The following is a 58,786-nucleotide window of genomic DNA, read 5'->3' as shown; positions in this document are numbered from 1 at the left end:
TTGCCTAATAAATTTATAAATACAGGTTTTTTTGTCAGTAAACTGTGAGAAATAAAATCTTATTGTTTGAAAGACATTTTTGTTCTTTGTGTTTGTTTTGTTTTCACGCCTCTAAGCAAACTTAAGGCAGCATCCTGCAGTAAATAGCAATCTTTTTAAATCGATCTTACTTTTTTTTTTTTTTTTTTTTTTTTACAAAGATGTGATTTTCTTTTGTTTTTTGTTTTGTTTTTAAAACGTTCTTACTTAAAATATTTCTCTGTAAATTATTTATTTAACTACTTTTGTTTCTGGCCTGAGTAAAAACAAGTAAAGTCAGAGAGGAAAAGGTTAAAAAGTAATAATCAAATATATGTGAACAAATCATTCATCATAGTTGAGTTTTGACTGTCTGCACCAGTTAAGCCTCTGAAATAATCCTCATTAAATCTTGAAGATTTTAGGTTCAATAATTTGAAATAATCTTACTGCTGATGCAGCAGACGTCAGTACACTTAAACATTTCCTCTGGATCACTTTTGTCTCCTTACAGGATTAAAAAATGAAAAATTATCCACGATTGTTTGTATGAGCATATATGTCGAATTAATAATTTAAGATTGTCATTTATGCTTAGAAATACATAATCATTTGTATGCTGATAAAATCATTATACTTATTAGGTCTGATAAGATTCTGTGTGCACTTGTGTACCATGAGATGAGAGGAAGCAGCCTTGACGTTATAATTTCCATTACAGCTTTAGAAACCGACTGTCTTGTTCGTTATCTCAAAGTGCCAGAGTTCACACTTTAAATGTGCGTTTGAGACATGACCTATTACAAGTTCTTGTTTTTATAGTTTAGTAAGATGCTTACTTCTGCTTTCTGCATACAGTTTAAATCCATTGAATGGTTGTATGTCTATGTATGGTATAGCTGGAAACACCACACACACACACACACACACACACACACACACACACACACACACACACACACACACACACACACACAGAATATAGACACTGATGTTGTTCAGATATGCCTGCTTAAGAATGTCACGTGTATTTGTAATTGCATATTCATGAATGATTGCTTGCTGACAATAAAAAGGGCCGTAGCGAAGGAATCAGTCGAAGTTGGTTGAGTTCAGGTGAAGGAATCTTTTCCTCAACTTTGACTGACTTCCTCGAGCCACAAAGACAAAGAGCTCTGTCTTGCCTTGTTTTGTCGTGCAGTTAGTGGGTTTGTGCATAGATAAACCCAACAATATAATTTCTGCATTATGCAATATACAGGTCACAACACTGATATCACAAACATGCTGTTGTTGTAATTTAAATATGTTGGTCTGAAACAGGTCTCTGTTGTAAATGAGACATTGAGTATCAGTTACTGTACTGCAGTCGACGGCAGTTCAGCACTAAAGGGCCACTTTTTTCTCATAAATTTGACACTTTAATGTCAAAACATTTCCCCTTCTTCTTTTCCTCATAGAAATGATGAATAAAACACTTACTGGAATAACCGACACAGATATTTCCACACTAAACCAGTATTATTACTACTTATATGGTTTGCCATGCTAAAAGTGTTTGTAACCACAAACCTGCCTAAAAGCATTTGTCCACATGGTGTCAGCGTCTCTCTCTAAACAGAGTTGAGATAAGTGAAAATGTCTGAGGCCACAAGTTTGAACTTCTGGTCTTTGCTGGAAAATAAGGAAAAAATCACAAAGCCACTGAATTTTTTCTGCAGCCATGAAAGTTTAAATGGTTTCTTTTCAGTCCTTCAGGCTCAGAGCTGATTGTAAGGAGCCAAACTGACTGTAATGCTGATTGGTCCAAATGATTACATACTTATTAAACTATAACGTAAAAAAATATAATAAGTCAGCTGGTACGTCATTAACACTAGTTTTTAAAACTAAGACAAAACTAAGACTGAGACAAAGAGGCCTACTACACCTGCTGCACGGCCTTTTATTACCCAAGCACCTCCCACTAACACTCCCACTATTCCCAGCACTGCTGAACCTCTGAGGGACCTCAGAAATCCCAAATACTATATTATGCTGTTGATTCTTTACTTGTTGTTGTTTGTGTGTGTATACAAAGGCTTACAGGCTGACCTATACACCCATACCTGTTATACTATACTATGTTGAGGTGGTGTGTAAGATCATCGGTAGCTAACACTCAGTCCCTGACTACTGAATGTTACTTGACTACACCAGACAATAAGTGATGCAGACAGCAGGCATCAGAGAAATAGAAAGGGCCACCATCCTGCAGGAAAAGAACGGGAGAGAGAGAAAACAACACAATCAGGAAGAGCATCGAGGTGTGAAGGACATGTAGTGTCTGATAAATGGTTTGGTTCTTATAGAACGCACTCAAAGTGCTTTAGACAACTTGACCCATTTACATGAGCACTTTTTCCTTCTCTCTAACATTCGCACACATTCATACTCCAATGGATGCATCTGACAGCAACGTGCGGTTAGTATCTTGCTCGAGGATATTAGGCATGCAGACTGGAGCAGACAGTGATCGACCTTCCAATTAGTAGATGACCTGCTCTCCACCTCACAGATCAACGTCACACCGGTGTAGGTGTGATGTTGGGTCGCTGCTGTGGCACAGAGACCCTGAAACAGGGTTGGCAACACATTTTCCTGAGAGGTCCACGAGAACCTAGAACTGTTGTAAAAGCCGCACAAATAAGCTGAACTCATTTTTGCTCAAAAGTGAACCATGGTTACGAGAGATGACCGATCCGATATTACGTATCGGTATCTGTCCGATACTGACCTAAATTACTGGATCGGATATCGGAGAGAAATAAAAAATGTAATCCGATCCGAAGTATCACAAAATCACCTCACAAAACGCGCTACTTGGCCTAACCCAGCTCGGCGCATCGGAGCAGTATGTGTCACGTGATAGAGCGGCTGTTGTCTGCCAGACCTGTCGGTGGTCTGTTGGAGCATTTGGAGCCTCGCTACATTCAGTTCAATTCAATTTTATTTATATAGCGCCAAATCACAACAAAATTCGCCTCAAGTCGCTTTATATTGTACAGTAGATCGCACAATAATAGATACAGAGAAAACCCAACAATTATATGACCCCCTATGAGCAAGCACTTTGGTGACAGTGGGAAGGAAAAACTCCCTTTTAACAGGAAGAAACCTCCGGCAGAACCAGGCTCAGGGAGGGGCGGGGCCATCTGCTGCGACCGGTTGGGGTGAAGAAGGAAAACAGGATAAAAGACATGCTGTGGAAGAGGGACAGAGATTAATAACAGATATGATTTGATGCAGAGAGGTCTATTAACACATAGTGAGTGAGAAGGTGACTGGAAAGGAAAAACTCAAAGCATCATGGGAATCCCGGCAGTCTACGTCTATTGCAGCATAACTAAGGGAGGATTCAGGGTCACCTGGTCCAGCCCTAACTAACTACATGCTTCCTAACCATGGCATTTCATCTCGGCGAAAACTATCCCAGAGAAGTAAAGCAAGTGTGTATGTTCATCCCTGAATTTTTGCATAGTATTTCCACATTAAGCTTAACAACTGATATATTGAGACACAGCTGGACTGGCCATCGGAGTTCCATATTGAGGTGAAAAGGACGCAATTTGTCCTGTACTTCAGCTAGAATTAAAAAATAGACACAAAGCTGGAGTTATTCCTTCTTTGCTGCGCAGTTGCATCTACTTCTCTCATTCACTCCCCCTCCATCTCCTGTTATTACTTCAAAGATGAAACTGATCAATAATCAGCTGATCGGCTTTTCTGCCGCAAGTTGCATCTTGTTTGTTTATCGCCCACTTTGCGCTAGAAAGAGGAGACCAGCGGATAAACAACAGCAGCATGTTTAAGCTTAACATTCAGCTGCTTAACATGCAGCTGAAACCAGAAGATGTCCTTACTGAATGATCAGAGCTGAACAGGTGATGGAGAAACAGGTTTACCTTTTAGGTGACATGGATGAGTTGAAGGGAAGTTATGAACTGTTTCTGAGAGACAAATAACACCAGGATACTTTTTTTTCCATAGCTGACAGCTGGTAACTGTGCAGGGGCGGTTCTAGCAAAGTTTTGCTGGGGGTCAGATAGGGCATTAACAGGGAAAGGGGGCACAAAGATATACTTTTCTTTGTTATATCATTTAAAAACTTTGAATAAATAATTATATGAATCTTACAACAAAAGTGGTCATCTGGTTAAATGTATAGAAATCCATTATTGTATATAGTAACTAATAAGTCTAATATACACCCTAGTAAGCTATAGTACTTTTTCCTTTGGGAAGGCACCATCTGTGCAGTCTGCAATTCTGTTGAAGAAAGATGTTGAATCTATTTAATTATTATAGAAAAATTATTCATTTCTGTGCATTTGTTTTACATTTGCATTAAATTAAAGTTGATAACATTGATTCAGGGTGGGGGTGGTTCCCTAATATTTTTGCTGGGAGTTTACAACCCTATTAGTTAGGTTGCTTAATATTTCCACTAAGTACTCTTTAAAATACCAGAATAGGGAGGATGGTGCAGGTTTAAATTTATTAGATTAACCAGTGTTGCTGAACTATAAATTTTTGGGGGTGGAGTGTATTTTTTGCATACAGGTATAACAGAGAAGCTTCAGTCTCTTGACTTTTAAAACTTGAGTATGAACTTATAAAAATGCAGCAAGATATTTATAAAAAAATGTTTTCTGGATTACAAAATACGCCTTATTGGATTCATATCAGTATCGGCAGATATCCAAATTTATGATATCGGAAAAAGTGGTATCATGCCATCTCTAATGGTTACACTAACTAAGATAAGTACAACAATCCAGCAAAGCCTACACCTCAGCCACCACCTTATGCATCGGATGAGGATGATGAGCAGCAGTTGCGTTGGCCAAAGGCGGCAACCCGGAATGGTGCACCACCACCAGGTGGAGAGGACCGCAGGGGAGAAAGAGAGAGAGAGAGAGAGAGGAACAACAACAGCACTGACAGGAAGTCAGAGAGGACTGGAGGACCATGACATCAGTTTGTGTATTAAATTTATGATCAAACTGCAAACATAACAATACAGAATAATGCCGACGCACACGGCGGTAGCTAACAGTGCCCACATGTGTGAAGGGTTGTTGGTGGTTACTGTCTGTTCTGCCACAGGTTTATTTTTAATCTACTGAACGGCCTCATTTTCGTCTCGGCCACATACAAAAGAGGAAATGCAGCCTGTGGTTTGAGCCAACAGTTTTGTGTGTAGCAGTGTCTCATTTTAAGCCATCAGTATCCAGCAAACATAAGGTCCTAAAGCACACTGCAATTTATTGTCCTCTTCATACCCTGATGAGGACAATACTTTATAATATTAACATGTCAGTAAGATGTAAAACTTTAATGATTGAGACCGTGAACATATGCAGAAAGTGTTTAAACTCTGACCTGTAGATCAGACTGTGACAGGAAGGATCACTTCTCAAAAAGACGTGAATGATGGAAAATATTATTTGTATAACTGCAAGTTCACACAGAGCTACAGTATCTGCACCATCTCTGCACTGAAACAAACCTCAATGATCTTTAGTTGTTTCCTTCATCAGCCTGCAGAGTTAAAATGAGGAAGAACAATTCATTATAGAAACTGTGCTTTAACTGCTACATTAACTATTTGCAGGTAATAAAGTAAAAGAAAAAACTTACACATCTTTACTATAACAGTGTCAGAGCTGACAGGTGGGGAGGTCCAGATTAGGAAGAAGAAATTAGAAGAAGGAAAGAGATTTTAAAAAAAAAAGAAAAAGAGGAAACGACACAGAAAACAAACATCACCTGAAAGAGAGCAGAAGGAAGACGTAGGCCTGAGGACAGGGCCCAGGTCTATGATCACATGCACATAATATACAAGGACAAACAACCATCCACATCAACCCACTGCTCTAAAACACTTCAAAAACTCTGGTGTGAATGTGGTGCTGTCTTATTCTTGTTAATAAACCTCAGTAAGTGTAAAGGGGAACTGGAAGCTTGGTCCAGTTATAAGTGAACTGTTCAATAGTGGTTTGTTGCAATGCTTTGTGCATTTTCTCAGCATGCTTTCAACATTTAACCGGTGGCGTCCACATATGTGGACATCACATTTTGGCTTGTCTAGACCACAATACTAAATTTTGCTCTACAAGGACCTGATATCCACTCACGAGGACATTTTACTGCCACTGTTCTATCGAATTTTCAAACGAATGTCCCCATATGTGGATATCAGGCCGTTGTACAGCAAAATCAAGTAAAAAGTAATTCTTTGTTTTTACATTCATCAGGTCCCAATCAGCCCAAATAGCAAAGAGAAATAAAAATGCTATGACAGAGTTAAAGTTACTATGGCAACATGAGTAAAAATAAAGGTAAAAGTCTTTCAGGAATAATTATAATAAGATCCGTCTATAGTCATGTTGTAGGTAATACACCACAGTATCTTCTGATATATTAGTCCACACATCACTGAATCATTTGGACAGACAGATTAACGTCTGTGGAATCACACAGTGTTGAAGTCTCAGTCATTTATTTATGTTGACTGGAAAGTGTAAGTTCACACTTTTGTGATCTCAATAGAGACCATATGGAAGATGTTGTGATGACCCACAGGTAAGTCTCTGTGTTCCTGTGATCAGTTATCTGTAACTCAGTTTTCTTCATTTGTTACCACTGAGGCCTGAAACTATCAGCTTCATAATAAAGGTCACCTTTATTTGGTAATCTGAGTCCTGCTCTGGATGTGGGTCTGCTTTTTGAACTGACTCTGAACACAATCACATGATCTTGGTTGGTAACATGTGGTGTTCAACACAAACATCATTATTACAGTGTTTCAATCATTATTTCACATCATCAGTTTGTTTTATTTTATTGTGTTTACATGTAGTCAGAGGCTAAGGTCAGTGTGCATCTGTACATACATGTCAAAGCAAGACAAAGAACAGTCTGCAGAATAAATGAGTTCCTGCTTTACTTTGAAATGACAACACATAATAAATATAACTTTGAATCTATCTATGAATTTATTTGTTACTTTAGTTGGTGAAACATAAAGGTCTTTAGTCTCACTTCAGCCACACACTGAGTCATTTCCTGTGTTTGGGTCTCCACCAAACTTAAAACCAGAATTTAACCACAAGGTGAAATATTCACAGGTCTGAGGTCAAAGGAGCCTTTTCACTATAGTACTGCATGATGATGTTTCAGCTAAGAGTCAAATAAAATAAACACATTTTAAAGCAGCCTAAAGTAAGAATTTAATTTAAATCATCTGTTAACAATCAAAGAAGAGAAAAAGGATATTGCACCCAAAAATCCCCCAAACATGTCTCCTGACATGAAGCAACACAACAGATTTGCATATTATAGAGAAAGGAAACAACACAACAGAAAAAACAAACTTCTATGTTTGCAGTGGACATGAAATATAAACATGTCAACCAACTGCTGCGGTCAAAGCTACAGGAGCTGTTTGAGTTTGTGTGTGAAAGGGAAGGAAGCACAGAGAGACCAATCAGAAGAAGAAACTGTAGAAAAACTCTTGTCATGTCTATGTTAAACACAACTTCTCTTTTCCTGTAAAGTAAAACTGTTTGATTATCTGTGGATCAGAGTGCAGCAGGCTGGATGTGACGATGGGGCACTCTTTGCTCTGCATGATGGGCTTTTTCTGTAAGTACACGTCTGACATTGTTTGAATGGCAGCGATTAATGAAAATGTTTCTGATCTGTGAGAATTACAGTGTGTCACTGCTTTAACCTGTTTACCTGAGAGCTGGAACAAAGCAGACTTGTGATTCTTCAAGTGTTTAAATGTTTGATACACTGCTGCTTTTTGCATCACTTATAGTTACACACTGTGTTACAACAGTTTGACTTTTATGTTTGAGCCTGTTTGACAAACAGAAGCACAGAATTTTGGTGATTACTGTTCATCTGGAAATGTATCTTTAAAAAGTCTTCTTTTATATTGTTTTTGATTTTGTCAGTTGTATAATGTCTGATGATGTTTTATTCATTATTTTAGTGCTCAGTACTGTCATCTGTGGAAATGCTGAAGGTAAGAAATCATTATTTTCTGACAGTTCATATATGTAGCTGTTATCTCCTATAATGTGCTCAATAATATCCTCCCTGTGTTTACATGTTATCTTCTGCACAGGCTCAATGCTTCTATTCAGCCTGTGCAGTTAAACATAAATGGCTTCAGTAAGCGCTCCATGTGGAGACTGTGGCGTTCTTCAGAGCTTTTACTGATGTACCATTTGTACCACTTTCATTCTGTAAAACTGTAACAACAAAACAGAGCAGGTACATTTAATCTCAGTGTAGATGCACAGATGTCACATGACCAATGCAAGCTCATAACCACATACTGACATGTTTTATGCTAACAGGCAAAACAAAGCACTAACAGTTAGCTTACAGTAGTAATGTAACAAACGTCACAGACCTACAAGAAGGACAGAGCACTAATATGTAGAAACAATCCATCATCTGCCCAAACTTACACTTTATCCCATCTCAAGAGCAGCAGAACTATCACAGACACGGAGCTCTAGCCATTATTACTCGGCACTTCCTCCATTTAACCACTAGATGGCGGACTTTGACACAAGCAGACCAGGAAGAAGCGTATATGCTGAGCGACACTGTAGATTCAGTTACTTACAGGATGAATAAATGTGACCCGTCATATAACAAACTTAAAACAAAGTATATTTCAGGAATAACCTGAGGGACAAAATATTTCATATAATAAAGCTCACACTCCACTGAAATTATTGGTTTAAATGATCACGTGAGCAGATGTTTCACTCAGCCACTACACAAACTTTATATTTACTAGAGTTTGTTGCCTTTAAACTGACTGATTTCCTTTTCGTGAGTATTTATCTGTCCATCCTCAAAGATCCCAGTTATGATTCACAAGATGCTGATAAAGAGCAGCCAACCTCAGGTACAGCTGATTGCAGCAGGAGTGTATGTAGTGCAGATTATATCACTTATATTAGCATGTGTGCTGACTGCCTTAGTGTCCTTTTTTGTATTAACAAAATCCTCATCAAAAGCTACACATATGGACAAAACATTAAAAGAAATACTAAAGTAAAATATGTCAATGCAATACTGATCTGATCTTACATTAGTCTGTTACCTAGCTACTCTGCCATTTTATTTCATTTATTTATCATGAATTTGTTACAGCACAGCGTGATGAGTTTAAGGTAAATTCAGGTAACTCGAATGTGAAAACAGACTCAACCACAGGTCAGTCAGAGTCTTATTATGAATTCTAACTCTCAGTTATTTATAGTGGCCTGGTGTGCTGTCTGCCTCACTGTCCTCTTGAAAAAAACCTCTAAAAGTTGTTAAAGTTATAAATGAATAAAGCTTCACGTACGCAAGAGTAACAAGTGAAACAAACTGGACAAAGTACCATTGATACAGATTTATTTATATATGACTGTCATGGTCTTTCATCGTCTTCCTCTGAGTGCTTCTTCCTCGTCTCTGTTTAGTTTTTTGATTATTTCCTCTTTAATTTGAAGGTTTGGTTTCTTTCATCCTTTATGTTATTTTTCTTCCTCCTTTATGATTTTCCTGTTTGTTTTCACCTGTTTCTGATTCCCAGTCATGTATAAATAGTCCTGCTGTGTGTTTTCCTCAGTCTTTGTCAGAGCATCTGTGAACACTCACGTGTGTTCATCTCTTAGTTGTTTATATTGACAGCGCATTTATTTCTAGTTTCTTATTGTGACCAGTGGTACGTACCTATTTAGAATAGGACAGAGCCGTAGGCGCACAGTCAGTTAAAAAGAGTTTAATCTTTAATACAAAATAAAAGTAACAGTGTAACAGTGGCACCTAAAAACAATTAAAAACTTTACCGTATTAAAAACGATAAAACCGTATGATTGCCCGTGAGACGGGACAAGCGCTGCGGGGAACCATTAAGAACAAATTGACATAACACACAGGTTAAAAAGGGACGGCGACTCACACATGACCCCTAATGGGCAAAACACTATAGAAAAAAAGGCAAATCTTCAGTGCCGTCTTCACTCAGGCCCTCCGCTGTGCATGCAAAAGCGGTGAGAAAAAAATTATTTGTTTTCCCTGCAGCGCCTTCACCGTTCGCGACAATATGATATATATATATATATATATATATATATATATATATATATATATATATATATATATATACATACATATATATATATAGATATATATAGATATATATATATATACACACACATATATATATATATATATATATATATACACACACACACACACATATATATATATATATACACACACACACACACATATATATATATATATATATATATATACACACACACACATATATATATATATATATATATACACACACATATATATATATATATATACACACACATATATATATATATACACACACACACACACACACACACACACACACACATGTGAAAGGGTTAAAATACTAAAAGAATCAATATCTGTGGTGCCTACTGATACAGAAAAAATGAAAACAAAAAACAAAACAATTGACAGCCGCAGCAGTCAGTCTGTCGACTTACACCAGTTTAAAACAAATTAAAAACACACTGATGTGTCGGTTCCTTTGCCCGCAGCCAGAAATCCACCTGGCAAAGCAGCGGCTCGGTACTCTGTGAATAAAAGGCAGGAGATCACTTACGCTGGACAGTAAAACACAGGAATATTCCTCAACTGAATTGGTTTTGTTACCTGTCCACAAGTTCATGTCACACCCTAATAAATGTGGGTCAGTGGCGATCAAGTCCACTATACCGTTCTCACGGGAGCAATGTTTCCCATCTACAAGGGTGCAAATAACTGTAAACCTCTGCCAACAGCCAGAGCTCCAGTGGTACATTGTTGTGTAACCTACTGTTCTAACAGAAGTTTAGGGGGACCCGCATCAAGCTTTCATGGAAAGAAATTAACACCAACCTGCCCAACTTGGACCAAGCACTTGCAGCTTCAGGTTTGCTGAGGAATACCTAAATCTTCTTTTTCTTCTGTATAGGGTTTATTGGTGGTTGGCAAACAGCAAAATGGTGCATTACCGCCACCAACTGGTGTGGAGTGTGGACCAAAATGACAAATAATAATAATAATAATAATAATAATAATAATAATTAAACAAATAAATTAATTAATTAAAAGAAAAGAAAATATTCAAATTCTTCCAAACAAATGGGTCTCTCTTAAAAACCAAAATACAGCTTGATAACTTTCACTCATAGAGCTCACGCGAAATAAATCAAACAAGTCCAACTTCACTTTCATATCGTCCAGCTTTTTGACCAGCTGTCTCCTCTCCACATCATACTTCTGACAATGCAATAAAACATGTTCTATTGTTTCCTGTTCCCTACTGCAGTCACACTCCCCTGTACAGTGTTTATCTATTAAAAATAATGTGCTATTTAAGCCAGTGTGTCCAAATCTCAGCCGAGATATAACCGTCTCCTCTCTCCTGTTTTGGCCTGTACTTCTCATTTCCCCCACTTTCCTTTGGATTTTATAAAACCATCACCCTTTCCTCTCTTCCTCCCATTGCTTTTGCCAACTTTCCTTCATTTTGTGTCGTATTCTGTTCTTGAGCTCCGTCCTACTCACACTAATAACCACATCTATCAGTGGTCTCCTTGTTGTGACTTTTGCTGTCCTATCTGCCATTTCATTCCCTTTAACACCATGATGCGCCGGTACCCATAAGAATGTGACCATAAGCACCATCATAACAAGTCTGAACAATGTTTGCTGGATCTCTAGCAGAATGTCAGGTCTGCAGTCTGAGTGGCTGTCTTGCAAGCTGGCCAGTGATGAGCTCGAGTCTGAGCACACCACAGATCTTAGTGGTTTTGTTTCTTCAATCCACTGGACTGCTAACAATATGGAAACCATTTCCCCTGTGTACACTGACAAATCGTCACTGATCCTTTTCCCTACCTTGATATTAAATTGAGGAACTATAAAGGCTATCCCACTCTGGTTGGCTGTATTCTTTGATGCATCTGTGTAGATTTTGACATAACTATAATACTGATTAATATATTCCTGTACTGTATGCAAATTTAAGATAACACCCCTCTTTTGGTCTTTTTGTTTAACAATGTGAAATCTACTACTGCGTCAGGGAGCATCCATGGTGGTATTGCAGGCAACGGTACTGTTTGACTTATGTTTATCTTGTCCAGATTAAGTTCAGCTGCTTTCTGTCTCACTGTCCACCCAAAGCTCTTCCATTGCATTTTCTCTTTTTCCCAGCATGGTTGGAAAACAGTTTTCGTTGGATGATCTTGACCATGTCCTTGTAAACTTGCCCAGTAATTCAATGTCAGTTGCTCTCTTCTTATTTGCAATGGCATTTCCCCCATTTCAACCTGTAATGCTGCTGCAGATGTTGTTTTGAATGCACCTGAGCAAAGTCTTAAAGCTTGATATTGGATACTATCCAACTTACGAAGACTTGTTCTGGCAGCAGAATTATATACTACACACCCATAATCCAATACTGACCTAATCAACCCAGTATATATAGCTTTTAAAGATTTCCTATCAGCCCCCCAGTCAATTCCCACTAAGCACCTCATTACATTCAACACTTTCTTGCATCTGTCTATTATTTTCTGAATATGTATAGTCCATGTCACCCTTTCATCAAACCACAACCCCCAAAATTTAAGTTGTTTAACCCTTTCCAATTCTGTCCATATAATCTGACCCTGACGTCAACCCCACCCCCTTTTCTTGTAAAAACCATCAACTTAGTCTTATCAACTGAGAATTTAAACCCCCATTTATATGACCACTGTTGTATTTCTGCAATTGCCCCCTGTACTTTCTTCACCAAAAAGTCTAACCGTCGTCCACCAGGGTACAATCTTCCTGTTCTTGCCTCTCGTCAGCTTTATAGTCTGGTTCGCCGTTACCAGAAGTGCACCACACACAGCTGAATTTAGATCATCAACATTAACAGTCATATCAATTTGCTGCATCTCCATATCACTAACTCGTTCAAACGTCTCCCAATCTGCAGATCCAAAACACCATTTGGGCACACCTCCTGTATCATACCTCCCCACATTCATTGCTGTCTCAGTCTGTACCGGATAATGGTCACTCCCCACCATTGTCTCTTTAATTACCTGTGTTAAGAGATTTTCAAATGTTTCAAGTATTATTCCCACTGCCATTTGTACGTTATTGAAAGTTTATCTTTAATTTTAGTGTTAATAGTTGTTTACCCATTTATTCTTTCCATTTAATCGTATTTTATGATTTTACTGTTTCGCTGAAGTGAAGCTTAAATGAAAGACAAAAGCATAGTGTTCTCAGATATGATTCACCCAGTATATTTCCTCTGCACCTGGTTCTCTACGAGCCGTTTCACTCCCAGGAAGGGGAGAGCAGGACGTTCTTATCTATACACTCCCAAATACAAAGAGGGGCCCATTCTTCAGAATCACACACACACACTCTGAGATCATAAACTTCACACACACACACATACTCTGAAACGCTATAAATAAAGAACTGCCACATACGCTGGTTGTGGGCCTGAGACAGCAGCGCTCACCCAGCGTGCGCACGTTGTTACCATCTAAACTGTCTTGAGTGTCTTTATTTCGCCTGAAGAATGTCTTGTTTAAATATTTACTCCTTACAACCTGCCATGAACAAATAATCGCCAAAGAATCTGACACCAATGTAAGATCAAGTGATGATTCTGTCCCATCCCTACTGTTGACCCTTGTACTGCTTCCATCATTTAGGCAAACCAAGTTTTTAACTTCCATTAATTCTTCAATTACTGCTCCATTATGATCATTGAACCCTCCCCATAATGTGCTATGAGCATTGAAATCCCCACACCAAATTACTTCCCCCCCTAAGTGCCCCCCAAGTTCTTCCATTACTTCCAGTGACAGTCTTTTACATGGGTTATAAAAATTTACTACCTTTATGCTTCCAGTTTTTGTCCATGTTTCAACTACAATATACTCCAGCTGTGAACCTTCTCCCATCACGCTATACTGAACTCCTTGTTTGACAAATATAACACACCCTCCACCTCTACCCTCCCGTCTATCCTCCGAATACCCTCATACCCTTTAATAACAAAATCCAAATTTGGACTGAGCCAAGCTTCCTGAATACAGATAACATGTGGTTTCTTTCTAAGATTCTCAATAAATCCCTTAAATTCTTGACCATTTCTTATTAGACTTCTAGCATTCCACTGTATAACTATCACACTGTCCTCTCTCCTGGTCCTCCTGCCTTTTCCTCTCCCCCCAGTCTCTTATGAACTCGCTCCCAGGAAATAGCTGTTACACCAAAAAATTTCTCAGCCCCTCGAACAATTATTTTAATCTTCTCTGTTTTGTGTTTAACTTGGTCCGTACAATTTATTGCATACACAATGAACAAAATCATCCTCTCCACTGTGATTGCTGGAGGGGTTTCATCAAGCTGTTGTCATCAACCTTTGAAAGTTGTTGAACCGGTCCTTTCCCATCTGTTGCCTTTTTCACTTTCTTGACCACTTCTGCATAACTTATGTTTTGTACTGCTTTAACTTGCTCTATTTCCACAGCTGCCCTCCTAACTGCACATCCCCCGTATGTCACCCTGTGCTGCCCATCACAGTTACAGCATTTATCCTGTACACTGACACATTCATCATACCTGTGTTCACCCCCACACTTTGGGCACCTCTGTTTCCCCTTGCACACCGCTGCAACGTGTCCATACCTCTGGCATTTGTAACACCTGTGGGGAGGGGGAACGTACGGCCATACAGGAAAACTCATGCACCCTATTTTAACTCTTCCAGGAAGTACCGGTTCTTGGAACTCCAGCATTACAGTCACACTGTCAACTCTTTCCCCATCAACCATTCTCATCAGTCTTTTGATCCCACTGACGACACTGCCAGAAAAACTACGTCTAATTTTTTCTAAATCTTCCTCTGTTGGAATGCCCGTGATTACCCCTCGCACCACTTTAGACTCCCCCAACACCTTCCTCTCTCTCACTGTCTTTCTGCAGATGCTCTCAGTATGTAACACTTTATTTTTCTGTTCTTCCGTCTTAACGATTATCAACAAATTCCCATCTCTAAGTACTTTGGCTAACGTTACCTCTCCAAACTTCTTTCTCAGCTCTCTAGACAAAACTATCGGGCTAAGTTGCACCCCTTCATCCTCCGGCCGAAATTTCAATATTATTTTAAACTCCTCTCTAACAATCCTTTTCCGGATAACGCTCCCATCATCCGAACTATTCCCCTCCAAACTTCGTTTGCTGCCCTGAGTTCCTACGACACTTTCATCCTCCCTACCTCTTCTCCCTCTCCTCGCCCCTTTCCCACTAACCGGTGTCCAATCTCCTAAATCCATGTCATCATCGTCATCTACCTGAGTTGCCATTCCAGTCCAGTCACACACCAGTTTATGCCAACCGCCAAAATCCGTAATCCAATCAGCAAATCAGAGTCAAAACCAAGCCTTATCCAAAGTTCAAAATCAGCACGCTCCTCGACTGCTCAGCCGTCTAGCCTCGAGTGACCCTGACCTCGCCAGGAATACCTAATTGCCCACACCTGAGCCATTTTTAGACTATTTAGGTAGTAAAGTTCAGTTTTAATTAAGTTAGTTTGCCTCCTGCATTTGAGTTGAAACCTCTGCACTCCACTCATTGTTAAAGAGACACATATTTACAAGTCTGTGGACTTGGACACAAAGTCTATGGACACAAAATACTTCTTTTTTTTAATCTAATTTGGTGTTTCTATGATAGTAGCTTAGTTTGGAGAGTTTACTGTAGCAAAATCATGGTTATATATTTTAACCACTGTGTGCATATTATTATCCATGTGTGTGTAATCAGGTTTGCAAATATGTAAAAACATCTGCAGCTGAAACATCTGTGTGGCAGATGTGGTGGGTTTCTCCTTCTTCCACTAAAAGGGCCACAATAATAGCCTCATATTTTTCTAAGTTACAGAACTTAAAATCAAGGCCACTCTGACAGCAGACAGCACAAACACACCAGCAGGGGGCAGTGTGACACTGAGCTGTGATGTGAAGGATTCTGCTGACATAGAATATGAGTTCAGAAAAACCTCATCTGAAAATGAGATCATCTCTTTTAGCTCTAAGAGCACAATCTCTGACTCTGATGGAGGCATCTACACCTGCAGAGGAAGGAGAAGAAACACAAGTTTAGTCACAACTAAAAGCGATTCAGTCGTCATTCAGTAAACTGCTGAGTTTAAATATTTTTTCCATGTTAAAAATGTCTTTCTCCAAATTATGGAGGGAATCACTGTTCAACCCAGTACTAGAAAACTAAATATGTCAAATTAATAATTATTAGGCTCAGTGCGTTCTTAATGAAAAAAAGAACTTGTTATTGTTGATTTTCAAGTCAAATTGTCACTAGAATACAAAATTATGATTACCATTAACAATAGCAATAAAACCAGGACAGATATTTATAATGATTTTAGATTTCTATAATTCTGTTCATGTTATATTATTTTATTATTTTATTTTGTTTCTACCAGAGGCTGCTGTGACACTATAAGCGTCTCTATTTCCCAAGGCCTTGTATCAAAACAAGCTTCATGTACTGACTCTGTATTAGCATAAATCTGTGCATAAATCTATCCAGTGAATGTTTTATGCACTAATCATTATGTTTTAATGATTTTAATGATTGAACACTAATTTAAAAACTGAAGTTGTTTGTACTACAACTGCTGGCTGTTTTGTTGTGACTCTAATGTCGTGAATTTTTATGTTTCTCTTTTCCTAACTGGATCATTGTTATGTGAACAGTTCCCATTAAGCCCACTGTGACTGTGCAGCCATTCTGGCCTCAGATATACAGCGGTGAGACAGTCACTGTCAGATGTGTGATTCAGGGAGGTGAAGGAGCTCAGTGGACGTATGAATGGAGAGCAGCCAAGTCAAACACACCTCCAACATCCAATGAATACAAAATTACAGTTACTGAGTCTGACAGTGGAGGATACAGCTGCCGGGGTAGAAGAAGGTCCTCCTGGACAGAGTGGAGTGATACCATCACATTGACAGTAATCGGTAAGTTGGACACATTTCTCTCATTTTAAGTCCAAAAAGATTGCAAAATAATTTCCACAGTACTGTGCGTTTCGTTTTTTAGTTTGATATCTAAAGTCATGCACAACAACTTTTAATGTTATTATATTAATATTAAGTAATCACTCAGGGTAAAACAAGAAAAAAAAGTTTCTTACATGAAAAACATAAATGCAAATGTAATTGTCCCAGTTTCTTCATGTCTGTGGCTGCAAACACACAGTTTTCACCACTATTTCAAAGTTGAATGAGAGCTAACGTCCTGCAGCTAAACTCACACAAAACTTTAAAAGTTGTCCCTAAATCTCTTCGGCTGAACACATGCTGCCATCAGCTGCTGCTCTGCTGGAAGGTTTCAAGACAATAGCAACAAAATAGAATAAAAAAAAAAATAGAAAATAGAAAACAAATGAAGCCATTTGTTTATCTTATCACAAAATAATTTATTTCGTGATAAGATAAAGACACGTGATCATTTAAAGACACAGACACTCGTTTACATGGTTTTATTTCTCCACACACAGATCACTGAAACTGTCTCTTTACTTGCTTTGGAAAAAATCAGCTGAATGACTGCAGACCGTACAGAACTCAACTATATTACTGTTTTGTCCTCTGTAATGGGCTGAGACCTGACATGAAATCACAACCAGCCACAGAAACAACTTTTCTATATGGAACCAATGTTTTGATAATTCCACAGATTTATAAACACAATGTTAAGACCAAAACACAGAGAGCTGTCTACACAAAGAGAGAACACCTAAGTTAACTCTCTTTGTGGAACAGAAAACTCAGTTTCCCTCATTTTAGGATTATTTGTATGTTTGTTTTTATTCACTCTGGTAGATTCTAAATATCATCAAATTACCTGTGTGTGTGTTTTTAAACAAACCTCCTGAAAGTTGATTTTCAAGTGAAATTGTCACCAGGATGCAAAATTATGACTACCATTAACAAGAGCAAAAAAACAACAACAACATAAAAAAAAACAAAAAAACAAAAAAAACAGGACAGCTTAAATGATGATTTGCTATTTGTATAATTCTGCTACTGATTTTCAAGTCAAACTCACAAGTCAATCTCCTAATCATACATTTTTAATTTAAACAGCTCCTCCTGAGCCAACTGTGACCCTGCAGCCATCCGGGACTCAGATACACAGCAGTGTGATATACAGCGGTGAGACAGTCACTGTCAGATGTGAGATTCAGGGAGGTGAAGGAGCTCAGTGGACGTATGAATGGAGACCACACAAGGCAAACACACCTCCAACATCCAGAGAATACACAATCAGCGGTGCTACTAAGTCTGATGGTGGAGGATACAGCTGCCGGGGCAAAAGAGACTCGTCCTGGACAGAGTGGAGTAAAAGCATCACATTGACTGTATTATGTAAGTGGGATTCACTCATTTAAATTTATCTTGCACAATGTTTCATCAAAGAACACAACAAAATACTTTGTCTTTCAACAAACCTCAAGCTTTTGGTTTTTATTTAAATATGTAAATATTAAATCTGATGTACAACAACTTTTAATGTAATTATAATAATACACAGCAATCACTCACAGTGAAACATCTGGAGATAAAACACATAGTAAATTACCTGATTTAATTTATTTAATAAAACATTTTTTAATTGTCACACTCCTGGGTCTTTTGTCCCAGCGTTCAGTGGGTTTTCAAAGTTCATTTGTTTATTAGTTTCCCCTTGTGTTCTCAACCCCTGCGTCTCATCCTTATGTGTTTTGTGTCTGCATGTCTTTTGTTGTCAAGTTCACGTTGTCATGTCTGCGTTTCATTATGTTTCCTGTTTTATTTTGAAAAAGGTCCTATGTTCCTGTGTTTAGTGTGTTTAGTTTTACACTTCCCCTGTGACGTCATCATGCTCATGTTTCAGCTGTTGGTCCATGTGTTGCCACTTCTCCTGATCACCTCATGTGTGTATTTAAGTCCTCAGTCTTCCTGTGTTCAGTGTTGTGTCCTCCCTCATATATGTCTGTGTGTTATGTTTGCCAAACCTACCAACTTTATTTTGTATTGAGAAGGTTAGTTTAGTTTTCCAGTGTTTAGCAATGAAGCTCCCATTTTGAGTTTCAGCCTGGCCTCTATGTTTGAGTCTGCATTGTGGGTCCTTTCATGCCTCCCTCCACACAGACCGTGACATTTATTGTTGATTTTCAAGTCAAATTATCAGTCTGCTAATGATATATTTTTGTTTGACCAGCTCCTTCTAAGCCCACTGTGACCCTGCAGCCATCCAGGACTCAGATCTACAGTGGTGAGACAGTCACTGTCAGATGTGAGATTCGGGGAGGTGAAGGAGCTCAGTGGACGTATGAATGGAGACCAGCCAGGTTAAACACACCTCCAACATCCAGTGAATACAGAATCACAGTTACTGAGTTTGACAGTGGAGGATACAGCTGCCGGGGCAGAGCAGACAGGTTCTTCACAGAGTGGAGTGACATCATCACACTGACTGTATCATGTAAGGTGGACATGTTTCACTCTTTTTAATTTACATTGCATGATGTTTCATCCAATGACACAACAAGATATTTTTAATATCAATACTTTCAATAATACTATTTTCTTAGATTAATATCCAAATGTATCTGGAAGGCAAAACGATTTCCACATGTGGATCTATTGCTGCAGTTCCATCAGGTCTTTTTTTTCTTAGCATTTTTACATTTATTCCTCGAGCTTTCAGGTTTGACCAAAATGTAGTAGAAGTGAATCAGAGGCTGGTCTGCTGTTTAAGCCTTTCTCATTACAGCTTTCTTTTGGATTCATTTCACTATTTCATGTTCAAGATGACATTTTGAAATTGATGAAAACATAGTAGTTGTAGCACTCTGCCACTTCTCCCTGGCACCACAACCCAAACACACACAAGTAGAGAGCTTTTGGATTCTGTTCTCACTTTTTATTTCTATTTACACACACACACACACACACACACACACACACACACACACACACACGCTGGAGCCATTTGCTCTGTTCTGTTCCACTCTGACTGTGTCTCAGTTCGACTCCCCTCCTTCAGACCCCAGCAGCTACTAAAATAAGGGAAAAGGTCATTAGTGCGGCTGGGATCAGCTGTTTCTGCCACCCACCCCTGATGCTGTCCCCTCAACCTGCTGCTCCACCCCTGCCCTGCAACTGAGCTCCAAACCACACCCACCACAGGTGTTCACGAGTCTCACCTTCAATGATACAAGAAGAACCTCTAATGTAGAACAGCTCCATATCGGGATCAGCTGTTTATGGAAAATTAGTGAGAGTTACCTTGATCTGCTGCTGATGAAGTTTTTAGTAAACTTGTGATTTTTGTTGAGCCCACGTGCTTGATGTTGTAAACAGTTTCCTGTCACATGTTTACATTCCTGATTATCATTTAAACGTTTGTATGAATTGACTGGTTCAGAAAAGTTTGGACTTGGACTATAAAATTACAAACAGATTTTGGCAAAACTACTGTTGTGTTCAGCACAATAGAGTCAGTCTGATCTTGTTCTCCTTATATGTGCTTAATATTAGACATGTAATGGAGACACATGGTGCATCTTCTTATTTTGCATATGCTGATGCACAAAGATATGCTGTACGTAGACCACGTGACCCTGGCATGTTGAGTTCTCTTAATGACTGATGACTTTGAGGCTCAAACTGAATGTGAGCTAATGTCCTCCAGCTAAACTCGGACAAAACTTTAAATGTTGTCACTGAATCTCTTCGGCTGAACACGTGCTGAACACATGCTGAACACATGCTGCCATCAGCTGCTTCTCTGCTGGAAAATTTCAAGGCAATAACGAAAAAAAAAATAGAATTTGAAGAAACCTACATTTCAGACTGTCAAGATATTTATTCTAAAGACACTTCTTCAGCTAAGAATCTAAAGGTAGAAACACACAGACGCTGCAGCCTTTACTTGCAAGGACGACCACAGAACGCTCACACCAGAGTGCGGGCCCTGTGATGTGCGCTCTGTTCTTGCACTTGTCTTTATTTATATTTAAAAATAATACAACAGTGAATATGTCTATTCATACACAGAGGAATGTTAGTGTGTAGGAAGTGAAGATAAGAGTGGTTCAGGTGTATGTGTGTGTGTTGTGAGATTCAGAAGGACGCGGCCCCTCTTCTTGTTAGGGAGCGCAGATAAGAGTGTCCAGCTCACCTCTTCCTGGTAGGAGTGAAATAATAACAGCTTGTTCAGCTATTATCGCTGTGAGAAAGAATTTATAAAACCAGTCTTGTAGTGAACAACAGTCTAAATCATAAAAAGGTCATCATGCAGTATTCTATCATATGCAAACTTATATCAGTAAAAGCTTATATTGACCACTAGAGTACAATTTCCCTTTGACACAGACTCATATGACATCAGAAATGCACTCATGTATTTATCTCTTTAAGTAATAATTAATATGTCAGAACTTTTTATTGCAAGTGATATTTCTAACGGGATGCAAAAATATTATTACCATTAACAAGAGCAAAAAAGGCAGGACAGCGTTAAATTTGTATTTCTATTTGCCTGCTCATGATATATTTTTAACAGCTCCTCCTAAGCCCACTGTGACCCTGCAGCCATCCTGGACTCAGATATACAGAGGTGAGACAGTCACTATGAGATGTGAGATTCAGGGAGGTGAAGGAGCTCAGTGGACGTATGAATGGAGACGAGGCCACTCAAACATACGTGAAAAATCCAATGAATACAAAATCACAGCTACTGAGTCTGACAGTGGAGGATACACCTGCATAGGAAGAAGGGGAAATTTCTACACACAGTGGAGTGACAGCATCACATTGACTGTATCATGTAAGTTGATCACATGACAGGACAATATTTTAATGTTAATTTATTTCACACATTTTATACAAAATAACAATAAAAGTAGTGTAAATTAATTTTTAATGTAACAGTAATCATTCACAAAATTATATATTCAGTAAATTTGATGAAAAATGAAATACAAATGTAATGATCCCAGTTTCTTCACCTCAGTTGTTGCACATGTGGAGTTTTCATCACTGCAGCTCAGTGTCATGATGCAGATCTTTTGTTTTAGCATTTTTCTTTTTTCTAATTCCTCAAATTATCCATTTGACTACAATTTGACCTCATTTTAGGAGAGACTGCTCTGCTACGTTAGCCTTTTCCTAACTGCTTATATTTACATATTTATTTGTATAAATTGACTGGTTCAGAAAACTTTGGACTTGGACTATAAAATTACAAACAGATTTTGGCAAAACTACTGTTGTGTTCAGCACAAAAGAGTCAGTGTGATCCTGTTCTCCTTATATGATTCTAAATACATAGAATCCAATTTTTATTTGAACAGCTCCTCCTAAGCCCACTGTGACCCTGCAGCCATCCTGGACTCAGATATACAGCGGTGAGACAGTCACTGTCAGATGTGAGATTCAGGGAGGGGAAGGAGCTCAGTGGACGTATGAATGGAGACCAGCCAAGTTAAACACACCTCCAACATCCAGAGAATACAGAATCAGCGGTGCTACTAAGTCTGATGGTGGAGGATACAGCTGCATAGGAAGAAGGGGAAGTTTCTACACACAGTGGAGTAAAAGCATCACATTGACTGTATCATGTAAGTCGATCACATGACAGGACATTTTAATGTTAATTTATTTTACACATTTCATACAAAAGTACAACAAAATAACAACACACGTAGTCTAAACTATTTTTAATGTAGTTATAAACAGTAATCACTCACAAGAAAAATATATTCAGTAAATCTGATGAAAAATGAAATATAAACTGTAATGATCCCAGTTTCTTCACCTCAGTTTAGGAGAGACTGCTCTGCTACATGAGCCTTCCTCAAACTGCTGGTATGTTTACTCATAGCAGCAGTTTTTTGTTTGTTGTTGTTTTTTTTTTCGTAACATTTTCCAAATTAAACATCATGAGTTTTGGGCAAAATAAAAATTTAATTTTACTCTGAATGAAGATTCAGTAAAAAAAGATTCTGTAAAAACTGAACTCAGATAAATGTTTTTACAAAAGTTTTTCTTTGCAAATCTAGTTTTGACTTTGGTGCCACATGTAGACTTTCTTTTTCACCATTTATGAACTAATAATAACTTTATGAGAGCAGAGCAGTCTCCAACTTTGAATCCATCACTGGAGGTTTAACAGCATTGTTAGCAAACAACAGCTAACTTTTGACTCATAGATTATATGTTCATAAATATGTAAATATAAATGCAGAAATAAGTAAAGTGTTGAATATAAAGATCAGTAAATTACCTGATTTAACGTATTTATTTGAAAAAAGAACTTTTTGATTATTGATTTTTCAGTCAAATTATCCGTCTGCTAATTATATATTTTGGTTTGAACAGCTCCTCCTAAGCCCACTGTGACCCTGCAGCCATCCTGGACTCAGATATACAGCGGTGAGATATACAGCGGTGAGACAGTCACTGTCAGATGTGAGATTCAGGGAGGTGAAGGAGCTCAGTGGACGTATGAATGGAGACGAGGCCAAGTAAACATACGTCCAACATCCAGTGAATACACAATCAGCAGAGCTACTGAGTCTGACAGTGGAGGATACAGCTGTCGGGGCAGACGAGGTTCTTCCTGGACAGAGTGGAGTGATATCACCACATTAAATGTATTATGTAAGTTGGACATATTTCACCCTTTTTTAATTTATATTGCACAATGTTTCATCCAAAAACACAACAAAATACTTTGTCTTTCAATAAAACTGAAGGTTCTGTTTTGATTTTAGTATCAAAAGTAGTTTTACATAAAATACACAGTAATCACTCAGTGAAACACATGAAAAACATATTCAATAAGTTTGATGAAAAATGAAATACAAATGTTATGATCCCAGTTTCTTCACCTCAGTTGTTGCACATGTGGAGTTTTCATCACTGCAGCTCAGTGTCATCATGCAGTTCTTTTGTTTTAGCATTTTTCTTTTTTAATTCCTCAAAGTTTCCATTTGACTACAATTTGGCCTCATTTTAGGAGCGACTGCTCTGCTACGTTAGCCTTTCTCTAACTGCTGGTATGTTTACTCATAGCAGCAGTTTGCAGTTTTACAAGATTTTGTATTTCTGTTTTAAATTAATGAAACTTCGGAGCTGTAAACATTTATTACAACTATTCACACCTATGTACAGTTTAGGATCCCCAGTTAAAATATGTGCATGTTGTTGGACTGCAGGAGGAACCTTTAGACGCACACAGACACACACGGGGGGAACATGCACACAGAAAGGCCTGATGGATTTAAACCCAGGACCTTCTTGCTGTAATGCCACAGTGTTAACCAGTGTTGGGACTAACGCGTTATTAAGTAACGCGTTACAGTAACTACGTTATTATTGTGGTAACGAGCACGGTAACTAGTTATTATGCCAAAACCAGGAACGCGTTACTCGTTACTGGGATTTAGATAGGCTCGTTACTCGTTACTTCGTGTGGTGGATATCGCGGAGCTTCCACAGATTCAATAACATTAGCAAGTGGTGGAGGCCAGCAGGTGGATGAAGGAAAAGGGAGGCAAGAGGAGAGACCCGAAGCGGCCGCCGGTCCGAGTGTCAGGTGAACTGAACTTCAGGTAAGAAGTTATGACCTGCAGTCTATCGGAGTCAGATATAAACCAAGTTTAGGTGGAGTTTATTTTCGGTATGCTGACATTTTCGTACTGCGTGCTAGCTAGCATGACGGAGTTTCTATACAGCTGTGTGGGTGCTATGTTACTGATGTTGAACTTTATTTTGTTCATATGGTTAATTATTAGAGTTGCCAACCGTCCTGTAAAAAACAGAATCGTCTCGTATTCAGAGAAAATATTACGCGTTTCGTACTGAGGTGAAAAGAAACACAGTTTGTCCCGGACTTCAGCTACAATGAAAAAGACACAAAGCTGAAGCTGCACAGCTGCCTCTTCTTCTCTCATTCTCTCCTCTCCTGTTTCTACTTCAATCACGAAACTGATCAATGATCAGCTGATCGGCTTTTCTCTCTTGTTTGTTTATCACCCACTTTGCGCCAGAAAGAGGAAACCAGCGGATGTCGCGTTAAACAACAGCAGCAAGTTTAAGCTTGATCAGCTGTTGTTAGAATTTATTTAATATTAATTTCTAGTATCAGCTGATGTTTGCTGGAGCCACAGCTGTAAAGCTGCTGGTCATGATATCGGTTTGGTTATCTGGTGAGAGGGAAACATGAAGATGAAACCAGGAGATGTCCTTACTGAATCATCAGAGCTGAACAGCTGATGGAGAAACAGGTTTACCTTTTAGGTGACATGAATGAATTGAAGGGAAGTTACGAACTGTTTCTGAGAGACAAATAACACCAGGATCCTTTTTTACGTAGCTGACAGCTGGTAACTGTGCAGGGGCGGGTCTAGCAAAGTGTTGCCAGGGGGCCAGGTAGGGCATTAACAGGGAAAGGGGGGGGACAAGGAAATACTTTTCTTTATTATTCTCATTTAAAATGTCTCGCTTTTAAAAAAAATAATTATCTGAGTCTTACAACAAACAATTGATAGATTGATACATATATACCATCAGAACAGTGTACATCACTGTCACAACAGTGTTTATTTTCATTCAAAGGCTTTATGATTTTTCCTATAATGGTGGGCCGGTCTCTAGTCAAAATGCCCGGGACGATTTTTTGTCCCAGTCCAGCTCTGTATGCAGCTCATCTGCAGTCTGGTGTTACCTACATCTTCCTATTCAGAAGGCAGAATTTCCAAGTTCTGAGTACAATCAAAAGCACCACGACTGCAGTTTTTGTGTTGGATGTAAAAAGCAGGCTAGAATCATGGCGGCGGTCAACGACGGTCCAGGCGTGGGATTTCTCTCATGGAAATGTGCACATTATTTTTTCCTTTCTGTTGGTAGGTGGCACAGTGCACTTGTGGCAAGTAAGCAAGCTAGAAGACTGGCAGTGTGGCTGGGTATCCAGTTACGGAAGCAACACATTAACAAGAGAATTCTGAGTAAAACCAAAGTTACTTTCCCTAGTAACTAGTTACTTTGAAAGTAACGAGTAACTTGAAGTAACTGAGTTACTTTTTTAGAGAAGTAACTAGTAATGTAACTAAGTTACTAATTTAAAGTAACTTACCCAACACTGGTGTTAACTGTCATGTTACAGTGTTGCCCCAGAAATGCTTTTTGGCATCTAAAAACAAAATTGCTGAATCTGACATCTTGCATGATGAAAACCTTTCTGATCATTATGAATCTTTTGAGACAAAATTATTTACAAACATGTTGCTAAAGGTTTATACAAACACTTAAGATCACAGTTAAGCTTATGTTAGGAACAAAAGGACATCACTTTGTTTGATGGAAATGAAAATGATCAACTTACAGCAGGCTGAATTCAAAGATACCTCGAAAATCAGTGAAAAAATGATGAGGCTGATCCATTTTGCTGAAATGTCAGTGGAGAAACTCAAAATGATATTCAGTACGGCCGTCACATGCCGGCACGCAGACATTCAAAAGGTCAAATTTGTTGTAAGAAAATAACTTCAGACAATTTATATTTGATTCAAATTCATAACCTGATTAACCTTTCTTGTGTTGTAGCTCTGCAGCTCCAACAAACAACATTTAGATTGATTTTGTGAAATCAAAAAACAGAAGCCTAGATTATCTTATACTGTAGTAAACATATAGCAGAACATAAGAAACACAAACTCTTATAAAACACAAAACATGAACATTTTTCCTCAAACATGTGAAACCCTCCTTCAGTCTCTGATTCCCATTATGTTAAAACTATTTCACACCTGGTGAGGATCAGTCTGTCCACTGCAAACTATCAAAAGAAAAGAATTTCAAGCTTAACACGTAGCGCTTAAGTTCTTATTGGTAAATTCTTTCTACATGTTGTTCCTAATGTGAGTGAAAAATCCAGCTGTTAGCACAGTGAGTCTACAACATAGGACACATATTCAACAGGTCAATCTTGATAGGTCGACACTTTATTGATCCCACAAAGGAAATTGATGTGTTAGAGCAGCATGATAAAAAGTGAAAATAGTAAAGTCTACAATAAACAACAAAGTGTGACAATAAAATATTAATAACATAAAAGTCCCAACGGTGCCTGGTATGGGGCCTCACACTAGAATAGAACAGCTCTTTATTGTCACTGTTACAAGAACATTGAGGGCAGTTTGGCATCTCTCCATGTGTGTGAAGGACACAATAGTGTAAGTACTTACACACACAGACAAATTTACATTTAAACAAGAAAGATATGTACAAGTTATACATACACCTGCAAACATATGGATACACCCATACATGCATGAATGATACTGCACATTGAGTGGGGGGTTGCTGTTGCAACTATAATAAATATAAATACAGTGGGACACCTACATTCAGAATGAGGGTGGAGGAGGTGTGCGCTCCCATTCTGATGTTCTGGGGTCTATCGCTCAGGAAGTCCAGTATCCAGCTGCACAGTGAGCTGCTGAGTCTTAAGTTGCTTAGTTTTGTGGAGTTTGTGGAGTTGAACTGTACTGAAGGCAGAGCTGAAGTCCACAAACAGCATTCTCACATAGGTGTTACTAATGTCCAGATGTGTGAAGGTTGTGTGAAGAGCTGTTATTATGGCGACCTCCGTTGACCTGTTTGCCCTGTATGCAAACTGGTATGGATCGAGGTTTGCAGGGACGACAGCTTTAATGTGTGACATGATGAGTTGCTCAAAACATTTGGCAATTATGGGTATTAAAGCAACTGGACGATAGTCATCCAAGCAGCTCACTGTGTTCTTTTAGGGCACTGGAATGATGGAGGCTGACTTAAAGCAGGATGGTACTACAGACTGTAGCATTTAGTGCTGGGCGATATGGAAAAAATATTTATCACGATATGAATTATTTTATATCACGATAACGATATATATCACGATATACCACCTGACCTGTGGTCATCTGGAAAGTATGCAGTCTATAAACAGCGAGTGGAGAGGGTGCAGTCTTTGTTTTGAGTTACTGTAAAGCATGTCGCAAATCCGGGTGCATGTAAAGCAGCACCATGTCGCAAAACCACAAGACGGAGTTTCTTTGCGAAAAATATCATTTTTTTATACTTTATTTTCTCTTGCATATAGTTAAAAGTATGTATAGTGAGAAGACAACACTAATATATTTGCCACAGGCTATTTAACCCTTTAAGACCTACCATAGAACCAAGTCCGCCAGAGCTTATCTTTACATTTTACATGCTGTAGTGCCATTTGTGGGAGCATTTCAAGTTGCTATACATCAATACAACCGTTATAGCCCAAATTTTAATAATATGTATGCATTAAGTCCATAGTAACTACATAAATTGCAAAAAAGTGCAATAAACTACAAAAAAATTTTAAATCGTTTTTGTTTTGTTTTTTTTACATATATTTCTAGTTAGAGAAATTTAAGAGGCTTATCCCTCAAAACTGTAAATACAAGAAAGTTGCACAAAATAGTTTCCAACCACGAGAAATTTATTTTGAGTGTCTTCATAGTTTTATTTTTGAGATACACTAATTTTTATATACTACAGGAAAAATGAAAATAAATATTATAATGCAAATTTGCAAAAAAACAGCATGTACATCAAAATAAACTATTTCCAACAGTGTCATCTGACTTCTAAGCATCCCAGAAACGATACAGAAAAGCATAAAGTCAAACATGACTTTTAAAAACTACATTTTCCGCGAAAATGACGTCACTTCCGGTTTCGGACAGGTAATGGCGGACATGCGATAGTTGCGCTGACTTATATTCCAACGTAGGAAGTGTTATGAATAGCTGATCGGATCGGCAAAGCGTGTTTCTGGAATATTGTTTTTGTTGCTGCAAGTCTGGAATATTATGTTTTTGTTGCTAGAAGTGCTTTTTGTGCAATATTTGCAAAGCTATATGTGGAAGGAAACCGTTACCTAGGGCAAGCTAATGGAATAAGATGTAAGTACAACTCCTACGGTTTCATATGCAAAAAAAATTATTGCGCTACCTTACCTGGTTCCAGTTCTACAGGGATTTAAAAATAGTTAGGCAAAACGGAGCGTGCCTGCTCTGACCGGTTGTAAAGGGTTAATGATATATTTTATGTAATAATTTATAAAATTAGGGTTAGAAACGATATAAACGATAGAAGACAAATGGCACGATAGACACATTTCTATCGTCCACACGATATATATCGTCATATCGCCCAGCACTAGTAGCATTGATGGGTGATGGGTGGATGGCTGGGATTTGTCTGTGCTATTGTGTAGGATGGGTGATGGTGTCGCTGTTTTGTTGGTCAAAGTGGGCGAAGAACTCGTTTAGGGTGTCAGGTAAGGTGATGTCTGGGGAGTTTGTTTGTGTGCGATTGTCTTTGTAGCCAGTGAGTAATTTGATCCCCTGCACCATGTTTCTGGAGTTGTTTGTGTTAAAGTGCTCCTCAATGCACTGTTTGTATTTGCGCTTGGCTTCTTTTATGCCTTTAAGCAGAGACTGACGTGCCTCTTTGTAGACTTGTTGGTCTCCTGATTTGAAGGCGCTGTCACGTGCTCTTAGTAGGGCTCTCACCTCACTGTTGAGCCATGGCTTCTGGTTCAGGAACACTTTAACAGTCTTTGTTGTTGTTACACTCTCAGTACAGAAGCTGACGTATGAGAGTACAGCAGATGTGTGGCCCTCCAAGTCTGATCCTTCTGCAAATACACTCCAATTCGTGTATCAAAACAGTCTTGTAGGGCCATGGTGGCTTCTGTGGTCCACACTCGTACTGTTTTTACAGATGATTTTTGTCTTTGAATTAGAGGTTTATAAGCAGGGATCAGGGACAGAGAGAGATGATCAGAGAGTCCGAAATGAGGCAGGGGGGTGGCTTTGTAAGCATCTGGGATGTTGGTGTAGACCTGGTCCAGGGTGTTGTTTTCCCTCGTCGCAAAGCTCACTATGAGACAGTGCAGGAATTTTTACATTTACAGTGAAAACAAAAAAGTAAAAATGAAGTTTGTTAAAAACAGTAAAAGTGAGGATTATATTGTGTAAGACAGAAATGCAAATGACATTAATAAATAATGTTTGTGATTTTATGCCTGACTGCTGCGTTCACCTGTCACAGAATGAAGAGTTATTATACAGCTTTATAGAGAATGATAGGAATGATTTATTGAAGTGTCCTTTATGGCAGCATGATTGACTCAGTCTGAGGAGCTCTGGGGCCTCTGAAGTGTGGCTCCCAGCAGACAACAGCAAAACAGACGCACTTGTTACCACAGACTGGTAGAAAATCTCCTACATCTGTCTCCACACATTAAAGGATCTGAGCTTCCTTAGAAACTAAGATCTCAGGTTATTCAAAGGATAACAGCCACTGACAACTCTGGATTATATGTTCATAAATGTAGAAATATGTAAATGTAAAGACGTAGAAATAAGTAAATAGTGGAATATTTGACTATAAAAAGTATTTTTACAATGTAAAATCTGAGAGACTGAAGTTGTTTACATGATATTGTGTTTATGTGTTGATGTTCAGTCTCACAGATTTGTGCACAGCTGGTTGTTTCCAGTCACTCTGCTGGTAGATTCTAAATATCAGTAAATTACCAGGTTTAATCTGTTTGTTTTTATTAAACTCTTTATTGTTGATTTTCAGTCAAATTGACACTAGGATGAAAAAATGTGATTACTACTAACACGAGCAATAAAACCAAGACAGCTTCAATTATCATTTTAGATTTCTATAAGTCTGATGATGTTTTTTTTTTTTGTTTTTTTTATTTGAACAGCTCCTCCTAAGCCCACTGTGACCCTGCAGCCATCCTGGACTCAGATATACAGCGGTGATAGAGTCACGGTCAGATGTGAGATTCAAGGAGTTGAAAGAGCTCAGTGGACGTATGAATGGAGACGAGGTCAGTCAAGCATACATCCAACATCCAGCGTATATACAATCAGAGTTACTGAGTCTGATGGTGGAGGATACAGCTGTCGGGCCACAAGAAGCTCCTCCTGGACAGAGTGGAGTGACATCACCACATTGAGAGTAACAGGTGAGTTGGACATATTTCACACATTTTAATTTATACTGCATAATTTTCATCAACTCAACCAAACACTTTGTCTTTCAACAGCACTGTGGATTTCTTTAGTTGTTTATTATCAAAAGTAGTTTAAATTATCTTTTAATATCATTATAAAGATATTTAATAATCACTCAATGAAACATCTGAAAAAGATTTTGTTAGTTTGATGAAGGATTTCAGTCCAAATGTAATAATCCCAGTCTGTCCCATCTTGACCTCATGGCTGCACATGTGGAGTTTATCACTGCAGATCAGTTACTTCCTTTGTTTTTAGCATTTTTACATGAATTCCTCGACGTTTCAGGTTTGACTACAATATAACCTCATTTTATTAGAGACTGTTCAGCTACATTACAGGTTCCACTTAGATTCTTTCCTGTAATTATTGTTCATGGCATCAATTTATTTCTACTTTTTTAAATTAATGAAAAGTAAAGGTGTTCATGAGTGTCATAATGTCTTTAATGATACTACAGCTAGAAGAACCTCCAGTGTAGAACAGATCCATTAGTGGATCAGTGGTTTAAGGTTCAGTTCATGGAAAATCAGTCAGAGCCACAAGAACCTGTTTGTTATACAATAACTACAAGTGTGACAAACTCCAATGTCCCAAATCAGCAACTGCACCAGTGTCACATGATGACCTCATCAGAACTTTTAGAAAACGTTTCTCACATGATGATTTCTTCCAGTCTTCTTAATCTGCTGTCAACTCATGAAAAATAATCTGTCATTTTAGAAATCTGAACAAAAGATGATAACTGTGCAAAGTAAATACTCGTACATTTTACAAAAACTGTTGTGTTACAGTTTAAAATTGTTAAGTTGTGACTTTGTTTTAAAGTTTAAACTGTTTGTCTGTGAATCAGCTGTTTTGCAGTCACTCTGCTCTTATGTTATAAACAGCAGAGTTTTTATGTTTCTCTCCTAACTGGATCATTCTTATGTGAACAGTTCCCATTGAGCCCACTGTGACCCTGCAGCCATCCTGGCCTCAGATATACAGCGGTGAGACAGTCACTGTCAGATGTGAGATTCAGGGAGGTGAAGGAGCTCAGTGGACGTATGAATGGAGACCAGCCAAGTTAAACACACCTCCAACATCCAATGAATACAGAATCACAGTTACTGAGTCTGACAGTGGAGGATACAGCTGCCGGGGCAGAAGGGACTATTCTTTAACATACTGGAGTAATATCAGACTGACTGTATCATGTAAGTTGCAGATGTTTCATCCACATCAACTGTTTCATCAAAAGTATCTGTTTTTGTAGCTGTTTCTTTTTGTGCTGTTCACTAAAATATTGAATAGTTACTTCAGTTGTTTTTAGCATGTTATCTGTTTTTAAATGAATCTTAGAGGTTTTAGTTAAAGAGTCTGCTCTCATGAGAAACACACACTGCATCTTTTTCACTTAATGAACTCTGAACTGCAGACAACAATATGGCCTCATTTTATTGGACGCTGGTCTGTGCTGGTATGTTAATAATTCAGATTAATGATATTAGTTATAAGACTCACACTCTACTGAAGGATTTTAATTTTATCACAGAAATGATCTGATAAATGTGGAGCTCATTCATGTCAGATTTTTTTGGCAAATGTAGAAAAATTAATTTCCACAAATCTTTTAACTTGTTAGGATTTGCAGAACTTAAAGACTCAGACGTGTTTGTTTCCTTCTCGGGTCATCTTCTTGTAGTACTGTAGATGTCGCCCTTTTTAACTGAGTAGTCAGAATTAATCAAATCCACAGTAATCTGTCGTCTAAAGTCAGATAAAAATAAATACGTGGAACCTACTGTCACGATCCTGGGTCTTATGACCCAGTGTTTTGAGTTTTAGTTCATTTTGATGTTTATAGTATGTTTAAGCTCATTAGGTTTCCTATGTTCATTTGCTTATTAGTTCCCCTTTGTGTTTTCAACCCCTGTGAAGTCTCCCTTGCCCTTCATGTGTTTCATGTCTGAGTCTCATGTTGTCAAGTTCATGTTGTCATGTCTGCGTCTCATTATGTTTCCTGTTTTATTTTGAATGTGTGTCAGCTGTTTCCCCATGTGTTTCCGTTTCCCTCATTATCCTCCTGTGTGTATTTAGTCCGTGAGTTTCTGTTCATTCCTTGTCAGGTTGTCTGTTGTCCACGCCATGTTTCCAAGTTTCATGTCTAGGTTTTTCTTGTTGTTTGTTTAGTTCTCCCAGTTTAGGTTAATGTTAGTTTTACTTCAGTTTGCCTTGCCCTTTGTTTGTAGCTTTATTACCAGCCATATTAAACGGCTCGCTTTTTGTTAATACTCAAAGCTTCCAAGTTCCTACGTGTCTGCATTTTGGGTCCACTCTTCACAATACATACAGTCTGCCTCCGCCAGACTGTGACAGAACAACCTGACCATATAATGGACTCAGCAGACCGCGAGCTCAACGAGCGTCGGGAGGCAGCCTTCGCTCAACTGGAGGAAGAGCTCCACTGGAAGCCGTGGCGTGCCCCGACTACGAGCGCATCTTCCGTGGGACTCGGCTGGCTCTCGGAGGTCCCAAGAGCTGCCGAAAGTCCCCACCTGTTGCTCCGCCTGCATCCAAGCCTCGCCCGCTTCAGGTGGGAGTCCTCCGTGTGGCTTCAGGCGCTCACACTCCAGCCTCAGTGTCACCGTTCTGTGCACCAGAGGCTCAGTTGCTCGCTCTGCCAGCTTCCTCTGTTCAAAGGAAGCGGCGCACCCGCCGCCATAAACTGGACATTGCTGAGCAACTCACGGTGGTGAGTGACAATGACTTTTATTCTCACGTCCCATCTGACATTAAAAGTAATAAACTCACCTCTGATCCGTGGGGAACTTCCCTTATGGATGATGACATTGACTGGGAAAATTATTTTCATTCAGCTCCCTGGGAGGGGGGATTAATTAAGGACAAGTCACACACTTCAAACCCTTTAAACACTAAAACAAAGACTGTAAAACGTGGTGGAAAAAGTGCAAACTTCATTTTTGATAAGTCTGTTTTTGTTGACCTGGTACATTTTAACCCTGAGCCTGCCCATTCTAAGACTGTTTTTTCTGAGCCCGCTCCTGAGCCTCCTACTTGTGTTCCTGCTCCCAGGGCAGCTCGGGCCCAGCGTACCCCTACACCTGTATCAGTTCCTCGGGTGAGGCCGGCCTGCTCTGGTTTCCAGGCCGGCTGAGGCTCTGTCAGTTTCTGCACACATACCAGCTCCTCGGGTGGGAGCGGCTAGTGTCCGGCAGGTGCCTGCACCCGTTCCTGTTTCCGCTGGAGGATCGAGTGAGCCCGTCCAGCAGTTTTCCTCGTGTTTTGGAGGCTTAGGAGAACTAGTACAGCTTAATGCTTATCCACCACCACCACAAACTTCATTACAACAACCACCACTGCATCCTCTGCTTCAGTCTATAGCTCAGTCATTAGCTCAGCCATCTCCCCAGTATTCAGCTCAGTCATTTGTTCCACCACCTGCTCAGCCTTTTGTTCAGCCAGTGGTCTCTGCCCCTACTGGTCATGCCTCGCCAGCTGGAGGGCTCGAGGAGCCCGTCCAGCCTCATGCCGTTCCACCGGCTTCGGCTTTGCCTGGTTCGGGTTCGGCTTTGCCTGGTTCGGGTTCGGCTTTGCCTGGTTCGGGTTCGGCTTTGCCTGGTCCTGCAGCTGCCACGCCGCCGCCCAAGCCATGTTCTGCACCTCGGAATCGCCGGCCACTTTCCGGGCCACCAGTTGGACGTCATCGCCGTCGAGGTCGGCCTCCTGAACTGAGTTTTGGACTCTTCCCTGTGCCTCTGGTGGACATTTTGTTTTGGACTTCTTTTTACAACTTGCTCTGTTGTTGAATCTCTTCCCTTCACTCAGGTTTCTCCTGCTCGCTGTGGTTACACTCATTCGCTGTTACTGGTAGATTTAATAAAGGAGGAAAAACAAAAGTACAAATAGCATTAAATATAACTGCTCACACTCATTTAGGAACAATTCTCAGATGTTCAAAATACAATCAGATCATATTAATCTGGGTTACTTTCTTAATACTGATCAATAAACTCAGTCGTGCTTCAAAATAATTCTAGTAAATGAACTATTCATGTATGTAATTAATTGTAAATACACATAAAAAATCATAGTGCTGATCAAAACAGTATTACAGAGTATGTTTGACACAGTTTTTTTAGCTTCACCATTAAAGTTTCATAATATTTGATCATCGAATTATTTCCATCAAGTTCTTTAAATTGTTCTGATTCAGTCATTTTTACTTTTATGTTCTTGTTCTAAACTGAACTGCAGCGAAACCAAAGGCTGAACTGAGAGCTGATAGGACAGCTGTTCCAGTAGGGGGCAGTGTGACCCTGACCTGCTCTGTGAACCCATCATCATCATCATCATCATCTGGATGGAAATACTACTGGTACAGAGATGGGAAATCTTATAAACTTGTGACAAATGGACAAATCAGTGTCTCAGAGGGAGGACTCTACAGCTGCAGAGGAGGAAGAGGAGAACCAGTTTACTACACAGAGGACAGTGAGTCAGTCAGGATTGACACAACTGGTGAGTGTAAATGTAACTTCCTACAAATCACTACATCTGATGGTAACTGAACCTTTTGTCTTTCATGTGTTTTTATTGTACTTTCTTGAACATTAACAGTGTCAAACAGGCCTGTTGTGACTCTGTATCCAAACTGGTCTGAGATATACAGAGGAGAGACGATCACTGTCAGATGTGAGATCCATGGAGGAGACACTGAGTGGGATTATGAGTGGGAAACAAACAGCACCATAAAACCTCCAAATCAAACTGAATACAGGATTAGATCTGCTTCATCATCCAACAGTGGAAACTATCGCTGTAAGGGCAGAATGAAAAGTTCACAGCATGAAACAACAGAGTGGAGTGATTCAGTCACACTGACAGTTTCTGACAGTAAGTCATATTTCCTTTAAGCTGTTTGAACACTTTGTAAAATGTGTTTCTGTTCATATAGACTGAGATTATTATTCTTTGTATAAACTGAGCTCACTGTTCAGAGACTGTACTACATGTTCACTGAGAGAAAATCTTTGTTGAACAGATAAACCCCGTCCTGTCCTCACTGTGTCTCCATCATGGCTGAGTCCTGGAGCCTCAGTAACTCTGAACTGTCAGGTTGAACATCCGTCTGCAGGATGGAGTTTCTACTGGTATAAAGCTGTTCCTGATCTATCAGAGAAATCCTCCAGTTATGAGCTGCTACCTGATGGCAGTGGGACTGCACAGGACTCCTACATCATTCATGGACAGACACACACAGCAGGATATGTGTGCAGAGCTGGAAGAGGAGACCCAGAGTATCACACTGATCACAGTCAACCAAAGTTTGTCTGGTCTGCAGGTCAGTTTGTTTCTCTGTCCATTCAATAAGCTCATGTTAGGTCATCATTTTAATTCACCAGGATTTAGACCATTAAAATCTCATCTCCATGACAACCATTGATGTCTGTGTACATTAAAACTCCCCAAAAGAAGAACTGAACTGAATATTTTCCTTTCTCTCTGTGATCAAACCAAACTGAATTTCTTTGTTTCCTTTTCTTATTTTTCAGTTTTTGTTTAATGTGATAACATGAAAAACAAAAGACATCTATGAGATTTTAAATGTTTTCTCTTTGAATAATTTTACTTTGATATTTAAACTCATGTTTGAATGTGTGAATGGGTGAATGACTGGATATGTAAAGCGCTTTGGGGTCCTTAGGGACTAGTAAAAGCGCTATATAAATACAGGCCATGTTACTGTTTGTACTGATTATTGTTACTTAGTGCACAGACAGGATTTACACAGTTAAGACTCTTTGTTTAGTGCTCAGGTAGGTGTTCAGATAAAAAAAGTCAAATATAGTTAATAAAGAAACAAAGATGTCAGCAGGCAGGTTAACAGCTCTGACAAATACAAGAAAAACACTGACTACAGATGGACGCTAGAAGAAGACGTCACAAATAACAGCTGCTGTTATTGTTCATTTCAAATATACTTCAAAGGTTTTTAGTTTTGGTCCTGCTGCTGCAAAATATCTCACTGTAGAAGGAATCTGTGAAACAGACAATATCACAGAATTATGACAGAAACATTACAGCAAATGACTGAAGTGTGTTCAGAGTGATCTGTATCAGGTGGATAATGCTGAGAGTGATGACTCAAAGCTCATGATGTCACATGACGTGTACCAAGCTCTACATGAGCTGCCAGCAGATAAAGCATGTGGGTTAGATCATCTTAAACATGTCAGTATTCGGCTCCTGTGTTTCTCCATTGATTTGACTGTCTGTGTGATTCAGGGCTTGTTGTCAGACTCAGTGTCTCACCAAACAAACACTTTATCATATTGAACTATTAAATTTGATCTTCAAAACAAAAGCTTCAAACAAATATTTTCACTGTGATATTTTGAATCCTAACATCTGTGAGCTTTGTCTCTTCACTGCATGTTGTTTCCAGATGTTCATTCAGCAGCGTCTCTCACAGTGAGTCCTGACAGAGTGCAACACTTCACCTCTGACTCTGTCTCACTGACCTGTGAGGGAAACTTCACTGAGTGGAGAGTGAGGAAGTTCTCTGAGGATGGCCGACTCTCTGACTGTAGGAGAATGACTGGATCCACATGTAACATCTACACATCAAAGTCAGATACTGGAGTGTACTGGTGTGAGTCTGGATCAGGAGAGTTCAGCAGTGCAGTCAACATCACTGTACAGAGTATGTTATTATACATTTACTTCTTGGATCTCAATGATTTAGACGTCACATGAACATTTGTCCCAGCTTTGCTGTATGTGAAGTAATTCTATGTGGCAACACAAACAATAATGAGAATTTCAGACAATTTCAGGCAACGAAGCATCAAAATATTCTTGGTTGTTGGTCTAATTTCTCTTCATCCTTTCATAATTCAGTTTGTCATAATTTGCCAACAGTATTTTTTATTTTCTCTGTCAGAATAAAACTCAAAGCTCAACATCTGTCGTCAGATTAGATGAACTTTTAATGTCTTAATTCAGAGAAATTTGGGAAACACGTCATGCAAAACAAAACAAACATACAAAGATTTACAATTTCACCTTTAACCATTCAATAACGTCACCGTCAATAATTTGACTCCTGCAGGGAACATCCCAACTATATTTCCAGTCCTCATAATCACTCAGAAAACCAGGTCTGCATGTAGATCATGAGACACGATTCACAGCTTTTTCTCAAGGGTTTGCATCAGCTGATGTGACTGAAACAATTGTGTGTGATTGTTTCACAGATGATGGTAATGGTCCTATCCTGGTGAGTCCTGTTCATCCTGTGACTGAGGGAGCTTCTGTTAGTCTGAGCTGCAGTTTGAAAACACAAAAAATACTTTCCAATGTGTTTTTCTATCACAATGACAAACTTATTCAAAATGATACCCGAGGGGAGCTGAACATCTCTGCAGTGTCAAAGTCTGATGAAGGTTTCTACAAGTGTCAGTACTCAGGAAAAGAGTCAGCACAGAGCTGGATGTCAGTTAAAGGTGAGAAGGATCAAAACATTTGATGTGTTTTTATTCACGAGTTTCATCTTGAGAAGGAACATTAGATTGTCTGTTTAAGGCTGGAAGTCATCTCGCTCTATTTTGTAAGAACATTTATGAAACTATTATGTAATATCTCTATATTGTCAGGTTTAATATCGTTGTGATTCAGTACTCAAGTGAGGGACTCAGGTAAAAACAGCAATCTGAGAAACTGAAGTTGTTTACATGATATTGTGTTGATGTTCAGTCTCACAGTTTAGATTTGTGCACACCTGGTTAAACTTTTATTGCTGATTTTCAGTCAAATTGACACTAGGATGAAAACATTTGATTACCTCTAACAAGAGCAACAAAACCAAGACAGCTTCAATTACCATTTTATATTTCTACAAGTCTGATGTTTTTTTTTTTTTATTATTATTATTTGAACAGCTCCTCCTAAGCCCACTGTGTTCCTGCAGCCATCCTGGACTCAGATATACAGCAGTGAGATATACAGAGGTACTACAGTCACTGTGAGATGTGAGATTCATGAAGGTGAAAGAGCTCAGTGGACGTATGAATGGAGACGAGGCCAAGTAAACATACATGAAACATCCAGTGTATATACAATCAACAGAGTTACTGAGTCTGATGGTGGAGGATACAGCTGCCGGGCCACAAGAAGCTCCTCCTGGACAGAGTGGAGTGACATCATCACATTGAGAGTAACAGGTAAGTTGGACACATTTCACACATTTTAATTTATACTGCACAAAGTTTCATCAACTCAACCAAACACTTTGTCTTTCAACAGCACTGTAGGTTTCTTTAGTTGTTTAGTATCAAAAGTAGTTTAAAATATTTTTTTAATATAATTATAAAGATATTTAATAATCACTCAGTGAAACATCTGAAAAATATTTTGTTAGTTTGATGAAAGAATTCAGTCCAAATGTAATAATCCCAGTCTGTCCCATCTTGACCTCATGGCTGCACATGTGGAGTTTATCACTGCAGATCAGTTACTTCCTTTGTTTTTAGCATTTTTACATTAATTCCTCGACGTTTCAGGTTTGACTACAATATAACCTCATTTTATTAGAGACTGTTCTGCTACATTACAGGTTCCACTTAGATTATTTTGTGTAATTATTGTTAATGGCATCAATTAACTTTTTTAAATTAATGAAAAATAAAGGTTCTGATGAGGTCATCATGTGAAACTGGTACAGTTCAGTTCATTGAAAATCAGTGAGAGCCACAAGAACCTGTTTGTTATACAATAACTACAAGTGTGACACACTCCAATGTCCCAAATCAGCAACTGCACCAGTTTCACATGATGACCTCATCAGAACTTTTAGAAAATGTTTCTCACATGATAATTTCTTCCAGTCTTTTTAATCTGCTGTCAACTCATGAAAAATAATCTGTAATTTTAGAAATCTGAACAAAAGATGATCACTGTGCAAAGTAAATACTCGTACATTTTACAAAAACTGTTGTGTTACAGTTTAAAATTGTTAAGTTGTGACTTTGTTTTAAAGTTTAAACTGTTTGTCTGTGAATCAGCTGTTTTGCAGTCACTCTGCTCTTATGTTATAAACAGCAGAGTTTTTATGTTTCTCTCCTAACTGGATCATTCTTATGTGAACAGTTCCCATTGAGCCCACTGTGACCCTGCAGCCATCCTGGCCTCAGATATACAGCGGTGAGACAGTCACTGTCAGGTGTGAGATTCAGGGAGGTGAAGGAGCTCAGTGGACGTATGAATGGAGACCAGCCAAGTTAAACACACCTCCAACATCCAATGAATACAGAATCACAGTTACTGAGTCTGACAGTGGAGGATACAGCTGCCGGGGCAGAAGGGACAATTTGTTAACATACTGGAGTGATATCATCACACTGACTGTATCATGTAAGTTGGAGATGTTTAATCCACATCAACTGTTTCATCAAAATCAGTGAAAACTCTTCTTGTTCTTACAGCTTTGTAGCTGTTTCTTTTGTGCTGCTCAGTAAATTGTTTTGCTTTTATTCTGATAACAAAAAACGTGAAAAGCAGCTTTTTATTCACAGTGAAGAGAACAAAACATATCAGAGTAACTTCTCTGCTGTGCAGCTCTAATACATGAAGTGCAGAAAAAATGCTGAACCTGTTTCAGCTGCTCCACCACATCCACTAAGAACAACAGTTACATCCAATATTTTCTCTTTTCATTTTTAGTTTTTATTACTACCTATGTTGCACCAACATATGATGCAGTTACTTCAGTTGTTTTTAGCATGTTATCTGTTTTTAAATGAATCTTAGAGGTTTTAGTTAAAGAGTCTGCTCTCATGACAAACACACACTGCATCTTTTTCACTTAATGAACTCTGAACTGCAGACGACAATATGGCCTCATTTTATTGGACGCTGGTCTGTGCTGGTATGTTAATAATTTAGATTAAAGATATTCACTCACACTCTACTGAAGGATTTTAATTTTATCACAGAAATGATCTGAACCAAATTAATTAATGTCAAGCTCATAAGTGTCAGATTTTTTTTGGTAAATGTACAAAAATTAATTTCCACAAATCTTTTAACTTGTTAGGATTTGCAGAACTTAAAGACTCGGAAGTGTTTGTTTCCTTCTCGGGTCATCTTCTTGTAGCACTGTAGATGTCGCCCTTTTTAACTAAGTAGTCAGAATTAATCAAATCCACAGTAATCTGTCATCTAAAGTCAGATAAAAATAAATATCTGGAACCTACTCATGTGTTTAGTTTGAATCGTAAGGAGACTGGCAGTGGTAACTCAACTTAGAGAAGAAAACCTCGACTCAAAATGAGACACTGACAACGACTTAGAGGAAACAAGTGACTTCAGTGTGTTCAACTAGCCATATTATATCGTTCATGGTAAAACCGGTATGTTTGGCAACAATAAGAAAATTAAATACTACGATAGAATATGGGTAAAATGCTCAGTGCCTTTGTTTTCATACGCTCATACGCACATGGCAGAAAAAGTATGGCGGCGATGGAAAATGATATGGACGAAAGCGCATCTTTGAATGAAACAGGTGAACCAGAATTGGTCAGTAAAAACGTTGCAACTTCGGTGGTGTTGAAATGGTTTGGTTTTTGTTCATCAGATACCCACCAAAGCACAATTTTTTGTAAAACATGCAAGCGGGCCGTCTTGGTGAAGGGAGGAAACACTACAAACCTATTTCACCATTTGAAGCAGAAGCACTTCTTGGAGTACAAAAAGCTGTTAAAGCACATGAAGAGTTGTCCGCTTCAACTAGCGAGGTGGTGACAATCATCAATGACAAAAACACATTTCAGTGCAAATCAAATGAACCATGAAAAGTGTCTCACATGGTGTGTTAGCTAAAACCTCACATGCAAGTGCATGGTGGTTACCTCACTGACGAGCTGCAGTCATGTTAACTATCCATTAACATTTGGCTCACATCCACCGAGGTCTTCAAGGTCAACTTTATGACTCAATAAAAATCCTTATAACACAGAAACTATTATTCTTACAAAGGTGCTGTGTCTCGTCAACATATAGAAAATACTGTATAAAGATTTAAATTATAATTTGTTTGACCTCTGACCTCACTATTACATTTCACATCTGCTTTTGTCATGTTGAAAAAAATCTGCCTTTTGACTTATTTTTACTGCACTACAAACTTCTCACAGTACAAATAAAACAAAATAAATACACAGAAAATACAGAAAATACTGTCAACAGAGTGAGCTGCCTTAGCAGAGATTCGTACTCTTAGAGTGTTTGTTTTATACTTTTTTTTTATACCTAATTATTGTTTGTTGTTACAGTAACTGTGTCAGGAGCTGACAGCTCTTCATCTCCTGTGTGGTTGATGGTTGGACTGGTTTGTGGAGTCTCTCTCATTATTATTCTCCTGCTCTTGTTGTATCGCTGCAGACAGTCCAAGTGTAAGAGCCTCTTCTTTTCATGCTGTATTAGAGAGTTTATTTACTACATACACTTTAATTATTCACACATATACATGTATCCTGATCTCATGACACTAAATATCAGTGGAACAATTTATACATGACAAACATGTGTAATAACATTTGTCTCTTTCACAGATTCCTGCTTCACCAGGTTGGTAAAATACTTTTTATTATTATTTTAAACAAACATCAGTTACTTTTGAGTTTATTGTGTTTATTTCCTGTTTTAGGTCGATCCAGTCTGAGAGTCACAGTCCGGGCTCCTCCACAAATCATGGAGTCAACCAGGATGAAACTCATGTGTACGGCTCTCTTCAACATGGTCAGCATTTAAACTGATCTTTATTATCATTATTAATATTGACTTTTATTAAACCTCCATTAACACAAACATTTCTCAGGTTCAGTTTGTGTTCAGCAGCTTTTCAAAGAACATTTAAAGATCTTACAGTCCTGGTTTTGACTCACACAGTGTTTCTGTTTTTGCTCTCATCTTTAGTGTAACTGTAATAAAATGATTAATGTGAGCCTGGCTTGTTTTTTTCTTTAGGTACTGATGACGTCTATGAATCAGTCACACAAGTGACAAACAGAAATGGTACAGTATATGTGCTGGAAAGCACAGAGCAGTTAGAGATGAAACTTGTTTTTGATTTAATGAAACTAATTCGATGTGACCTGTTTTTACAAACCTGTAAATAAAATATGAACATTTCACTATTAGATACTTTATTAGAGAGTTTATTTACTGCATTCACTTTAATTATTCAAACATACATTCTGATCTGATGACACAAAATATCAGTGAAACATTTAAACCTAATAATTCTAATTGAAAGAATCTGAACAGTCTGATGAAGAAGACCAGCTCTGTTCTGGGACGTCCTCATGACCCAGTGGAGGTAGTCAGTGACAGGATGGTGGCTCAGCTGTCATCCCTGTTAGATAACTCCTCCCACCCCATGCAGGTCACTCTGACAGCACTGAGCAGCTCCTGCAGTGACAGGCTGCTGCACCCACAGTGTGAAGGAGAGATTTAGGAGATCTTTCCTTCCAGCTGCTGTCAGACTCTACAACATACATCATCATATCGAAACACACATGCACACACTGGTGTCTGTACACATCTCAATGTGCAATACTCTGTACCTGCTGCTATCATCCATCGACTGCATGATTAAATGCTGCTTTCTGCAGCTGCTACATCCAAATTGAAGTTATGTTGTGTACATTTTTCTTCTTACTTTGTGATATATTATATTATTTAGTTTAGTCAGTTATTGTTCTTACTGTCTTTGAGCCACTGTGACCACTTAGTTTCCTCTGAGATTAGTAAAATATTCTTATCTTATCTTACAGATTCATGCTTCACCAGGTTGGTAAAACAATTTTAATTATTATTTTAAACAAACATCAGTTGCTTTTGAATTAATTGTTGTCACGTCTGCCGTGGCAGATGAGTGGAGGTTGAGAATTAAGATGCAGGCAGCTGAGATGCAAGTCAGATTTATTCATAAAGTGGTGAAACAAACAGAAATAGTGAAGGCATGAATGGAAACTAAGCAAACCTAAACTGGAAGAAACGAACAAAACCAAACCTGAACCCTTAAATGGCGATGCAGGGAGACACGCTGATGACACAGAATGATGCAGAGAAAGAACACAGACGAACCAGCAACAAGCACACGAGGACACACACTATAAACACACACAGAGGGAAACGTGGAATGCAAGAAAGGAAGACACAGCTGAACCAAATTGACCTGACGAGACGGGGAAACATAAACTGAACACACTAACAGAAGACACGGACCTTCACAATAAAACAGGAAATAAACAGAGACACGGTACAGACACTAAACAGAGGGAACACAGAAACCAAACTCTAGGAACTAAAAAGTCTAAACCCCAGTACACAATCAGAACAAACACAAGATCATAATAATGAAAAACACAAACTGCTGCGTCAAAAGACCGAGGACCATGACAATTGTGTTTATTTCCTGTTTTAGGTCGATCCAGTCTGAGAGTCACAGTCCGGGCTCCTCCACAAATCATGGAGTCAACCAGAATGAAACTCATGTGTACGGCTCTCTTCAACATGGTCGGCATTTAAACTGATCTTTATTATCATTATTAATATTAACTTTTAAAATTGCCCACAGGTGTGAATGCGGGAGTGAAAGTGAGTGCAAATGGTTGTCTGTCTCTGTGTGTTAGCCCTGCGACAGACTGGCGACCTGTCCAGGGTGTAGCCTGCCTCTCGTCCTATGACAGCTGGGATAGACTCCAGCGCCCCCTTGACCCTGAAAATGGATGGATGAATGTTGACTTTTATTAAACCTCCATTAACACAAACATTTATCAGGTTCAGTTTGTGTTCAGCAGTTTTTCAAAGAACATTTAAAGATCTTACAGTCCTGGTTTTGACTCACACAGTGTTTCTGTTTTTGCTCTCATCTTTAGTGTAACTGTAATAAAATGATTAATGTGAGCCTGGCTTGTTTTTTTCTTTAGGTACTGCTGACGTCTATGAATCAGTCACACAAGTGACAAACAGAAATGGTACAGTATATGTGCTGGAAAGCACAGAGCAGTTAGAGATGAAACTTGTTTTTGATTTAATGAATCTAATTTCATGTGAAATGTTTTTACAATCCTGTAACTAAAAATCTGAACATTTCAGGTTCAGATGAATACGATGATGTCACCTCCTCTCTTATTGAGTTTCAAGATCTTCGAACTAAGAGTGAGTACACCAAAGTTCATTTTATAAAAAGAAAACCTGGTTTGGAAAGTTTTTTAATTAGTATGATTTTTCTTTTGGGAGTGTGTGTGTGTGTGTGTGTGTGTGTGTGTGTGTGGGGGGGGGGGGGGGTATTATTAATGTAAGTTAGGTCTGGCAGCACTTTTCTCATGTTAGGAAACACAGACATTTACTCAAATTTATTATTTTATTCTTTTCATATTGTTTAAATCTGTGTATTTAGTGAGATGGCAAAACAGTTAAACACCAAACAAATGAAGAATAAAAACATATATTCATCGTTCTTTGCAAGCTACACATTAACTGTGCAAGCCAAAGTAATCTATTACAGGCACTATTAGCATAACACACATTTCAATGATATCAAAGTGCACTAAGAACCAGCCTGGACCAAAGCCAAGTGGATAATGAAGCTGTATGGTAAATGGTAAATGGCCTGTATTCGTATAGCGCTTTATTCAGTCCCTAAGGACCCCAAAGCGCTTTACACTACATTCAATCATTGACCCATTCACACACACATTCACACACTGGTGATGGCAAGCTACATTGTAGCCACAGCTGTCCTGGGGCGCACTGACAGAGGCGAGGCTGCCGGACACTGGCGCCACCGGGCCCTCTGACCACCATCAGTAGGCAACGGGTGAAGTGTCTTGCCCAAGGACACAACGACCGAGACTCTGTGATAGACCAATACAACGAAGCACATAATTGTGAACTGGTATGAAAATGACACATGGTTTAAGCAAGTAAAAATCTGCATTTGTTTTCAGACATCTGTACTCTGACACCACAAACTAAAATCCAGTGCATTCAATTACCTTCAGAAATCACCTAATTAGATAATAGAGTTCACCTGTGTGTCATTATAAACATCTGCTCTTTAGAGATCTCAGTGGATGTGAAGAGGTGGTTTGTTGGTTAAAAATCCATCAATTGGGTATTAGGGGCAGAGGTATGGGTGGATTTTGGATTTTTTAAAGGGTAGGCAAATACAAGTGAGAATTGGAAAGAATTACTCGGAGAAGTTTTCTGTAGAGAAAAGGACTCCCCAGGGGAGCATAATGAGTCCTTTAATATTTTCTCTAATGATAAGTGGGGATTCAAATTTTCAGTTGATAAGACTAAGACAATGTTGTTGGGTTTTTTTTTTTTTGTTGTTTTTTTTTTTTTTACAAAGAAAAGCGTGAGTGAGCTTTGGTCAGGCAGAAGTTAAGAGTATTATTAAGCTAGAAATGAGGGGTAGATGGCAGAAACAGTGGGAAGAAGAAAGGAGGGGAAGGTGGTTATATAAAATTCAAAGGGGGGTGGGAGTAAGGAGAGCCACTGGAAGGAGTAGGCGAGAGGAGGAGGTGGCGGTGTCAAGACTGAGATTTGGACATACAGGATTGGATTCCACACTATTCTTGATAGGGAAACATAATTCAGGGAAATGTGACTATTGTGGAGAGGAGAAAACTCTGGAGCATGTTATTTTGCAGTGTCTGAAGTATAAGGTAGAGAGGAGACAACTGGTCCAAAGTCTCAGTAACATTAACATGACATTTGATCTTATCAAGTTATTGCAAAAGGATTCGGGGAATAAAAGTTATCAGGCTTTGTTTCAGTTTTTTTGGGGTTTTTTTTGGGGGGGGGGGGGGCACACTCCACACCAGTGGTGGCGGTAATGCACCATGCAGTTGTTTGCCACCTGCCAATACTATTATAAGAGGAAGGAGATCTCAGTGGTTTGTTAGAGAACATTACTGAACAACAGCATCATGAAGACCAAGGAACTCACCAGACAGGTCAGGGATAAAGTTGTAGATAAGTTTAAAGCAGGGTTAGGTCATGTCTTGATGCATTCTCAATCAGGTAAGTAAATCTCATCATGATTATGTAAATTCTCATGACCATTGATCAACAACCAATGATCAACGACCACTGATCAATGGCCATGAATACCATTCAGAGAGTATCATGATGAATGAACTGACCTCCCAGCCTCCCAGTGCTGGTTTCAGTCATTATGCAAGTGTACTTTTTATAAGATTGGGGAAACCTGCAGTCAGCTGAGACTGAAGAAGTCACTTGGATGAGTGACAAAATGTTTCTCCCACTGAAAACGCTACGTCCAGATAAGCAGAATCAACCTTTGGAGGGTTAAGTAATAAAAAAATATCCCAAGCTCTGAACATTTCATGGAGCATTGTTCAATCCATCATCCAAAAATGGAGAAAGCATGCTACAACTGCAAACCTACCAAGACATGGCCGTCCATCTAAACTGACAGACTGAGTAAGGAGAGCACTGGTCAGAGAAGCTTCCAAGAGGCCCATGGTCACTCTGGGGGAGCTGCAGAAATCCACAGCTAAGGCGGGAGAGTCTTTTAGTCTCACACTCCACAAATCTGACCTATATGGAAGAGTGACAAGAAGAAAACAGTTGTTGACAGATTTGATTGACTGATTTAAATGGCTAAATTGCCTCCTTAAGATGTCTTGAAGTTCTCCAGAGGCCTGGTAATGAACTAATCATTTGATTCAGGTGTGTTGACCCAGCGTGATATCTAAAACCTGCAGGACACCGGCCCTCGAGGCCTGGAGTTGCCAACCCCTGGTTTGGATTGAAGAATATTCTTGTGTTAGAATGGCCCAGTCAAAGTCCAGACCTAAATCCCATTGAGCATCTGTGGCAAGACTTGAAAACTGCTGTTCACAGATGCTTTCCATCCAGTCTGGCTGAGTTTGAGCCATTTTACAACAAAGAATGGCAAACATTTCACTCTGTGGATATGCAAAGTTGTTAAAGCCATATCCCCGAAAGACTTGCAGCTGTAAATCCAGCGAAAGGTGGCTATACAAAGTGCAAAGTAGTAAAACAAATGCATGCCACACCTTTCAGATTTTTATTTGCTTAAAATCTTGAAAATCATGCATCATTTTCATACCATTTCACAGTCATGCACTATTTGTGTTGGTCTATCACAGAACATCCCAATAAAAAAACATTTTGTGGTTGTAAGGTGACAAAATGTGTGAAAGTTCAACGTGTATGAATACTTTTTCAAGTCACTGTTGGTCAGTTTCATTTAGTCGAGCAACAGCATCACCGTACAAAACACACAGTTTCAAGTATCCCAGGTGAGGTGTTAATGATTTTTACTGATACAGAGGAAGATAGAGAAGTGTTTCAGCTTCACATGTTTTGCGTGAAAAATCTTTACAACACAGAACAAATGATAAGTTATGTGTATGTCTGAAACCAGATATCTGCATGGAAGTAAAACCAGATGATTGCATCCTCCACACAGATACAGAGTCTGCCTGCACCTTCTAAACAAAGTATGTAAGGTACAGTTAACTTTACACAATTTCTATAAAGACTCAATCACACGAAACAGAACTTCACTTTACATCAAGGGGAGACAATGCTTTTATAATAAACTTTATTGTTCTCCAACAGGAAGCCACAGGTGGGACAGACACAGGGGGAGCCAGTGACCCCTCACACACGTCCTTATGCTGATATCCAGGCAGGTTCTCAGTGTTTGTAGCTGCTGATTTATACAGCAAGCATTTCCACGGTCCTGTGAGGTCGGAGCTGGATTCTTCCATTCATTTAAACACTGCAGCAGATTATAGAAACTCTTCTTTTCTCAGCTCACAACAGAAGATCTCTCCACTCCATTACATATTCCATGTGTATGGGGTATGACCCCCTCTTGGTCGTAGAGTGTAGATACTTGTTTAAGATACTCGGCTAGCCCGGCCACACCCCACAGCTTACATATAAACGAGCTGTGCAAACGTGACCTCGGTGATAGTTTGATCTCAACTTGTTTGTGTGTGTGATTGACCGGTGGTACCTACTTGTGTGACTGTGTGTGTGTTAAGCTGCTTTTATTTGTTTTTAAATGTTTGTCCAATGCTGCCCCTCTGTACCTCTCTGAGCTTCTTCATCCATACACACCTTCCCGGTCCATCAGGTCGGCAGACCAGCTCCTCCTGAGTGTGCCAGGACTAATCGTAAGCTCAGAGGGGATCGGGCGTTTGCTGTGGCAGCACCAAAATTGTGGAATGAGTTGCCTTTACATGTTAGACAGGAACCTTCCTTATCTGTTTTTAAATCCTGTCTTAAAACATATTTATTTACCTTGGCTTTTAGCACAGCAGGACTTGTTGATGTCTCTTAATATGTTTTCTTATTAATTATATTATTTTTAATTTTAAGATATTTTATATGTAATTTAAACTGTTTCCTCTCTGTTTTATATTTGTAGCACTTTGGTCAACATTGTAGGATGCAAAGTGCGTTATAAGTAAAGATGCTATGCTATGCTATAGTGGCAGTGGGAGAGCTGTCCGTTTGTGGGAGCTTGTTTCGGCAGCCTCCCTAGCTCTGCCCCTCACTTCAGTGGCCAGGCTGTAGCTGCAGGCTGTGTTCCCCTGGTGTCTCCCCACGGTTCACCTGGTTACACCACCAGTTGCGCCTCACTGATACGTCGGCCGGTGAGTGACGTCGGCCCTCCACTTCAGCAGGCTAAGCTGACGGCCCCCTCCCCTGTCTGCGGACAGCATGGGTCAGGTTTTTTCCTCTGGGGATGGACAGGTAACATCTCCACTAATGCGGGCTGTGTTCCCTTGGCGTATTGCCGGCGGTTTGCCGGTTTACGCGGTTTACCTCGCTGTGTCTGATCAGTCAGCCAGCGAGTGAGAGTTCTCCAGCCTGCAGCGCTGGCGCTCTGTCTGGTGTGTTTCCTGCATGACATGGGTTTATGCGGCTAGCGGCACCCAAACTGGTAGCTCGGTATACTACCCTTCTTGGCGGTTGGCCTGGCGGGTCTCGGGCTGTCCTTGAGTGGTCGCTCTGTGGCGGTCCGTCCATACCATTGCCCCCACTCCCCGGCTCAGCCTTTGCATTTGGTGAGGCCATGACCGGGTGGTGTGTATATATGTACAAGTTGGTACATTCACTCTGGGTTGGTTTCACTGTCTCCTTGGGTGTCGTACAAAGTTACCCCGTACATATGGAATATGTAACGGAGTGAAGAGAAAGTCTCGATATGATGAAGAACGTACGGCTATAGTTACACTGACAGAAGATGGCGCTGAACATGTTTTTGTACCTTTGAGCACTTATTTCTTAAATCCAGCTTCACAGACAGAGTTACCTTTATACATGTAGTGTTTCGTGTCCCCTTTAATGCTTTAATGCTGAACAGCTGATGTGACATTTTCACACACTAATTCAGCTCAGTAACTGATTGTTTTTTGTTTGGTTTTTTGCATGTTTGCCATCCTCCATCTAGTTTTTGGTTCATGTATACATTTCTGATGGTTTCATTTTCATTAAAATATTTTATTTTTGCACTCGAGTTTCCACTCTTAGAGATTACATTCACTTTATTTTCACCTGACCCTGACACAAAACTACAGACAGAAGTAGATAAAATATCCGTGTTACTGGTTATACAGTAATAAAAATACCTCAATTAGAGTCAAAATATCATAAATGGTAACAATATTACTGAATATTACTTTAGTAAATCTGAAATATAGTTAATGTTCAGGTTACACTCTGTCCAAATTATCATCTGCATCAATGAATGTCAGTGAGGTGTCCTGAAAGTCGTCACGTCTCCTGTTCAGTTACCGTCTCTGAGAATCACTCTGCTCTCCAATCAAATCACTTTTCTTCTGTTTATCTGCTGAGTTGCTCTTTGGTGGTTATGACTCATTGCTATTGTGAAAACTGTGAAGTTGTTGCTGTTCTTGGGAGACATTTCTCTGTTGTTCTGGTATCAAACTGCCTCGTGTTTGCTGAACTTAACTGTCTTTCTCTTCACCTGTCAAACTGTTGCTCATGTTTCCAGATCAGCTTTTTTTCTCAGATAAAACATTTCAGTCCTTTTTGTTTTGTTGATTTGCCAAATTGTTGCTCAGTTGTTGAGAATCACTTGCTTTCTGTTCCGTTGCCAAACTGCCTGTCAGTTTCATATAGACATTAATTTGCTCTTGTTCAGTTGTCAAGTTGTTGCTCAGTTGCTTTGAGTCAAAGTTCATCTCAGTTGACAGGTTGTTTTGTAATTTTAAATAAATAATTTCCCCCTTTGTTGAGTTGTCAAGCTGTCTTTTAGAATAACTTAAAATGTTATTGTTTGGCTTTTTTCAGTGTTTTATTTGTTCCTGAGTAAATCGGTTTGGCTGAGATTAAAGTTTTCACACAGCTGAATAAATGGCAAACAGAAAACTGATTAAACACAAGTGTGAGATGGTAGAATTTACTCCAGTGTCCTGTTATATTGTAGATAGCAAGGAGCAGACGGCTGAGTTTATTAAACTCCACCATCTGCAAATTTCATTACAAGTTTAATAAACTATCATCTAAAAAAAAATAATCGGTGACTAGTCGACTATCAAAATAATCGTTTGTGACAGCCCTAATAACAACTATGCATTTTCCCCTATACAGTATTATACTGTTATACTAAACAACAGTAAACTGGTCGTTTCCTGACATCATCTGATGTTTTTGTAAAATCTTTGGTTGTGTTGTTCTGTTTTGCTGCCTGTGCTCTCTGTAAAATTATTCAAAGACAGTTTTGGTAATGAGCTGGATTAGATCCTAGAAACGTGTGACTGCAACCTTTAAATATGTGTTATGACAAACTCCACTCTTTACTGTTTTATCTAGTATGTGGAAAAACAAGAATAGTTTTTCATTCGTTACAACATTTATTTTACTGCTTGACTTTGCTTTTGTTTAAATTCTCTTGCCTAATAAATTATATAAATACAGGTTTTTTTGTCAGTAAAACTGTGAGAAATAAAATCCTTGTTGTTTGAAAGACATTTTTGTTCTTTGGTGTTTGTTTTGTTTTTCACGCCTCTAAGCAAACTTAAAGGCAGCATCCTGCAGTAACCATAGCAATCTTTTTTAAATCGATCTTACTTTTTTTTTTTTTTTTTTTTTTTTTTACAAAGATGTGATTTTCTTTTGTTTTTTGTTTTGTTTTTAAACGTTCTTACTTAAAAATAATTTCTCTGTCAAATATATTTATTTAACCTACTTTTGTTTCTGGCCTGAGTAAAAACAAAGTAAAGTCAGACAGGAAAAGGTTAAAAAAGTAATAATCAAATATATGTGAACAAATCATTCATCATATGTTGAGTTTTGACTGTCTGCACCAGTTAAGCCTCTGAAATAATCCTCATCTTAAATCTTGAAGATTTTAGGTTCAATAATTTAGAAATAATCTTACTGCTGATGCAGCAGACGTCAGTACACTTAAAACATTTCCTCTGGATCACTTTTGTCTCCTTACAGGATTAAAAAAATGAAAAATTATCCACGATTGTTTGTATGAGCATATATGTCAGAATTAATAATTTAAGATTGTCATTTATGCTTAGAAATACATAATCATTTGTATGCTGATAAAATCATATACTTATTAGGTCTGATAAGATTCTGTGTGCACTTGTGTACCATGAGATGAGAGGAAGCAGCCTTGACGTTATAATTTCCATTACAGCTTTAGAAACCGACTGTCTTGTTCGTTATCTCAAAGTGCCAGAGTTCACACCTTTAAATGTGCGTTTGAGACATGACCTATTACAAGTTCTTGTTTTTATAGTTTAGTGAGATGCTTACTTCTGCTTTTCTGCATACAGTTTAAATCCATTGAATGGTTGTATGTCTATGTATGGTATAGCTGGAAACACACACACACACACACACCACACACACACACACACACACAACACAGAATATAGACACTGACGTTGTTCAGATATGCCTGCTTAAGAATGTCACGTGTATTTGTAATTGCATATTCATGAATGATTGCTTGCTGACAATAAAAAGGGCGTAGTGAAGGAATCAGTCGAAGTTGGTTGAGTTCAGGTGAAGGAATCTTTTCCTCAACTTTGACTGACTTCCCTCCGAGCCACAAAGACAAAGAGTCTGTCTTGCCTTGTTTTGTGTGCAGTTAGTGGGTTTGTGCATAGATAAACCCAACAATATAATTTCTGCATTATGCAATATAAAGGTCACAACACTGATATCACAAACATGCTGTTGTTGTAATTTAAATATGTTGGTCTGAAACAGGTCTCTGTTGTAAATGAGACATTGAGTATCAGTTACTGTACTGCAGTCGATGGCAGTTCAGCACTAAAGGGCCACTTTTTTCTCATAAATTTGACACTTTAATGTCGAAACATTTCCCCTTCTTCTTTTCCTCATAGAAATGATGAATAAAAACACTTACTGGAATAACCGACACAGATATTTCCACACTAAACCAGTATTATTACTACTTATATGGTTTGCCATGCTAAAAGTGTTTGTAACCCACAAACCTGCCTAAAAGCATTTGTCCACATGGTGTCAGCGTCTCTCTCTAAACAGAGTTGAGATAAGTGAAAATGTCTGAGGCCACAAGTTTGAACTTTGGTCTTTGCTGGAAAATAAGGAAAAAATCACAAAGCCACTGAATCTTTTTCTGCAGCCATGAAAGTTTAAATGGTTTCTTTTCAGTCCTTCAGGCTCAGAGCTGATTTGTAAGGAGCCAAACTGACTGTAATGCTGATTGGTCCAAAATGATTACATACTTATTAAACTATAACGTAAAAAAATATAATAAGTCAGCTGGTACGTCATTAACACTAGTTTTTAAAACTAAGACAAAACTAAGACTGAGACAAAGAGGCCTACTACACCTGCTGCACGGCCTTTTATTACCCAAGCACCTCCCACTAACACTCCCACTATTCCCAGCACTGCTGAACCTCTGAGGGACCTCAGAAATCCCAAATACTATATTATGCTGTTGATTCTTTACTTGTTGTTGTTTGTGTGTGTATACAAAGGCTTACAGGCTGACCTATACACCCATACCTGTTATACTATACTATGTTGAGGTGGTGTGTAAGATCATCGGTAGCTAACACTCAGTCCCTGACTACTGAATGTTACTTGACTACACCAGACAATAAGTGATGCAGACAGCAGGCATCAGAGAAATAGAAAGGGCCACCATCCTGCAGGGAAAGAACGGGAGAGAGAGAAAACAACACAATCAGGAAGAGCATCGAGGTGTGAAGGACATGTAGTGTCTGATAAATGGTTTGGTTCTTATAGAACGCACTCAAAGTGCTTTAGACAACTTGACCCATTTACATGAGCACTTTTTTCCTTCTCTCTAACATTCGCACACATTCATACTCCAATGGATGCATCTGACAGCAACGTGCGGTTAGTATCTTGCTCGAGGATATTAGGCATGCAGACTGGAGCAGACAGTGATCGACCTTCCAATTAGTAGATGACCTGCTCTCCACCTCACAGATCAACGTCACACCGGTGTAGGTGTGATGTTGGGTCGCTGCTGTGGCACAGAGACCCTGAAACAGGGTTGGCAACACATTTTCCTGAGAGGTCCCACGAGAACCTAGAACTGTTGTAAAAGCCGCACAAATAAGCTGAACTCATTTTTGCTCAAAAAGTGAACCATGGTTACGAGAGATGGACCGATCCGATATTACGTATCGGTATCTGTCCGATACTGACCTAAATTACTGGATCGGATATCGGAGAGAAATAAAAATGTAATCCGATCCGAAGTATCACAAAATCACCTCACAAAACGCGCTACTTGGCCTAACCCAGCTCGGCGCATCGGAGCAGTATGTGTCACGTGATAGAGCGGCTGTTGTCTGCCAGACCTGTCGGTGGTCTGTTGGAGCATTTGGAGCCTCGCTACATTCAGTTCAATTCAATTTTATTTATATAGCGCCAAATCACAACAAAATTCGCCTCAAGTCGCTTATATTGTACAGTAGATCGCACAATAATAGATACAGAGAAAACCCAACCAATTATATGACCCCTATGAGCAAGCACTTTGGTGACAGTGGGAAGGAAAAACTCCCTTTAACAGGAAGAAACCTCCGGCAGAACCAGGCTCAGGGAGGGGCGGGGCCATCTGCTGCGACCGGTTGGGGTGAAGAAGGAAAACAGGATAAAAGACATGCTGTGGAAGAGGGACAGAGATTAATAACAGATATGATTGATGCAGAGAGGTCTATTAACACATAGTGAGTGAGAAAGGTGACTGGAAGGAAAAACTCAAGCATCATGGGAATCCCCGGCAGTCTACGTCTATTGCAGCATAACTAAGGGAGGATTCAGGGTCACCTGGTCCAGCCCTAACTAACTACATGCTTCCTAACCATGGCATTTCATCTCGGCGAAAACTATCCCAGAGAAGTAAAGCAAGTGTGTATGTTCATCCCTGAATTTTGCATAGTATTTCCACATTAAGCTTAACAACTGATATATTGAGACACAGCTGGACTGGCCATCGGAGTTCCATATTGAGGTGAAAAGGACGCAATTTGTCCTGTACTTCAGCTAGAATTAAAAAATAGACACAAGCTGGAGTTATTCCTTCTTGCTGCGCAGTTGCATCTACTTCTCTCATTCACTCCCCCTCCATCTCCTGTTATTACTTCAAAGATGAAACTGATCAATAATCAGCTGATCGGCTTTTCTGCCGCAAGTTGCATCTTGTTTGTTTATCGCCCACTTTGCGCTAGAAAGAGGAGACCAGCGGATAAACAACAGCAGCATGTTTAAGCTTAACATTCAGCTGCTTAACATGCAGCTGAAACCAGAAGATGTCCTTACTGAATGATCAGAGCTGAACAGGTGATGGAGAAACAGGTTACCTTTTAGGTGACATGGATGAGTTGAAGGGAAGTTATGAACTGTTTCTGAGAGACAAATAACACCAGGATACTTTTTTTTCCATAGCTGACAGCTGGTAACTGTGCAGGGGCGGTTCTAGCAAAGTTTTGCTGGGGGTCAGATAGGGCATTAACAGGGAAGGGGGGCACAAAGATATACTTTTCTTTGTTATATCATTTAAAAACTTTGAATAAATAATTATATGAATCTTACAACAAAAGTGGTCATCTGGTTAAATGTATAGAAATCCATTATTGTATATAGTAACTAATAAGTCTAATATACACCCTAGTAAGCTATAGTACTTTTCCTTTGGAAGGCACCATCTGTGCTGTCTGCAATTCTGTTGAAGAAAGATGTTGAATCTATTTAATTATTATAGAAAAATTATTCATTTCTGTGCATTTGTTTTACATTTGCATTAAATTAAAGTTGATAACATTGATTCAGGGTGGGGGGTGGTTCCCTAATATTTTTGCTGGGAGTTTACAACCCTATTAGTTAGGTTGCTTAATATTTCCACTAAGTACTCTTTAAAATACCAGAATAGGGAGGATGGTGCAGGTTTAAATTTATTAGATTAACCAGTGTTGCTGAACTATAAATTTTTGGGGTGGAGTGTATTTTTTGCATACAGGTATAACAGAGAAGCTTCAGTCTCTTGACTTTTAAAACTTGAGTATGAACTTATAAAAATGCAGCAAGATATTTATAAAAAAATGTTTTCTGGATTACAAAATACGCCTTATTGGATTCATATCAGTATCGGCAGATATCCAAATTTATGATATCGGAAAAAGTGGTATCATGCCATCTCTAATGGTTACACTAACTAAGATAAGTACAAACAATCCAGCAAAGCCTACACCTCAGCCACCACCTTATGCATCGGATGAGGATGATGAGCAGCAGTTGCGTTGGCCAAAGGCGGCAACCCGGAATGGTGCACCACCACCAGGTGGAGAGGACCGCAGGGAGAAAGAGAGAGAGAGAGAGAGAGGAACAACAACAGCACTGACAGGAAGTCAGAGAGGACTGGAGCCATGACATCAGTTTGTGTATTAAATTTATGATCAAACTGCAAACATAACAATACAGAATAATGCCGACGCACACGGCGGTAGCTAACAGTGCCCACATGTGTGAAGGGTTGTTGGTGGTTACTGTCTGTTCTGCCACAGGTTTATTTTTAATCTACTGAACGGCCTCATTTTCGTCTCGGCCACATACAAAAGAGGAAATGCAGCCTGTGGTTTGAGCCAACAGTTTTGTGTGTAGCAGTGTCTCATTTTAAGCCATCAGTATCCAGCAAACATAAGGTCCTAAAGCACACTGCAATTTATTGTCCTCTTCATACCCTGATGAGGACAATACTTTATAATATTAACATGTCAGTAAGATGTAAAACTTTAATGATTGAGACCGTGAACATATGCAGAAAGTGTTTAAACTCTGACCTGTAGATCAGACTGTGACAGGAAGGATCACTTCTCAAAAAGACGTGAATGATGGAAAATATTATTTGTATAACTGCAAGTTCACACAGAGCTACAGTATCTGCACCATCTCTGCACTGAAACAAACCTCAATGATCTTTAGTTGTTTCCTTCATCAGCCTGCAGAGTTAAAATGAGGAAGAACAATTCATTATAGAAACTGTGCTTTAACTGCTACATTAACTATTTCAGGTAATAAAGTAAAAGAAAAAACTTACACATCTTTACTATAACAGTGTCAGAGCTGACAGGTGGGGAGGTCCAGATTAGGAAGAAGAAATTAGAAGAAGGAAAGAGATTTTAAAAAAAAAGAAAAGAGGAAACGACACAGAAAACAAACATCACCTGAAAGAGAGCAGAAGGAAGACGTAGGCCTGAGGACAGGGCCCAGGTCTATGATCACATGCACATAATATACAAGGACAAACAACCATCCACATCAACCCACTGCTCTAAAACACTTCAAAAACTCTGGTGTGAATGTGGTGCTGTCTTATTCTTGTTAATAAACCTCAGTAAGTGTAAAGGGGAACTGGAAGCTTGGTCCAGTTATAAGTGAACTGTTCAATAGTGGTTTGTTGCAATGCTTTGTGCATTTTCTCAGCATGCTTTCAACATTTAACCGGTGGCGTCCACATATGTGGACATCACATTTTGGCTTGTCTAGACCACAATACTAAATTTTGCTCTACAAGGACCTGATATCCACTCACGAGGACATTTTACTGCCACTGTTCTATCGAATTTTCAAACGAATGTCCATATGTGGATATCAGGCCCTGTACAGCAAAATCAAGTAAAAAGTAATTCTTTTGTTTTTACATTCATCAGGTCCAATCAGCCCAAATAGCAAAGAGAAATAAAAATGCTATGACAGAGTTAAAGTTACTATGGCAACATGAGTAAAAATAAGGTAAAAGTCTTTCAGGAATAATTATAATAAGATCCATCTACAGTC

At 39.0% G+C, this 58,786-nt stretch overlaps 1 protein-coding gene and 1 long non-coding RNA gene across 2 annotated transcripts; both read left to right on the top strand.

Moving 5' to 3' along the window:
- Positions 1-7,508: 7,508 nt before the first annotated feature.
- LOC106096489 (inactive tyrosine-protein kinase 7) lies at positions 7,509-39,055 on the top strand. Its single transcript, XM_025904364.1, has 13 exons — positions 7,509-7,707; positions 8,063-8,095; positions 16,926-17,189; positions 18,321-18,602; positions 19,438-19,701; positions 21,787-22,050; positions 22,577-22,843; positions 23,604-23,635; positions 31,080-31,299; positions 35,609-35,872; positions 35,966-36,247; positions 36,396-36,411; positions 39,010-39,055. Exons 1-13 carry the CDS (start codon positions 7,671-7,673, stop codon positions 39,053-39,055), a joined length of 2,271 nt encoding a protein of 756 aa, XP_025760149.1. The 5' UTR covers positions 7,509-7,670.
- Positions 39,056-42,761: 3,706 nt separating this feature from the next.
- LOC109200883 (uncharacterized) lies at positions 42,762-49,539 on the top strand. Its single transcript, XR_002060935.2, has 10 exons — positions 42,762-42,807; positions 42,967-42,982; positions 43,062-43,153; positions 43,382-43,429; positions 44,191-44,206; positions 44,844-44,935; positions 45,349-45,396; positions 45,518-45,580; positions 48,846-48,930; positions 49,043-49,539. It is a non-coding gene; the product is annotated as an uncharacterized LOC109200883 (long non-coding RNA).
- The last annotated feature ends 9,247 nt before the right edge of the window (positions 49,540-58,786 follow it).

The sequence above is a fragment of the Oreochromis niloticus genome, unplaced genomic scaffold (assembly GCF_001858045.2).
Source record: "Oreochromis niloticus isolate F11D_XX unplaced genomic scaffold, O_niloticus_UMD_NMBU tig00001123_pilon, whole genome shotgun sequence".
NCBI classification, from domain to species: Eukaryota; Metazoa; Chordata; class Actinopteri; order Cichliformes; family Cichlidae; genus Oreochromis; species Oreochromis niloticus.
This window is presented reverse-complemented; position numbering and strand designations above follow the sequence as displayed.

Excerpts from the sequence above, each read along its gene's own strand:
- LOC106096489 (XM_025904364.1), top strand. The coding sequence starts at position 7,671 with ATGGGGCACTCTTTGCTCTGCATGATGGGCTTTTTCT. Across the intron at positions 8,096-16,925 it reads CATCTGTGGAAATGCTGAAG|TTCCCATTAAGCCCACTGTG; the intron begins GTAAGAAATCAT and ends TTATGTGAACAG. Across the intron at positions 18,603-19,437 it reads CATCACATTGACTGTATTAT|CTCCTTCTAAGCCCACTGTG; the intron begins GTAAGTGGGATT and ends TTGTTTGACCAG.